Source organism: Podarcis cretensis, assembly GCF_951804945.1.
Source record: "Podarcis cretensis genome assembly, chromosome: 12".
In the NCBI taxonomy this organism is placed as follows: domain Eukaryota; kingdom Metazoa; phylum Chordata; class Lepidosauria; order Squamata; family Lacertidae; genus Podarcis; species Podarcis cretensis.
Genome location: NC_137181.1, coordinates 46,392,735 through 46,464,001, shown reverse-complemented (window position 1 = coordinate 46,464,001; position 71,267 = coordinate 46,392,735). Strand labels below are relative to the sequence as shown.

The window sequence follows — 71,267 nt, the reverse complement described above, 5'->3', positions numbered from 1 at the left end:
AAGCCTGGCTTACACCTGAGTAAACTGTATCTAGGAGTTACCGGACATTTTACAGATGTTTACTTGCTTGCTTTTAAAAAATATATAACACATTTTTAGACATTTATTTATTTCAGGTCCAGGATAGTTTACAAGCTCGGTATCAAATCTCTCTGGAGAAATATGTCATAAATTCTGGTTTAAACTCCTCCTTAAGCCCTTGGCAGGAGTCCCAATTCGATTAAAGCAAGCAAGTGGGTGGGGATGAGCATGTTAGCTGCCCCCCCCTGCTTGTCACTTTATGAATGGCAGAGATCTGAAGAGGAGAGCATTGGTGGAGGTTCCCTGCATGCTTTATTGCACTGGTTTTTTACCCAGTGTGCATAGATGGGGGGAGGCGGAGAGTCTCCATGGTTTTTGCTGGCTCCCCAGTTCAGACCTTCCACAGGAATGTTGATAGGTGAGCTGATGAACTCAATTTAACTGCCCTCGCCTCTTATGTGTTTACTTTAACCCAGTTTAATGCTTTAAAAGGACTTTAGCCTAATCACAGTCACTCTGAAGGGACACATTTGGCAGTATCTAGATTTCTGGAGCTTTTGAATTCTGGTGCTGGAGGAGACTCTTGAGAGTCCCATGGACTGCAAGAAGATCAAACCTCTCTATTCTGAAGGAAATCAGCCATGAGTGCTCAGTGGAAGGACAGATCCTGAAGCTGAGACTCCAATACTTTGGCCACCTCATGAGAAGAGAAGACTCCCTGGAAAAGACCCTGATGTTGGGAAAGATGGAGGGCACAAGGAGAAGGGGACGACAGAGGACGAGATGGTTGGACAGTGTTCTCAAAGCTACCAGCATGAGTTTGACCAAACTGTGGGAGGCAGTGGAAGACAGGAGTGCCTGGTGTGCTCTGGTCCATGGGGTCACGAAGAGTCGGACACGACTAAACAACAACAACAACAGATTTCTGGAGCAGGCTGATTATGTGTCATTACCAAAGCGGAAAGGGTCCTTTGCAAACTTAGTACGGCTTGTTCCAAGTAACACTTTTTTAAAAAACAAAAATAATTCAGATGCTTTTGCTTTTACAGTTGTACCTGGGATCTTGAATGCCTTGGCTCCCAAACAAATTGACTCCTGAATTATCGAAACCCTAGAAATGAGTGTTCTGCTTTTCAAACGTTCTTTTGGAAGCTGAAAGTTCGATGGGGCTTCCGCGGCTTCCGACTGGCTGCAGAAGCTTCCTGCAGCCAATCAGAAGCCGCACTTTGGTTTTGGAAGTTGAACAGACTTCCAGAATGGATTCCGTTCGACTTCCAAGGTACAATCAGCATAAAAAATGTACATAGCCATAGGACACAATGGGGTTCATCTGTAATTCCATTTCTGTGGACAGATAGTGGGCATTCTCTGACAAATGCAGAACAAAGAGACATTTGGTCTTTCAATATGGAATTGCTCTCTGTGTCTCTTATTAAAACAAATATTCTGATGTCTGAAATAAGCATGCTTTTCAATTCCTGTTTTCTTTATGCTACAGATTTAATTGATTAAATCCTGACTGCCTATCCCTGGGGTTTAAAATAATAAAAGCAGTTTCACTTTAACTTTAAAAAAAAAAAAATCTTGCTGGGCCCAGCATCAATGCCTGGCTGAAGATAAAGGTTTGTATATTCACGTGCCAATGAAAAGACAACCCAGTTCCAGCAGGAGACTATTGCATGATTGCATTCTTTGCTCAGTTCTCTTTGAGATCATATTCCCTTGGCTCAGGATATTCTGGCCTTTTTGTTTATAGAGGCTTTCCTATATAGAAGGGGCTCGCTCTTAAAAAAATAAAATAAAATAGAAAGGTCATAATCATGCCCTCCACTGCAGTGCAGTTTGAGAATAGCCTTGCTGGGCAGATTAGGTATTCTCTCTCAAGGATGATATGTTATCTACCCTGTCTGCTCTTCTGCTTTGTGCCGAAGTCAAAATCCATTTGCAAAGTGCAACATCCTCTTCTTGGATTGCAGCCCACCACTCATCTGTACACGGATCAATGTCTGGATCTTGGCCTGTTTCTTCTGAGGGAGCTAGGGCTGTCGTTTTTTTGGCCTGGCATATTATGGATCCATGTGTGACAGCACAGATTTATGAATCTGAATCAATGCAGAGTAGCCCGAGCGATTGTAGATGCCAAGAAAAAGTGGCAGCAAGAGGAAAGAATGTCCTTAAACGCTTCATATTGAACTTTCAAATCCATCCATACCTGGTAAATCAGATTTTTGCAGAATCCTACAGTGTGGTCTAGGGACGCAGGTGGCGCTGTGGGTTAAAGCCTCAGCGCCTAGGACTTGCCGATCGAAAGGTCGGCGGTTCGAATCCCTGCGGCGGGGTGCGCTCCCGCTGCTCGGTCCCAGCGCCTGCCAACCTAGCAGTTCGAAAGCACCTCCGGGTGCAAGTAGATAAATAGGGACCGCTTACCAGCGGGAAGGTAAACAGCGTTTCCGTGTGCGGCTCTGGCTCGCCAGAGCAGCGATGTCATGCTGGCCACGTGACCCGGAAGTGTCTCCGGACAGCGCTGGCCCCTGGCCTCTTAAGTGAGATGGGCGCACAACCCCAGAGTCTGTCAAGACTGGCCCGTACAGGCAGGGGTACCTTTACCTTTACCTTACAGTGTGGTAGGAGACCTCTGTTGTAAACAAAAATCTGCCCTTTTCCCTTATGGGGTATCTAAGAGCCATTACGTAGGTTCCCTATAGGTAGGAGAAAATAACAGAGGCCAACCAGAGAATATTGAGAAGCAAAGCAGCTAGTAAGCCTGATCTTTATTGATTTGTTGCAACAAGGTCCTCACTCATCATACGCAGGAGAGAGGAGGAACTCAGAACAATGGTGTACAAGCCCTTATATAGACTTTTGAAATTGCCACCCTGTAGATCAAGGCCACCCCCAGAAACATCATACATACATCACAGAAGGGGTGTAGCTCAAGACCACCCCCACCACCCAGATACATCATACCTACATCACAGAAAGGGCGGTCTACAGGAGAAATCTGTTTACCTCCTGTCTGCCAGATTACCTGTTTAATGGTCACTTGATTGGATTCCCTGGGGAGCCTGGCCAGTCTTTTGTAATGATAAATACTTAGTTCCTGAGCCAGGTCAGGCTCACACCCTATTCATATCTTAAATGTGCCCTTCAGACTCTAAGAGTCTATGATATGTTTCTATGACATGTATGCAGTTTACAACTGTAGCCTGTACACCTCAAGACAACCCAGCTGTATATTCCAACCCTGAAAGAGGAGATGTATTGGGGTGGCTGTGTAATCCATTGTGTGGTAAAACACTCTCTTTCTCAACCTTTTTTCTTAAATCCTGCATGGGAAAATTGAGGTACTGCTGGATGTGAAAAATCCACACCCTACATTGAAGGCAACATGGCTTCCCTCAATGAATTCTGGGAACTATAGCTTACTAAGGGTGCTGGAAATTGTAGCTCTGCAGGGGGTAAACTACAGATAATTTTGTCATAGCCTTGTGATGGAATCAATGCAGAGACCAAATAATTCCGCTTAGTTATTATGCTCTTTGGGCGTAGGAGTTCAAAGGGCATTTTATTAAATTGCTCTTCACATTTGTTTTGAAATGAGGTTGCTGCGTAATGGACTCTTACATTTGTTGGGGAAGATATTGGGAGGGTTTGTGAAAGACTATAATCGAACCTCTCTGCCTGATTGCGGAAAGTGTTTTGAACCCGGTGTGTTCCAACCTGAGAAGAATGATGCTTTGTCTAGGCTGACAAAGAGTTTAAAAGGCACATCGCACTGGGCAGGATCCCTTAACCTTTCACCACACAGCTTTCTTGCTTAGTCTGTGCTGCAGATATGCTTCAAATGACTCATCCACCAATTTGGACTTCTGCGCCGCACCTTATCGCTTCTTTGTGTTTCTTTCTGTTCGGGGCTGGACCTTCAAACAGCAACGGTTCGATAGATCTTGCTGCCTGCGTCTAAGGACCTTGCACCAAGCTATCAGCGAGGTCCGGAACTTGTCACCTAGCCTGCAGCTTCAGCTGCCAGGTTCAAGGCTGGAAGAAGCTAAAGTGTAAATATTGCCAGAGCAAAGCACAGAAATCTCCCTGGGCAGGCAGCTATCCTCTGACAGCTAGTAGATGGAGCCCTCTAGCAATAGGTTCTCAAAGCAGTACTTCATCATTGCCTCTTAAATGAGTAATGCAGGAGAAGATGGACTTTTTTTTTCTCTACAGGGATACTGCAAGATGAGTTCCTGGTACGCTTGAGGAATCTGGCACACAGCAGAATGTTGCATTTAATTAATAAACCTTGGATGTGCAGAGTCCAGGCATTAATACGTTTTTTGCCTGTGAAGATACAGATCGTATTAGGCTGTTCCTTTGCCCTGGTATAAATGAGGGCACAAACTGCACTACCAGCACTTTAACGGGCAAGGAAAATGAAATAACCAGCTCTCTTCTCATTGGGAAAAAGCTTCCCTTGCTTACAAGCAATTCTCACTTGCCCTAAGCTATAAAGCATGTAGCTCTTTGCTGGCTTGAATTATTTACTGTGTGTAAATTGCATTCAGGTAGCCAAACGCATTCGGGTATATGAGAAAGAAGGCAGGATAAAGCTTTCCTTTGTCACAGAGATGCGCCTTTGTATCCCCAGAGGATGCCTTTCCTGTCCTCCACCTGTAACGTTTGATGCCATTTGCGACGTGGATCTTCCCAAGTTGCACGGAAAGCTTGCTCCCTAGTGCCGATGCTGCTGTTGGTGTCGAAGCTCCACACATGGAGGAAGGTGTCAGTGGCAAGCTGTGCTAGACATCACTGCCAGGACATCATGCAGGGGGCGAAAAGCAGGGAGATGAGTGACTCGTTCTCTGGGAGCTCTGCAAACAAGGCTTTAAAGACTGCCCTAAGGTAACCCAGGGTGTGGGTGGCGCTGTGAGTTAAACCACAGAGCCCTAGGACTTGCTGATCAGAAGGTCGGTGGTTCGAATCCCCGCAATGGGGTGCGCTCCCGTTGCTCGGTCCCTGCTCCTGCCAACCTAACAGTTTGAAAGCACGAAGTGCAAGTAGATAAATAGGTACCGCTTTGGCGGGAAGGTAAACGGCGTTTCCGTGCGCTGCTCTGGTTTGCCAGAAGCGGCTTAGTCATGCTGGCCACATGACCCAGAAGCTGTACACCGGCTCCCTCGGCCAATAAAGCAAGATGAGCGTCGCAACCCCAGAGTCGGTCACGACTGGACCTAATGGTCAGGGGTCCCTTTACCTTTACCTTTACGTCAGAAAAGCTTCAGGTTCCCCACCGTTGCTTTAAAGGGATGCCCCAACAGCGCTTATTTTTATTTGCCCAGGCCTTTGGAAGTTATTGTTTCGGTGAGGCTTCTTTTGGGTTTTTTCTATTTTGAATGTGGTCATCTAGCATCAGCAATTCCATCAGCAGAAGGTTGGGGAGAGAGGGAGAGAAAGAGAGAGAGGAATATGGCTGAGTCTTTTCATCAGCTCAGCAACTTTTATCTCTTCCTCCCCTTGCACTCTTTCCATTCCAGCCGATCTTTACAAGAATCCTGTAATTAAGAACCAGTGCATGAGTTCACATCTTTCCTTCTCCCCCCACAATCCTCTTTCCTTTTGAGCTGCTTTTTTACACTGTACCGCTGACTATGAGCAGGGACCTGCCTTGTAAGTTGCTCTGGAAATTCTTTTTTTTTTTCCAGTTAAGAAGCAGGGTTATTTAAAAAAAATGCTTCCAATGAATAAATATTTCATGCTGGGTTGTTTCGGTTTCTTGTTTAGATTTAATGCTCTGCTGTACTAATGGTTTTTCTTTAATGGTGTTGCGGTCCACTGGTGGGTTGGTATTTAGATCTGAGCTGCAATTCAACTAAAGAATTTCTTGATGGGACTGGGAACAAGTCCATTAACTTCGCATGACAGTAGCACAGATAGTTCTTTGGTTACAACGTGATTACAGAATTATCCACCTTGTTTAATACCCCAACCGCAGTGTTTATTTGCAGAGAACACGGCTGCATTGCAGCATGTGATAGTTTTTCTTCAAATCCCCTGCATGCCTCTTTCAGAGTATTCATCTCACGCGTCTTTGTTTCTAAGGAAGGATGCTACTTGCAGTGGTGGGGGGTGGGGTTCAGTCTTGGTTGGGGAATCTCTCCAAATAGCCTCTCCTCCTCAGCTTTTACTGACTGTCGGAGAGACTAACTCACTAGCAGTCTGTTATGTACTGAGCTGAATAGGATCCAAAATGCAGCAGTCTGATTGGTCCTAGAACAAAAGAAACCAAAATGCAGCAGTCTATTGGTCCTAGAACAGTAGGATTCAGAATACAGCAGTCTGATTGGTCCTAGAACAATGCATCAATATGATTGGTCTGCAGGAGCCACCCAATCCGGCTCCAGATGGAAGTGAATCCACAACCTGATTGGCCTACAGGAGAATTCTGGAATTAGCCAATCACGTGCAGCCCATTGTGTAAATAATATATATAAAGCAGATACTTTGAGGGGACTACCATCCCTCCTCACCACTATGAGCTGAATAAAGAGCATGAAATCCACTCTCGACTGAGTATATTTCACAGTCCTTGGGTCATCTTCCATTTGTCTTAAGCCTTCTGCCTTCATGCCCTGTTCTATTTTTTCATCTCTGATTCAGCAAATGCTTGCTGGCTGGCCAGCCAATTAACTTTTATCAAAACACAGCCCTCTGGGTTTCAACCCCATTAAAGGTTCAGGAAAACCCTTGCTCAAAATATATGCACGGGCTGGGTCTGCAAACAAGTCATAGGGGGCAAACATCATCTTTAAACTGCGCCAGGGCGTAACAAAGCCCCTTCTCCGTTGCGAAATGTTCTTAGGAGGCTGTGATCTGTGTTATAAGAATTTTGAGGTCTCAAATATAGAATAAATATTCATAAATGCACACATATCTAAATATATGAACCATGTGTGAAATATACAATGGTACCTCGGGTTAAGTACTTAATTCGTTCCGGAGGTCTGTTCTTAACCTGAAACTGTTCTTAACCTGAAGCACCTGTTAGCTAGTCTGCTGCAACAGTTTGATCCATGTCAGACGTATTAGCAATTTCAGAAACATCCACCCACATTGTATATTTAATCTGCAACTGCAAGCACACTCAGCAAAAGTTATTTGTTCCTTAAACTTTAAAAGAGAGTGCCGTGCAAATTTTTTATAGGAGGGAAAAGAGAACAAATTAAAGGGTCAAATGACCCAGGGCTGTCTTCCTTATATTCTGCAAATGGGAACTAGAGTCTGTCACTCCCACAACTTTCCCCCTCTCCACACCCACCGTATTCCAGGTCAGTTTAGGAACAAAGCTTCCATGCTCTAGTTATCTTCCGCTTGGACTACTGCAGTGCGCTCTACGTGGGGCTACTTTTGAAGGTGACCCAGAATGCAGCAGCTAGACTGGTGACTGGGAGCGGCCGCCAGGACCACATAACACTGGTCCTGAGAGATCTGCATTGGCTCCCAGTACGTTTCCGAGCACAATTCAAAGTGTTGGTGCTGACCTTTAAAGCCCTAAACGGCCTCAGTCCTGTGTACCTGAAGGAGCGTCTCCACCCCCATCGTTTTGCCCGGGCACTGAGGTCCAGCGCCGAGGGCCTTCTGGCGGTTCCCTCATTGCGAGAAGTGAGGTTACAGGGAACCAGACAGAGGGCCTTCTCGGTTGTGGCGCCCACCCTGTGTAACACCCTCCCCTCAGATGTGAAGGATATAAGTAGCTACCTTATCTTAAAAAGACATCTGAAGGCAGCCCTGTTTAGGGAAGTTTTTAATATTTATTGCTGTACTGTTTTTAACATTTGATTTGGAGCCACCCAGAGTGGCTGGGGAAACTCAGCCAGATGGGTGAGGTATAAATAATTAATAATAATAATAATAATAATAATAATTATTATTATTATTATTCCTTTGGGAATACTTGGCAGAGGTAAAATTGGAATGCCAGACAGGTCCCAGGGGAAAGAAAACATCTCTGGCAGGGAAAGGGTTAAACATAATCTTCTTGTCTTCCTCCCCACCTCCCAGCTAAGGTGTGTACACACTGTACCTTTAAAGATCATTCTTCCCCTCAAAGAATTCTGGGTACTGTAGTTCAGAGGAGCACTTCAAAGCAACCCTTAACAAACAATAGTGCCCATAATTCATTGAGGGAAACAGTATGCTCTGAATGCCATTTAAAGGTCTAGCGCAAATCACCACCAACTTGTTTTGCATTGAATAAGAAGCTACTGTGGATTTGGATATGTACACTGAGTTTAATGTCTGTCATTTGAGTCCTTTGTTCCACATAAGCGCACATGGAAAAGTATTCATTGTTCTAGTTGCCATGAGGAACTCAGTCGTCATGCAGGCAACCCAGCAGCCTTTATGTGGCTGTCTGTCAGTGCAGCCTGTCCAGGTTTGTCTTGATAAGGAAAAATCCTGAGGTGTGGATTAACTCCGCTGCCCAGCTTGACTCCCCACAAGTCTCTCCAGTCAGCAAAAGAAAGAGACTCCAGTCAAGTTAAAGAAGCAAACAGCAGTCTGCAGACCTGATCTTTATTTGTTGTGTCGTAAACAAAAAATGCCCTTTTCCCTTATGGGGTATCCAAGAGCCCATATAGAGTCCTTACATAGGTTCCCTATTGGTAGGAGAGAATAACAGAGGCCAAGCAGAGAATATTGAGAAGCAAAGCAGCTAGTACGCTTGATCTTTATTGATCTGTTGCAACAGGGTTCTCCCCTCACCCGCAGAAGAGAGGAGGAAACCAGAAAAATGGCGCGCAAGGCTTTATAAAGACTTTTGAAATTGCCACCCTGTAGATCAAGACCACCCCCAGAAACATCATACATACATCACAGAATGCTTTTGAATTATGGTGCTGGAGGAGACTCTTGAGAGTCCCATGGACTGCAAGAAGATCAAACCTATCCGTTCTGAAGGAAATCAGCCCTGAGTGCTCACTGGAAGGACAGATCCTGAAGCTGAGACTCCAATACTTTGGCCACCTCATGAGAAGAGAAGACTCCCTGGAAAAGACCCTGATGTTGGGAAAGATGGAGGGCACAAGGAGAAGGAGACAATAGAGGATGAGATGGTTGAACAGTGTTCTCGAAGCTACAAGCATGAGTTTGACTAAACTGCGGGAGGCAGTGGAAGACAGGAGTGCCTGGCGTGCTCTGGTCCATGGGGTCATGAAGAGTCGGACACGACTAAACGACTAAACAACAACAAACATCACAGAAGGGGTGTAACCTAAGACCACCCCCCCAGATACATCATACCTACATCACAGAAAAGGCGGTCTAAACAGAAATTTGAATGTTGTTTTTCTCGTGTCATTGTTTATCTCCTGTCTGGCAGGTTACTTGACTGGATACCCTGGGGAGCCTGGCCAGTCTTTTGTAATGATAAATACTTAGTTCCTGGGCCAGGTCACAGGCTCACACCCTATTCATATCTTAAATGTGCCCTTAAGACAGGATTTGTGAGGAAAGAGACAATGGGGAGGTTTCCCACTTTGACCTTGCAGAGAAAACATTTGCTCAGTTTAGGAATCAAAATGGTTCCAGGTCGGTCTTCCTGTGCTGATCTATGTACGTGCTTGGTTGGTACACTTATGAACATTACCATATATCTAAGACCATAAAATCCCTATCACAGTTGCAACAAGGTTCAAACACACAAAGAGTGGGAACATGGGGGGCATGGGGTTGCGTGAACCTTTAAGAGCTCTCCCCATTTCCCATAATACATTTTTCAACAGCATCATCAATACATCACAAATATGTCACAAAGCAGGAGTGCTTGCCATGTAGAAACATGAGCCCATCACCCACCCCTGTCAATAACCCTGACACCTTTTAACACATCCCCCTAGCTGCAAGGTTTTCCTGCGCTTCTCCTCTGAAAGTATCAGGATTCAATCCACCATCCAGATGGATTTCTGCCTGAGGTATGTGCTGCCCTTGGTCGCCTCCTGCCTCCTATTGTGAGGCTAAGTTCACACTTTGTGGAGGGGCAAGGAGTATGTGACCTTATGCTTAAGGATTATGGAGGCAGGGGGAGCCCTTCCAGAGGAGTCATTAGCCGTTGAAACCAAGGAAATTTGTCAAACCGTTGAATTTTGGTGATTATTTTATTCTATGTTGGATAGTCAGAGGAAACAGTACGATGCAGGATATCCACTTATTGCTACAATTTTATAGTCTGTTTTTCTGAGCCTCTTTGCTGTTGTGTATGTATGGTGCCTGACCTTAGTTAGAGGCTGTGGTGGGGACTTGGGATTTTTGGGGAGTCATTTAAGTGCCCCCCATTCCTGGTTTTAACAGTCTCCACCTGCCTGGCACCTGACATCAGAAACGACATCATGGGGGGAAACAGCCGCTTGGGCCAAACTGGGACCTTGTTGTTGTTGTTGTTTAGTCGTTTAGTTGTGTCCGAATCTTCGTGACCCCATGGACCAGAGCACACCAGGCACTCCTGTCTTCTGCTGCCTCCCGCAGCTTGGTCAAACTAATGCTGGTAGCTTCGAGACACTGTCCAACCATCTCGTCCTCTGTCGTCCCCTTCTCCTTGTGCCCTCAATCTTTCCCAACATCAGGGTCTTTTCCAGGGAGTCTTCTCTTCTCATGAGGTGGCCCAAGTATTGGAGCCTCAGCTTCAGGGTCTGTCCTTCCAGTGAGCACTCAGGGCTGATTTCCTTAAGAATGGATAGGTCTGATCTTCTTGCAGTCCATGGGACTCTCAAGAGTCTCCTCCAGCGCCATAATTCAAAAGCATCAATTCTTCAGCGATCAGCCTTCTTTATGGTCCAGCTCTCACTTCCACACATCACTACTGGGAAAACCATAGCTTTAACTATACGGACCTTTGTTGGCAAGGTGATGTCTCTGCCCATGAGGCAGAGCTTCCCCAGCCCTGTTCTAGTAATATGGATATTTCTGACTCTTCAGTGTAGGATTCATTGTATGTGGTGAACAGGGCCACTCCACCCATGAGGCAAGATGAAGTAACTGCCTCAGGCTGCAAGGTCCACTGTGGCAGCAGATCCCAATGTAGATCCTTCTTCCCCTGCTTGTTCCCAACGTAGATTTTCTTTCACCCCTTCTTACCTCGCAGGGAGGGGAAAGCCATTTAGGGATGTGCCTCAGGTGGCAAAATGTCTTGGGCGGGCCCTGGCGGTGAATGCTTTTACAGTCATACCTTGGAAGCCGAATGCCTTGTGAGTCAAACGTTTTGGCTCCCAAACGCCGCAAACCCGGAAGTGACTGTTTGCGAACATTCCTTGGAAGCCAAACGTCTGACGTGGCTTCCAATTGGCTGCAGGAATCTCCTGCAGCCAATCGTAAGCCTCGCCTTGGTTGTCGAACGTTTTGGAAGTCAAACGCACTTCCGGAATGGATTCTGTTCGGCTTCCAAGGTACGAGTGTATTTTTAATTGTAGCATTTTGCTTCTTTGTAGCTTGCCTCCCTGGGCTATTTGGGGACGAAGAGTGAGATAGAAACATAACTGCTAGTAGTGATATTTGCGTCCAGATTCCTTACTCGCCATTCCTAGGCCCGCCGCTTTGGACAAGCATTTTGAGAGCTGCCTTATGCTGTTGTGCATTTGCTGCCCACTTCAGCCCACACAATCTGGAACCAAAACAGCAGCAGCTAAACCCGCCAGCAAGTTCCTTTGAACGACACCATCAAACTTGGGTTCGATCCGACGCATTGTCTGGCACGGCTAGAAGCCGAAGCAAAACCAGTCAGCTTCCCCTTAAAGTCCTTAAAGGTGAATTTATTAACAGGGTCGCTTACCTCCATGGAAAGTGCTTTTCAGCAAATTACCGATCCCTGTGACATACCGGTCTATTTTAACTTGGAACGTAAACCTATTTTTATTTCCAGAGACCTGAATTCTGGCGAACAAGGCCCCATTGTAGGCTGCCAAGCTCCATTCATTGGAAAAGGCCTATTCCCCCCATGTTGTTGTGCCAAGATGCCAGGCTCTTTGAGACGATTAAAGGGGTCCAGCTGTATTTTCCAAGAAGCACAGTTTAGACAGAGCTGGTGAAATGACCACAGAATTTTTAAATAGATCGCTCAAGCTCTCCACTCCCCAATGACCTGGGAGAGCTTGGTGTTCCTCTTTAAAAAGCTAAAGTGTTATTTTAACTCCAGATTGATTTAGCTCTTATCTAGACCAGGTTTTGACATAGTTGGGCTCTGGCTGAAATCATCAAGCGCACAGAACATGTGGTGGATATGCAAGATAACAAAAGCATTCTGGGAAATGATGTATAATGAGTTGAAAAAAATGTTTTAAATAACTTTTGTGGAAAAATCAGCTTTTAAAGGAATTTTAGATGCAGAGATACCAAAAGAGCAGAAACGATTGTCTATGTATGTGACGACAGCAGCACGGATACTAATGGCCCAGAGATGAATGACTGATGAAGATGATGGACTACGCCGAAATGGCGAAAACAACTGGGAAAATCAGAAACCAGGAAGATAGAAACTTTAATAAGGAATGGGGAAAATTTACAATTTACTTAAGAGAACACTGTAAACAACTAAAAACTTTGGCAGGATTTGAGTAACACTTTTAATGTATTAAAAACTAAGGAGGAAATTATTTTAAGAAAATAGAGAAAATATATGATGCAGTAGAAAAAGTTTGAAATGGAAACCATGGAGGGGTGGAGGGAAGTCCAAGGATTCGGGGAATCCTGAATGTTGATGATTATGATCAATGTCTGAATTTAAATGTATAGAGTAAAACTGAATAAAAAGATTACACACACACACACACACACACACACACACACACACACACATTATAAAGCAAACAACATCCCATACACAAACTCAGCCATATAGGATGTGTTGCCATGGGACTTCTATGTAGAAGTGGAGAACCTGTGGAATGCCAGATGTTGTTGGAGTCCATCTCCTACCAGGCTCAGTCTCCATGGCCAAAGTTTGGGGTGATGGCAGGAGTAACCCAGCAATAGCTGGGGGAGGGGGTCAAATGACTCCCCCCTACCTTTAACCTCTCAGATTTGCTGACACTGAATTGAAAAGGAATGCTTTCTTCTGTAACCAGGACGACAAAGAATGTGAGTTTTGTATATACATAAAATAAGGGATAAAGGTAGAACCTCCTTCGTGCTCTTGCAAATATACCGTATTTTTTGTGTATAAGACGTTCCCCATGTATAAGACACCCCCTATTTTTGGGGACTCCAAATTAAGAAAACACGCCTCAGCACTATCCGTGTATAAGACGAGCCCCAATTTTAAACCTAATTTTTTGGTTAAAAACCCCCTAGTCTTATATATGGAAAAATACAGTAATCAAATTTGAATCCTGTGGCAGCAGCTATTTATCCCCTATCCCCCCCCCTTCTAGTGAATTAGCTCTTATCTACACGCTTACCCAGAAGTTAGCACTGCTGGTGTGTACAAGGCCCCTTTAATTACAGAACAAAGGCACAGATTGTGACCTAAGGCTATGTTCACACCATAAAGCACTACGATGCCACACTAAACCATTATGGCTCCCCCCAAAGAATTCTGGGAGCTGTAGTTTAAGGGTGCTGGAAGGTGTTAGGCGACCTCACAGAGCTACAGTGGCCAGAGTCCTTTAACCATCTATCCCTCTTCACAAGGGACTCTGGGAGGGGAATCGGGGTCTCCTAAGAACTCTCGGCACCCTTAACAAACTCCAGTTCCCAGAATTCTTTGGGGGAAGCCATGACGGTTTAAAGCGGCATCGTAGTGCTTTGAATGCAGAGTATGACTGTGACCTAAGATTGGTGCAGGCCGATAGGTGTTGCTTGGCATTGTGGTCATGAATAGGGGTAAGGCAAGAAATGCAGCTGTGAGAGAAAGTGAAGAGACAGAGGAAACTTGGGAGAACAGACTGTTAGAATTCCTGCTCCATGATTGCAGTCATGGGATTTTTGTCTATCACATGACGATATATGTTTTGACTCCCCAGAGTGGGACGTGACGGAGGCAGGATGTTTGTGTTACTGTGTTCTGTGAAGTGGGACTATTGTCCTTTGTTCTTTTTCTCTTTGCTGTCTGATGTTAGAGAGAGAGGGAGCCATGTTGCAGCGCTCCGTGTGTTTTTATATGTATATAAAGTAGATTAGCCAAAATGCTGAGTTGCTGAGGTCTGTTATGCAACTGCACAAACTCTGCGGATCCCTAAGTGTGCCGATGTTGGTTGGCATCGGTCGCTGTCATGTTCGGGCTGAAGAAAGCTTTTGAAGCTCCCAAACGAACAACCAGGAGGGAGGGAACATGCCAGTCGGGCATGTGTCTCTGCCAGGATCCTACTCGAGTGTAGGCCGGAGTTTGGCAGAAGATGTTTGCACCTAGCATTCCAGGTCAGTGGATTTCCCACCCCACCCATTGCCCACTTGGTCACATTCAATCCCCTGGTTGATGGTTACTTGTCTGGGTTAAGCTGGTCTGTAGCTGGTATGGCTGTAACCATGAGGATGGCAACTGTGTGACATCACAGTGCAAAACTGTTGGCATCATAGTCCAAAAAAAAAAAAAAAAAAAAGGCCAAGGGAAGAGGCTACAGAAAGACAGTGCTGCATTCATTTTTCACACCTGAATTTTGCCATTTGAAAGAGAATAAGCCAAGGGCACTGGCTTATTCTGCGGACTGCAAGCTGAATACTATAGGATGCCTATTACGTAGAATGTGAATGTTAAAGGCACCCATTCATCCTCTTGTCAGGATGCTGTTAGCGGATCCTGGCCGGTTGTGCAGGAAAGTACTGTATTTTTCGCTCCATAAGACGCACTTTTTCTCTCCTAAAAAGTAAGGGGAAATGTGTGTGCATCTTATGGAGCGAATGCAGGCGGGAGGCTCTGCTCAGCGCTCCCTTTAAAGAGCCGCGTGGAGCGTGTGTGTGGCTCTTGGGGGCTTTTCCCCGAGGAGGGAGAAGGGCAGCCTGTGAGTCCCTCCTCCCTCCTCGGGGAAAAGCCCCCAAGAGCCGCACACATGCTCCGCGTGGCTCGTGAAAGGGAGCGCTGAGCAGAGCCTGGGATGCATACAGGCTCTGCTCAGCGCTCCCTTTAAAGAATTTTTTTTCTTGCATTCCCCCTCTAAAAACTAGGTGTGTCTTATGGTCAGGTGCGTATTATGGAACGAAAAATACGGTATAAAGACAAGGGAAAGTTTCTTAGCGTCCTTTTTTATTTCAATCTCTACAGAGGGAGGCTATAAAACCCAGCCTCTCGGATAAGGGTGTTGTCCCAAGTGACTCTCCACCCCCCATTTCCTCACTCATCATCCTCATCACCTCCTCTACGGGTGATCTATGTGCCCTCTGTCTTTGCTCTCCTACTTTTAAGGCTCGCTGGGTTCTGGGAGGAGGGTCTGGAACGCTTTCTAATGACGTTGAGTGTTGTTCTGGCTCTCCCATGATTTTCCAGCTTTCCCCCTCATCTGCCTCTGAGCTGCGACCTCCCTCAAACTCCTGTTGTAAATCTATATTGTCTTCCTTTCTCCTCCCTGGGAGGGTGAGTCTGGGGGGAGAGTGCGGTCTTCACCATTTCCCCTCTGCCCAGTCCCCAACGCCTCTGCACAAATTCTGTTGCTCTTTTGCTTGGCCTCCAAAGGGATGGCTGCACTGCTTTTAATACGACCAAGGACCCAGGTTGCTTCTAAACCGACCTGTTTGCTGAGCATTCACCCCAATTTGTTTGCACAAAGTCTGCAAGGAGGTGATATGACTGTCACTGTTTGTGGAGCCTTGATCCTGATTTGATGGCACCATGTTTGCAGGACATCATCTGTTTCATTCTGATCTGTTTGCAAGTGGAACACAGACGAAGGCAAACGCCACCCTCCATCCCCCAAGCTGCCTTCCAGGTATTTTGGACTATAGTTCCCATCAGCCCCAGCGAGCTCACCTGGAGAGCACTGTGGCGTTTGCCTCCTAGGATGGGTCATAAGGAAAGGGTTAAAATAGGTGTGATGTGATTGGCCAGTGAGAATGCAAGGGGGGAATAAAAGTTAGAGTGGGAGGTTTTGAAAGTCAGTTGGGTTGAGGTTTGAGAGTTGGGAGTTGAGGTTTGGGAGTTGAAGAAGGAAGAGGGAGGTTTAGGTGTGGGTTCGTAGAGTTGTATTGTGAGAGAGTGAGAGGAATTGTTAGGTGGAGTCAGATAGATAGTTGGAATAATCAGTTTGGAGTTGTTAGGAACTAAGAATAAGAAACTGCCAAGTAAAATTAACTGTAACCATAAGCTTGTTTCTGCATTTAAAAATAAACTTGATTATTTGTTTATGTTAACAACTGACTGGACTCCGTCTGTCCCCTTGAGATACGGGGTGGCGGCAGCGGAAAAAGCAATCGCAGTGGCGGCACAGGGTCAATAGACCGTCAAACATCCGGGGGCCCCGTGTGTGATCGCCACAAACACCAACTTGGAAAAGGCTGGGACTAAGGCACTAATGCAAAGCCTTTATCTCCTGTTTCCTGCTGAACGAGACTATGGAGGTGGCAAGGTAAAAAGGTAAAGGCAAAGGACCCCTGGACGGTTAAGTCCAGTCAAAGGCGACTATGGGGTTGTGGCGCTCATCTCGCTTTCAGGCCAAGGGAGCTGGCGTTTGTCCCCTGTCAACTTTCCGGGTCATGTGGCCAGCAGGACTAATCTGCTTCTGGTGCAATGGAACACTGTGACGGAAACCAGAGTGCACGGAAACACTTTTACTTTCCCGTCATTGTGGTACCTATTTATCTACTTGCACTGGCGTGCTTTTGAACTGCTAGGTTGGCAAGAGCTGGGACAGAGCAACGGGAGCTCAGACCATTGAGGGGATTCGAACCATCGACCTTCCGATCAGCAAGCCCAAGAGGCTCCGTGGTTTAGACCACAGCGCCACCTGCACCCCAGGAGGTGGCAAGCAATGACAGGCACACACAGCCCTTGCTCGCTAGAGGTTTGTTGGCATGGCGTGAGGGGTTTCTGCCAGCCCAAGTGGAGCTTCCGCTTAGTCCTATAGCATGGTGTTTGTCTCCTTTCTCTCCCCCTCCCACTTCGCTGTCCCTCTGCCGTTTGGACTCTCAACCCCTTCGGCCAAAGATCACGAACAGATCACATGCGAGTCAAGGCTGATGAAGCCTCAAGTCAAGAAAATCCTGTCATTGCAGATAGAGCAGAAATGAACTGAAAATAGAATAATCGAAAATAGAACCAAAGAACTGTAGAGTTGGAAGGGACCAAGAGGGTCATCAAGTCCAACCCCCAGCGATGAACATGGGGCTCAAACACATGACCTTGAGGTTAAGAGTCTCATCCTTTACTGAGTGAGCTATCCCAGACTTGGATGAATGATATTCACTTGCTCAACTGCCAGGTGAGATTGCTCTTAGCTTGTGAATGTCCTACATACTTTGTTTTTAACCACATCGGTTCATAAATCTCTCTCTCTCCTTCTCTTTCTCTCTTTCTCTCTCTCTCTCACACAGAATTTTTTAGCATCCAGGTAAAGGTAAAGGGACCCCTGACCATTACTCTGGGGTTGCGGCGCTCATCTCGCTTTATTGGCCGAGGGAGCCGGCGCACAGCTTCCGGGTCATGTGGCCAGCATGACTAAGCCGCTTCTGGCGAACCAGAGCAGCGCACGGAAACGCCGTTTACCTTCCCGCCAGAGTGGTACCTATTTATCTACTTGCACTTTGATGTGCTTTAGAGCTGCTAGGTTGGCAGGAGCAGGGACCAAGCAACGGGAGCTCACCCCGTTGCGGGGATTCGAACCGCCGACCTTCTGATCGGCAAGTCCTAGGCTCTGTGGTTTAACCCACAGCGCCACCCGCGTCCCTTTTTTTAGTACATACATAATAAAGTAACAACAAATGGTTGTGTCAGTTGATGCACGATTCCCCCTGTGAAGTAGGGTGCAAATGGTTAGTTTTTAAGGCAACAACTACCGTCAAGCCTCTGTTAAAAGATGTAAAAACAGCACCAAGGAGATATTTTATTTTTTTAAAGCACAATGTAAGGCACACGTCTTCCACCCTCGAGTCAACTGGGCATCACATTCGGGCTTCAGCCACCACTGTTCCAAAGGCCTGGCATCTTGACAGCCGTCCAACCCGTTCTCTCTCTCCCCCCCCCCATCTCAAAAAAAAACAAGCCTCCTTTCATCTTCAAACGTTTTTGCATCCTCTTGGCTTATTAGGTTTCCATTTAAGCTGTTGGAGGTGGAAAGAGGGAGGGAAAGAGAAATTAAAATAAAGCAGCTGTTTCTGCAGGTTCTCTCGCTCTCTTTCCTTTGGCGCTCTTCCTCTTGCCTGTTTGTTTTGGGACGAACGGCACAAGGTAGTCCTGGTTTCTGACGAGGACGTGAAATTTCCACCTAGAGAAATCCAAGAGCTGTTCATCTCTTGGGAATGCTTAGCCCGTAGTAAGGTAAAGGTAAAGGGGCCCCTGACCCTTAGGTGCAGTCGTGAGCAACTCTGGGGTTGCAGCGCTCATCTCGCAAGTCCTAGGCTCTGTGGTTAACCCACCTATGTCCCTCACAGGGCAGGATTACTTGCTCCCAACTATCCGAATGATACAGACTCCTGATTTGCGTTTGAAGGATCCCCATGTTCAGAAGTCAAGGTGACTGTGGCGGCCCAACTCAGCTCCACAATCTCTTTTGGCACCTTTGCCCTCTTGGCACCAGAAACAGGTGAAATGTATTTGGGCGCGCATTCCATCGCCAAAGCACGAAAATGGCCAAGGCGCAAGGCGTTTGCCACTGTGCGAGAACATCCCACACACGTTTTGTTGTACATCAACAACAGCATGTGGCTCTCTGGATGTTAGGCCCCAGCTCTCATCGCCATGGGCCTCGCTGATGAAACTTGAAGCCCCAATGGCATCTTAGGGGCCACAGCCCCCCTGTGTAACTAGGCAAGATCCTGCACATGGGTCTAAGCAGACAGTTGGAGTGTGACTGCCACACTTTGGAAAGCTGCACAGCCATCATTCTTACCAGATCTCTTTAATGGCCGTATTGTGCTTGAGAGCATCAGCTAGGCACTTGGCACCTCTGCTGGTAATCTGATTCTGGATAAGCCTAGAAGAGAAAGAGAAAAAGAAAGGAGAACACTCAGCGCCGGAGAAAACACTCTCTGTTTGCGCCCGGTCCACAGCGTCCTGCCTGTCACGCACTTGGCTTGGGCATGGTGCGTCTGAAGTGGAAAATCAAGACTCCTTTTTGCTGAACAAGGCTGGGGTCTTGCCAGGAACTGGTGGTTTCTGATTTCCATCTGCATGGCTTGCCTGCTTGGCATCAGACAATCCCCCCATAGAAGCGCAGCCAAGAGGCTCCAAGCCTCTTCAGTCTAAAGTGCACGGACGTCTTTCAGGGTTACTGAGCTTAATTGTATAATTGACCACACAGCTGCTCTCTGATCACAGGAGAGCAGCTGTCTGGGGGATTATTCATGACGGATCCAAAGCGACGGCCGGGGAAGGCAATTCACTGGCCACTTTGGGCTGGCACCGCAAGAGAGGAGGCAGGAAGAGACCGGCTCAGAGGGGCCAACCATCAAAAATATGTAAAGTCACCTTGGAGTTCGATCTCTCCCGTTTTCCTTTGCCCAGAACACTGCAATTTATTTTACAAAAAAACTTCAAGTCATTTATTTCTTTAGCATTAGTCACTCAAGGGTAATTTGTTATGGAAAAACACAACACACGGACAAAAGGAAATGTCAGCGTTACTGACAATGGGGTAGATCCCTAAACAAACAAAAACCAAGCCTTACATTTTGCTGGTGCTTTGATGGTGGTGATTAATCTAAACACTGTGTACATGGGACATCTGTGTCCAGGGCAGCTGTCTACCAGCTCCATCTGCTACGCCGGCTGAGACCCTACCTGCCCGCGGACTGTCTCGCCAGAGTGGTGCATGCTCTGGTTATCTCCCGCTTGGACTACTGCAATGCGCTCTACGTGGGGCTACCTTTGAAGGTCACCCGGAAACTGCAACTAATCCAGAATGCAGCAGCTAGACTGGTGACTGGGAGTGGCCGCTGAGACCACAGAACACTGGACCTGAAAGACCTACATTGGCTCCCAGTACATTTCCGAGCACAATTCAAAGTGTTGGTGCTGACCTTTAAAGCCCTAAATGGCCTCGGTCCTGTATACCTGAAGGAGTGTCTCCACCCCCATCGTTCTCCCCGGACACTGAGGTCCAGCGCAGAGGGCCTTCTGGCGGTTCCCTCCTTGCGAGAAGTGAGGTTACACGGAACCAGGCAAAGGGCCTTCTCGGTGGTGGTGGCCACCCGGTGGAATGCCCTCCCATCAGATGTCAAGGAGGTAAAGAACCATACAACTTTTAGAAGACATCTGAAGGCAGCCCTCTATTGGGAAGTTTTTAACGTTTTGATGGTTTGCCACATTTTTATACGTGTCATCTGCATAGGAATCCTTCAAAAGTTCAACTGATTCCTCCCTTAGTCACTGGTTCAGCAACTCCTCCCGGGAATTGTGAAGAATGAGGCACTCAAACTTTAGATCAGCATGAATCTGATGCCTTGATGCAAATTAAGGGCTTCCGGTGACCTTTCTGTCAAAAGGAGCCCAAAGCTCAGGGTTGGGTCCTTGTGTAGAAAATGTACAGTGACTGAAATGTGACTCGTAGCCTTAGGCAGTGACTCAAGAGTCCCTTCTCCGCGAGCCAAGACAACTCACCATAGATGACCCAATCGCTTGTTGACCTTTACCATTTCGGCAAAGCATTCGGCTGCTTCATCATCCAGCTCATTCTTTGTTAGCCTGGCGAGAGAAACGAACAGGATTTTTCTTTTATTTTGTTCTTTAATTTTTTTATATATATATACTTTTCAAGTGTATATATTTAACTAATTTTACAATCATTTTGACATTTCAAAACTTAACTTCCTTCCCCCCCTTTCTGCAGTTCCTTAAATTTATTTTTAATATCTTCTGCATATCCAAATTAACTTAATGTGCTCATTTATTCATCTTCTTTAAATATATACTCTTATGAAACTGCAAGTTATTAGAATTATCCTGCCAGTGTTTTTATCTCTTTGAAATTTATCTGTAAATTTTCCATAAACCATTGCTATTCTTTTATAAAAAGTTTGTTATCTTGATTTCTTATTCTTCTGGTAGGTTTTGCCATTTCTGCATATTCCATAAGTTTTTGTATCAAGTCTTCCTTTGATAGGACTTCTGCTTCTTTCCATTTTGGGGCAAGTAACATTCTGGCCACTGTAGTCGCATACAGGACTATGTTTCTATATACAGTGGTACCTTGGGATACATACGCTTAGGTTACAGACTCCGCTAACCCAGAAATAGTGCTTCAGGTTAAGAACTTTGCTTCAGGATGAGAACAGAAAGCATGCTCCGGCAGCGCAGCGGCAGCTGGAGGCCCCATTAGCTAAAGTGGTGCTTCAGGTTAAGAACAGTTTCAGGTTAAGAACGGACCTCCGGAACGAATTAAGTACTTAACCCGAGGTACCACTGTAGTTTAGGTAGTTCTGTCCCTATAATTCCCAAAAGAAAAGCTTCTGGGGTATATTTTTTTTACAAATGTTATTTTAAACATCCTTTTCATTTCATTATATATCATTTCCCAGTAAGCTTTAACCCTACTACAAGACCACCACATATGATAAAAAGAACCTCCTTTTTTCAGTCCTGAGACTGTATGGCTGTCCCATGGTTTGGAAAAAAAATTGAATTTCTTCTCTGCCAACATAGGTGCAATTTTATTAAAGATCCTGGCTAGCCAGGAATGAAATGGAAACTCTTAGATGCGCATGTCTAAAAGGTCTGCCAAGTGATTGACAGTACAGCTATTGTGGGCATCATTGCATTCAAGCAAACTTACATTTTGCTAAGATTTCAGCATTCATTTGAAAAAGGGGTTGTTTTTTTTAATGCAAGTGAGATGAAGACCCACTCACCCCCCACATACCTAAGGCATTTCCACATGATCAAGGAAGGGTTTCTGGTTTTGCTTTTTAAAAATGAAAATAAAAATGCTGCCATGGAAAGCATTCATGGGAATAGCTGGTGGAGAGGAGGGCAGCTTGGAAAACTCCCAGCGAGGACAGAAAAATAGGTTTAGCCATTAAAGGTAAAGGTACTCCTGCCCGTACAGGCCAGTCTTGACAGACTCTGGGGTTGTGCGCCCATCTCACTTAAGAGGCCAGGGGCCAGCGCTGTCCGGAGACACTTCCGGGTCACGTGGCCAGCGTGACATCGCTGCTCTGGCGAGCCAGAGCCGCACACGGAAACGCCGTTTACCTTCCCGCTGGTAAGCGGTCCCTATTTATCTACTTGCACCCGGAGGTGCTTTCGAACTGCTAGGTTGGCAGGCGCTGGGACCGAGCAGCGGGAGCGCACCCCGCCGCAGGGATTCGAACCGCCGACCTTTCGATCGGCAAGCCCTAGGCGCTGAGGCTTTAACCCACAGCGCCACCTGCATCCATTAGGACCACACCAAAACTGGTCTTCCACCTTCTCTCCATAGAGATTAAAGGCATTTATAGCTCAACGCTTGACCAAGCAGCCCCAGGCTGGGTTAATGGAGAATTATTGCCCTTTTTAAGTTAGTCTTTTATTTTATTTTGTAAGCTGCTATGTATGGCTCTCCCCTTCTTTTGGGGTTAGGAAGAGGAAAGTGGAGCATATATACAGAAGCTACAAATACTCAGGGTGTCCACAAAGCATTTTAACAAACTCAGGAGGCTTGTTGCTAGCTGCAAATTATTAGTTAGTTAGTTAATCAATCAATCAATCAATCAATCAATTAAAATTTTATACCGCCCTTATATAATGAATTGAAAAAAATGTTTAAAATAACATTGTTAATAAACAAAACAAAAACTGGAAGCTTTTCTGTTAGGAATTGTAGGTACCAATATTCCAAAGGAGCAGAAAATACTTTTTATGTATGCGATGACAGCCGCACAGATGCTACTAGCCCAGAGATGGAAAGAAGACAAAGTCCCTATCAGAGAGGAATGGCAAACTAAGCTGTTGGACTACAGTGGTACCTTGGGTTAAGTACTTAATTCGTTCCGGAGGTCCGTTCTTAACCTGAAACTGTTCTTAACCTGAAGCACCACTTTAGCTAATGGGGCCTCCTGCTGCCACCGCGCCGCCGGAGCACAATTTCTGTTCTCATCCTGAAGCAAAGTTCTTAACCTGAAGCACTATTACTGGGTTAGCAGAGCCTGTAACCTGAAGCGTATGTAACCTGAAGCATATGTAACCCGAGGTACCACTGTATGCCAAAATGGCAAAACTGACTGGAAAGCTCAGGAACCAACAAGACCAAAACTTTTAACAAAGAATGGGAAACATTTATAACTTATCTGGGAGACCACTCTAAGCAGATGAAAACATTAGCAGGATTGCAATAGCACCTGTAATGTAGCAAGTACTATGGAGACAATGGAGTGACATAAAATATGGATTACTGAATAATATGCAGTTGAAAATATTGACAATAGGAGGAGGAGGAAGTCCAGAGATTCAGAGGAATCTCTAAATATGGATATGTACTTTGTATTGTTATAATCTTATACTTGTCAAGCCAAATAAAAATTATTTAAATAAAAATAATTTACCCACATGTCTCAGGGCAGATAAAAATCACAATATTAAAAACGCAAAAGACATAATAAAAATAAAAACAAGAATAACCCCAAAATCCCCTCCCCGACATATTTTAAAAGGGCATTGCATGTCAATCACCCAAAGGTCTGGTTAAAGAGAAATGTTTTTTGCCTGGCGCCTAAAGGCATATAATGAAGGCACCAATCAAATCTCCCTGGGAAATGAAGAAATGAGCTCTCTAACAATAGCCAGTGAGTGCTAACGGAAATGAAGACAGAGGAGCCGCTGAGAAACAAGGTGCGGTTGTAATGTATGATGTGGCTCAGGGGTGGCTGAAGCAGTTGATTTGCATGCAAAAGGTCCTGGGTTCAAATCCCAGCATCTCCAGTTGGGCTGGGAGAAGTCCCTGCCTGAAACCCTGCAGGGATGCTGTCAGTTAGTGTAGGCAATACTGAACTGGATGGACTTTGATTCACGGTTCAAGCCTTCAACAGCGTTGCGGCCTGCCATCTTGCATCAGATCCCGGGCACCACTTGGGACACGATCCAAAGTTGCCTCCCCTTTACCGTCAACGCCGGGACTGGCTGTTCCAAAAGCACAATAATTTATTGTCTCCAGAAACGCGGTTGTTGTGATCAGCCAGGCATTGTGAGAACGATGATGGAACAAAAGAGGGCTTGGCTTTCCAGTGTGTCAGGTGGAGTGTTTAGTGTCTCTGCTTCAAAACCGGTTCAAAGGTGCAGGAGGGAGAATGTCTGGGGCACAAATGAGTCGCAAGATATTCCTTACGATAATTACGGGGTGTCTTACAGGTGTGCCACGAAAGGCCGTGCGAACGCACCTGGCTAATGCTAGATTGCTCACTGCTTGCTGATGTTTGTTGTCATCTGTGCTGGGATTTCTTTTAAATGAAGAGTGGAATAACAAATAAAAAAGAAGTGCTACAAAAGCTCCATTGGTCTGCCCTGTACGTTAAGGCAATGGGATGAAGACTTATCTACCTGGATAACTCGGTTTGAGAGGAGGAAATGTCTCTTGCTGTCCACTGAAGATCCCTCTTTCCTCCAGGGATCTGTAATTTAGGGTTCAAAAATCTAGCTATACACCCCTCCAGACTGTTTCTCTCTAGCCTTCCATCCCTTTCCACATTTACCGTATTTTTCGCTCCATAGGACGCACTCAACCATAGGACACACCTAGTTTTAGAGGGGGAAGAACAAGAAAAAAAAATTCTCTCCCTCTCTGCGCAGCGCCCCTTCAGCAAAGTAGCAGGAGAAACGGAGCCCCTTCCATTTCTCCTCCTGCTTCGCTGAAGGGGTGCTGAGCAGATAGGGAAAACTGTGCAGTGCCTCTCCAGCGAAGCGAAGCCAGGAGAGCAAGAGGGATCAGTGCGCACCGACCCCTCTCGCTCTCCAGGCTTCAGAGAAAGCAATGCGAAGCCTCCGGAGCGCGGTGGGAGTTCTCCCACTGCGCTTCGGAGGCTTCGCGTTGCTGTCGCTGAAGCCATGGAGCCTGCATTTGCTCCATAAGACGCACACACATTTCCCCTTCATTTTTGGAGGGGAAAAAGTGTGTCTTATAGAGCGAAAAATGCAAGAAATCTCTCGCCGTACGCTCCCAAGTTCATTTTGGATTCATTTAATCATCAGGTTTAGTCAACTTAATCAGCTGCTTTTAATACCGGGGATACTTAAAAGTGTTTACTTTTTAAAAACTCGCTGCTGCTCCCTGGGGTTGGATGTGGTCTCAGCTCTGATGCTGGTTCTTGCTAGCTCAGACATCCTTGGGCTGCTAGAACAACCCCGCAGGGTCTTAGCAGCAGAAGGCAGAAGTGACAGCAAAGACATTCAGAAGCCAATGGCTGCTGCTGCGGAACTACTCTTAAGGAGGACGTGGAACCAAGAATTGAAACTATACGAATGTGGAGGTTGGGGTGGTGAATTATTCGGAACACACTGAAATGCTAGGAAAACCATGGTGGGTTAAAAACCACACACACACACACACCATGGCTCAGGGCCACAGTACCTCAAGGACTGCTTCTTTCCATATGAACCTACCCGGACCCTGAGATCACCTTCTGAGGCCCTTCTTCATGTGCCTTCTCCTTGAGAGGTCCAGAGTGTGGCAACACGAGAACAGGGCCTTCTCTGCAGTGGCTCCCCCTCTGTGGAATGCTCTCCCCAGGGAAGTTTGCCTGGCGCCTTCATTATACACTTTTAGGCGTCAGGCAAAAACATTCCTTTTTAACCAGGCCTTTGGTTGATCTGAGGAGATTTCACCCCTCCCATATCCAAGAATCTGCTGATGTTCTCTGCTGATTCTCCAGAGAGGAGGGGGCGGTTTCTGCTCTCTACTTATTCCGCTCCAGCCTCACATCAAAGAGAGAGAGACTGAGTGTTAGAGAGAGATCGTGTGTATAGATAAGGTTGCTGCTAAGAGCAGCTGCAGACACTCAGTGCAGTTCAGCATTTTCGCTTAGACCTCATTTAGCTCTGTACATAGTTGTGAATTATAGTTGTAGATAGAATAAAAGAAGATATTCTGGACTTCCGGGTTAGCGCGATCGGCTAATGGCGGATTCCCTCCGAGCTCCGGAGGGAATCGGCTCTACTGAAGACGAGTCCTACCGCGCCGGCGACGCGGGGACCCTCAGAAACCGCAGGCGCGGAAGCCTGCGGACTTGGTGACTCGGTGGGCACCTTTAAGCGCCCTCCCTGACCCACGAAGAGCCTTTTTAAAGGCTACGGAGAGGGTACGGGGAGCGGCGTGGTGCTGAGAGTAGACTGCTACTTCAGTGGAGCGAAGCCGCGAGCCATGGCCGGACAGCGCTGACTTTTTTCCCAAAATTCGGACTGGAAACAAATAACCCGTGAGTAGAATGGAATTTGGACTTTAAAATCTATACCTTTGAATTCGGTACAACCGGGGGATGTGCTAAAGGGAAGTCCGCACCCCCCCTATCTACAAACGATCTAAAGCAAGGATCGGTGGACTAAGGCGGAGAGTATTGTTTTGGGTGTTAGATAAAAAATATTTCCATGAGTTTGACAGAAGAAGTCTTTGTGCTGGAGAGAAAGTGAGGAGTTTTGGAAGCTTTTGTGTAACCCCCCCCCCTCCCGAACCCGGGAGCGTCCTGTGTGTGAGCCGGAGGAAAAAGAACAAGGAGTTTGACAGCTGTCAAAGGAGCTGTCAAACGAGCGGCTAAAATTTAAGAACTTTGTTATTTAATAACTCTCTGAACTAAAAGTGTTGTTTTTGAACTGAGGTGGCTGGAAACAACGTAGTCATAAACAACAAAGTAACGGGCTGTTGGAAAAGGACTATCAAGCAACTGTAATCCCCCTAGGGGGAACTAGAGACATTACAATGGCTGCAGAGGGAAAATTACTGGCAGAAATAGAAAGAATGTTTTTTCTCGTGGGAATCCTGCAAGAGCAGAGTACGGCTATGAACAAAGAACTTATGACCTTGAATCCCAAAACAAACGACTCTGCTGAATGCATAAAGGATTTGTCTGATAAGGAATCTGCAGCTGAACCAGAAAAGACTTTTTTGGAACCGGTGGAGAGAAAAGAAGGAATGGAAAAAGTACAGGAAAATATCAATCAGAAGCCCATATTGTCAGGAAATAAAGAAGAAGATCTTTGGATTACAAATCTGCGAAAGATGAGAAAGATGAAGGAGGAAGTCCCGGGAGCATTTGGAATATTGGAATTCAAAAGAGTAAAGAAATATGATTGGGACTTCCTCTTTGAGTATGGGAGATCAACTGACTTTTTGCAGCAACTGCTATTAAGTATCTTGGATGGAAGAAAATATGATGTGACTGTGACAGAATTCCTTCGAGACCTGAGGACCAACAAAAAGGGCTACCAACAAAATCGGCAGAGAGAGACTGACAGAGACTTGAAGGCCTCTGATGTGAGGAATCCGGGCTAGGATAATTGTTTGGGAAGGGATGGAAACTGGGGTAGGGAGGGAGGGGAGAACAGAATGTTAAAATTTTATGATTTTTGTATTTGGCCATTATGACATATAATTAACAAAATTACAAAGGGAGAAATTCGTGGAAGGGTAATTAGGTCGACCTTAGAAAAAAAGATTTAATGTTTAAAAGAGAAATGGATAAATTAAATTTGGATAAGTAAAAAGGACTAAGTTTAAAAATAACAATAATATGTTAAAGATGTGAGATAAGAATTTGCTGAACTAATTATTGGAATTGGGATGTATGAAGAGGGGGTGGGGGGAAGTCAAGGAAAGGGGGTAATGAAAATAAGAGTCTAAAAATATATATGTTTTGTTTTTGTTTTTGTTTTATAAAATGTGAAAACCTAATAAAATTTTTTATAAAAAATAAATAAATAAAAGAAGATATTCTACAGAGCTGCTCTCCGAGTCGTTTATGCTCCACTATACTCTGCTGTACTCTGCTGTGCGACGACTGTCTTCTTGTTGGAGTGAATCCGGTGCTCACAACTCTAAGCTGTGAGTCCACAGCACTTTGACCAGTTTCTGTGCAGAAGGAGGTCTCTGGAAGTGCTACCCAGCTCGCCTAGCCCAGTCGGGGCTGAAGTGGATGAGTCCAGTTGGTGGCACTGGCTCAAGGGCGATGCTGACATCCTATGCCCTTTTAAAATGTATTTTTTGGGGGGGCTAGTGGGTTGTTGTTTTCATTTTCATTATGTACAGTGGAACCTCGGTTGTCAAACGCTTCAGAAGTCAAACGTTTTGGCTTTTGAACACCATAACCTGGAAGTGAATGCTTCCGTTTCTGAATGCGCCTCAGAAGTCAAACAGCTTCCATTTTTTCAGTGGATTTTGCCGACCAGCAATTGCACCTCAGTTGTCGAATTTTTCGGAAGTTGAATGGTCTTCCGGAACGGATTACATTCGACAGCCGAGGTTCCACTGTATTTTGTGGTTTTATATCTTGATTTTATTCTGTGAGTTGCCCCGAGACCTCTGGGTATAGGGTGGTATATAAATTCAATCAATCAATCAATCAATCAATCAATCAATAATATTTGGTCAGAGTCTCAGGCCCTTCAGAGCTCAGCAACATGGCATTGGGAGGATATACTGGCTTTTCTAATTCACAAGTACAAAGCTGTTGGATCACCGCCACTTCCTGGCTGGGGCAAATTAGCTTGGATGTCTTGCTGCGAAAAAACACATCCCTTCCAACAGGACCCATGGCTCACGCTACAAAGAAAAGGGAGGTGATCTCCAAATGCAAAACTCAACCTATCCGGCTGCAGCAGAGGGAGATAGGGGAAACAGGGCTGCTGTTTCCGTTCCAGCTGGTCATCGTAGGAGCTACGTCATAATTCAGGGGTGGAGAACATGTGATCCTCTGGGTGTCGTTTGACTCCGACACCCAACAGCCCCCTGTCGGCGTAGCCATGGATAAAGAGGAGCTGCCCCCGACCACGGCTGGAGCGCCACCTTGTGCTTCAGCCTGGATGTAACTTTCTAAGGGTTTGCTTGTTTTCCTCTTCCCTCCTCAAACCTCTTTCCTTTTGCGTCGTCTTTTCGACTGTCAGCCTGGAGGGGAGGGGCCGCTATTGGTCTCACGCGATAGGGTAAAAATGCCCCAAACAAAATCCGAAGAGTTTCCTGCTGTGGTTTATTTGTTCTCCTCACATTTTTGGCCTTGGCCTCTTCTGCGCTCAAAGTGATCCTTCCAGTTCCCTCATGTACCTCGCACAGAAATCTGCCACTCCAACCTAGGCCTATTCTGGAATCTGGTACGGACTGAGAGAGGTGAACCCGCCATGTAAAATCCATGTCCCCTCTCCTTGTAAGGAGAGGTGAGCCCCACGAAGCTGCCCCCCTTCCCAGAATCTGCCAACAAGCGGATCCTTACCAAAATATATTCACGGTGCTATTGTGCTTCATGGCTTCTGCGATGCTTTTCCCCCCTTCGGTGGTGATGCCATTAAACGCAAGACTGCGAAGCAAAAGACAGGAGGGGAAATATTTAAAAGATGCACGTGGGCGCACACACAAAAGAGCAGCAAATGTTTTCTTTCGACAACCTCGCAGCTGGATGAGACTTTGCGGAACCGAACAGTATACAAACAATGATTCACATGGACGTGCCACAGATAAGAGTGCATAGGACCCTTTTTTTTAAAAAAAGATTTTTTATTAAGAGTTTTGTTAATACAGTAGAGAAAAGACAGAATAAACAAAGAATAGACATAAAAGAAACAAACATAAAATTTAACATCTTGTGATACCCATCTTTTCTTCATCTTTGGACTTCCTCACATCTCGCGCTCCTGCGTTCCAAATTTATAAAACTTTGGCCAGCAACTTATCACCTTATTTCCATTCTTATTGTACATATTTCCAATGTTTTGTCCCTAACTTTGAATATTTTTTATCTAGGTCTTAGATATCTAGTTTTAACACAATATTTATTCAAAATTTATTTTTCTCATAAAATTCACTCCTTCTCATAATCTTTTCAACTAACTTTATGGGGCCCTGTTGTTTTCAAATCTCTCATCCTTCTTAGCACTCATATAGTTTACAGTGTTTTTGTAAATAGTCCTTAAATTTCTTCCAGTCCTCTTCCACTGCTTCCTCTCCCAGGTCTCGGATTCTGCCGGTCATTTCTGCTAGCTCCATGTAGTCCATCAGTTGCATCTGCCATTCTTCCAGCGTGGGCAAATCTTGAGATTTCCAATATTTGGCGACGAGTATCCTTGCTGCTGTTGTTGCATACATAAATAATGTTCGATCATTCTTTAACACCCTCTGGCCAACAATGCCCAAAAGGAAGGCCTCTGGTTTCTTAGGAAAGGTATACTTAAATACCTTTTTTACCATTTCCCAGAAGGCCTTAACCCTGGGGCAAGTCCACCAGAGGTGGAAGAACGTTCCTTCAGTTTCCTTACATTTCCAACACTTATTATCTGACAGGTGATATATTTTTGCTAGCTTGACTGGGGTCATGTACCACCTATATATCATTTTCATAATATTTTCTTTCAAGGCATTACATGCCGTAAACTTCATACCAGTGGTCCATAACTTTTCCCAGTCAGCAAACATGATATTATACCCAATGTCCTGTGCCCACTTTATCTTAGCTGATTTAACCATTTCATCCTGTGTATTCCACCTCAGCAGCAAATTATACATTCTTGAAAGTAATTTAGTCTTAGGTTCTAACAGTTCTGTTTCCAATTTCGATTTTTCCACCTGGAATCCTAACTTTTTATCCAATTTAAAAGCCTCTTTAATCTGAGCATAATGTAACCAATCTCACACTTTATCTTTTAGTTTCTCCAATCTCTGCAATCTCCAATTGTCTCCATCTCTTTCTAATATTTCCCAATACTTTGGCCATTTGACCTCCATATTGGGTCTTTTCACAGCCTTAGCTTCCATAGGTGATAACCACCTTGGGGTCTTATTTTCTAATAAGTCTTTATATTTTGTCCAGACATTAAACACTGCTTTCCTTACAATATGGTTCTTGAAATTCTTGTGAATCTTAACCTTGTCATACCACAGATATGCATGCCATCCAAAAGCATTGTTAAATCCTTCCAAGTCTAAAACATCAGTGTTTTCAAGAAGCAGCCAATCTTTCAGCCAGCAAAAAGCTGCTGATTCATAGTACAACCTTAAGTCTGGCAGGGCAAACCCCCCTCTTTCTTTAGCATCAGTTAATATTTTAAACTTAATTCTGGGCTTTTTGCCCTGCCAGACAAATTTAGAGATATCTCTTTGCCACCTCCCGAAACACTCCATTTTATCCACAATCTGTAAAGTCTGAAAAAGAAACAGCATCCTTGGCAATACATTCATTTTTATAGCAGCAATTCGGCCCAACAAGGAAAGTTTCAGTCTTGACCAACTTTCTAAATCTCTCTTGATTTCTGACCAGCACTTTTCATAATTGTCCTTGAATAGATTGAGATTTTTTTCCTGTTATATTCACCCCTAGATATTTTACTTTTTTAACCACGTTTAACTCTGTCTCTTTCTGAAACCTTTCTGACTCTGAGACTGTCAAATTTTTTCCCAATACCATAGTTTTCTGTTTGTTTAATTTGAAACCCGCCACCCGACCAAAGTCTTGAATCAATTGTAATGCCCTTTTCGTACTAGATTCTGGCTCCTGTAAGGTCAAAACTAGGTCATCTGCGAAAGCCTTAAGTTTGTACTGTTTCGCTCCGACCTGAATTCCTTCCACCAACCGGTCCCCTCTAATCATATTCAAGAGCACCTCCAGGACCGAAATAAATAACAGAGGGGAAATAGGGCAACCTTGTCGTGTTCCTTTTTCAATTTTAAACTCTTCTGTCACCACATTGTTAACTATCAATTTAGCCTTTTGTTCTGAATAGATTGCATCTATCCCATTTTCAAATCCCCGTCCCACTCCCATCCCTTCCAGGTTTCTCTTCATAAACTTCCAGGAAATGTTGTCAAAGGCCTTCTCCGCATCTATAAATATTAACACTGCTCTTGTATTAATATTTCTTTGCAGAAGTTCCAAAATGTCAATAATATTCCTTGTGTTAGCAAACAAATGTCTTCCTGGGAGAAAGCCTGCCTGATCTTTGTGAATCACTTCGCTTAACACCTTTTTAAATCTGTTTGCTAAAATGTCTGCAAAAATTTTGTAATCCACATTAAGAAGGGAAATGGGGCGGTAGTTCTTAAGTTGTGTCTTTTCCAATTCTGATTTAGGTATCAATGTGATGAAGGCTTCTTTCCACGTTTCCGGTGCTTTCTTCCCCTCCATAATCTCATTGCAAACCTCCATTAGTGGATGTATCAAATAATCTTTCAATGTCTTATAATATTTGGAGGTAAGCCCGTCAGGCCCTGGGGATTTGCCCAGTTGCATATTCTGAATGGCAACTTCAATCTCTTGTTGTGTTATTTTACAGTTCAGGATTGATCTGTTTTCTTGGGACAACCTTGGTAGTCCATTCTTTATCAAAAATTGTTCTATCTCCACCTCGTTTTGCGGCCCTTGAGTATATAATTGTTTAAAGTATCTCTGGAAGCACTTCCTAATCTCCACAGGGTTCTGAATATTTCTTCCTTCAATCTCTAGGTTAGTGATCGTATTTAATTTTTGTCTCTTTTTTAACTGCCATGCTAGCAGTTTTCCACATTTATTTGCCGAGTCGAATGATCTTTGTTTCATCAACTTAACTTTCCACTCCACTTCCTGATTTATCAATTTGGAGTATTGTGCTTGGTGAAATTTAATTTCTTTCAAAATCTCCTTTGACTTCGGTTTCACTCTTAGCTTCTTCTCACATTCTTTAATTTTCTCCAAAATCTTATCTTTTCTCTCATTTTGTGCTCTTTTCTTTGCAGCGTTCTGTTGTATCAGAAACCCCCTAATGACCGCCTTACTTGCATCCCAGATGGTTCTTTTTTCCACCGTAGTGTTCAAATTTATCTCAAAATAGTCCTTCAAAGCTTTTTGGGCCTTTTTGGTAATCTCCTGATCTCTAAACAGGTTGTTATTCATCTTCCATCTAAAGGAGCCGGTTGGGCTTAATCTCATATCCATCTTTACAGCGTTATGGTCGGAGCAGGTCTTTGGGCAGATTTCCACCTTTCTCGTCTTAGGTGCCAGACCTCTAGTTATCCATATTTGGTCGATTCTCGTCCATGTCAGTTGGGCTTCAGAAAAGAATGTTCCCTCTCTTCCCAGGGGGTTCTTTGTCCTCCAGATGTCAATCAAGTCCATATTGTCAGTCAGTTCAAAAAAGAGCGCATAGGACCCTTCTTCCTTCTGTTTCATACAGTAGTGTCATAAGGGGAGGACATTTGGGGCAAGGACCCTCTCAGCACTCCCCCCCCCCCAACCACAGTACTTAGCCTATGTCAGAGCCACCAAGTGCCCTTATTTTCCAGGGGCAATCGCCCCAGTTTCTGATTTGATCCTGGAATGTCCCGCTTTTCCTTAGGACGTCTCCTATTTTCATTGGAGAAATGTTGGAGGGTATGGAGTTATCCGCCCCCCCCCCCAAGCCATCTGAAGGCAGCCCTGTACAGTGGTACCTCGGGTTAAGTACTTAATTCGTTCTGGAGGTCTGTTCTTAACCTGAAACTGCTCTTAACCTGAAGCAGCACTTTAGCTAATGGGGCCTCCCGCTGCCGCCGCTGCACGGTTTCTGTTCTCATCCTGAAGCAAAGTTCTTAACCCGAGGTACTATTTCTGGGTTAGCGGAGTCTGTAACTTGAAGCGTATGTAAACCGAGGTGCCACTGTATAGGGAAGGTTTTTTAAAAATGCTTTTAATGTTCATTATGTTTTTGAGTATGTTGGAAACCGCCCAGAGTTGCTGGGGCAACCCAGTCAGATGGGCGGGGTATAAATAGTAAAATAAATTATTATTATTATTATTATTATTATTATTTATTAATTTGAATAGGATGTCCCTATTTTCATTGGAGAAATGTTGGAGGCTATGCATTTTGAAATCAATGAGAAACCACTTGGAGATTAGCAATAAAGAAAATGCAGAGAAGGTGAAGAAGAAGAAGAGAACAAATAAACACAGTCACACAAAAACCACATTTGCAATGCCTAGATATCTGCCCCAAAGACTTCCTTCCTGAAATTAAGCATTAACGGTCACATAACTAGAGGACGTTTCCGTGCCGCCCGACAGCCTTGCTCTGCCAATGGAGGAAATGTTTGCAGGCAAGGAAAGCCCCACCCCACGATAATTGGGTCCGGAAATTCTTCCGAGTAAAATTTGAACCGTTTTGAGTGACAACTCCTAGATAATGAAGCCGATTAGAAAAGCTGTTCGTTTTGGTCAGGATCCAAAAAGCAGAGCAACTATTTCCACACGTCTCAGAGCGGTCCCCCCCGTCCCCCCCGGCTCTTAGATTTCTCACAATTTTTTCCCTTGCACCTGTATCTGGTGAGTGGGTGTTTCAACAGCCGTTTGTGCCGTGGCACGAAGGGCTGCTGCTGTTCAAAGTGTGGAGAGGGAGGGAAAATCATTTTGGGCTCAAGCAAGCCTTGGGGAACGCTTTTCATGCCAACCTCCCTGGCTTTCTCTTCACCTGCCTCTCCTCTTCACATGTAGATCTGTCGACGTTATTCCCAGAGGTATCAACACTGTTAAGATCCTTCCAAAACAGGCAAAAATCTTCCACTTTAACAACAACAACAACAACAATTTATTATTTGTACCCCGCCCACCTGGCTGGGTTTCCCCAGCCACTCTGGGCGGCTTCCACAGAGACCAAAAATACACTAAAATGTCACACATTAAAAACTTCCCTGAACAGGGCTGCCTTAAGATGTCTTCTCAATGTCAGGTAGTTGTTTATTGCTTTGACATCTGATGGGAGGGCATTCCACAGGGCGGGCACCACTACCGAGAAGGCCCTCTGCCTGGTTCCCTGTTACCTCACTTCTTGCAATGAGGGAACCGCCAGAAGGCTCTCGGTGCTGGACCTCAGTGTCGGGTTGAACGATTGGGGGTGGAGACGCTCCTTCAGATATACTGGACCGAGGCCGTTTAGGGCTTTAAAGGTCAGCACCAACACTTTGAATTGTGCTCGGAAACGTACTGGGAGCCAATGTAGGTCTTTTAATGTGGTCTTGGCAGCCGCCCCCAGTCACCAGTCTAGCTGCTGCATTCTGGATTAGTTGTAGTTTCCGAGTCACCTTCAAGGGTAGCCCCACGTAGAGCGCATTGCAGTAGTCCATTCTTCTTCTTCTTCTTCTTCTTCTTCTTCTTCTTCTTCTTCTTCTTCATAGGTAGCTCAAGGTGTCTTGAGCATTCGAAGTGCCCCAAAAAATGGAGCTTCATCTCTCTCGCTCAAAGCCAGCAATTTGAACAGCTAGTACAGCCGTACTTTGGTTGCCGAACGCCTTGGAACTCGTACGTTTTGGCTCCCAAACGATCGGAAACCAGAAGTGAGTGTTCTGGTTTTCAAATGGTTTTCGGAAGCCAAACGTCCAGCGCGGCTTTTGGCTGAGTGCAGGAAGCTCCAGCAGCCAATCGGAAGCCGCGCCTTGGTTTTTGAGCCGTTTCAGGAGTTGAACGGACTCCCGGAGCGCATTCTGTCTGAGAACCAAGGTACGACTGCACCTCATCAGGGGGATAAATGATGCCCCATGGAGACAGCAAAATGGAAGGGTGGGAGGCAGGTTGGGCTTGCAGTGGCAACCAAAAACTCGAGCTTGGAAGCAGGAGAACCCGCATATACAAGAGAACAGATTCACCTGTGAGTTTCCTCCTCAAATGGGGGTCTTAAATGGAAGCAAGGAAGGAACTGAGGCTTGCAGAATCCGTGCTGTTACTGTCTCCTAGTGAGACCAGTAAGCATTTTTGGTCTTTAGGGAGAAATGCCACATCAAGAAATGGCTTTTCACGCTTCTCCGTTTCAAAATGGAGTTTGCGAGGTGGCATGGAGAGGGGTGCTGCTGTTTTACGACTCTTGAACCCGAGGCCACTCATGTAAGGTCCTGGCTCCGATGCAGGTGGATTCCCTGACCACAATCCTGCAAGGCCACTCTTATACTCGCTCTGCTCAAGCCTGTTTTGGAAGAAGACAGTGCTTCCCATCAGGTCCCTTAGGTGCAACCAAATGAAGTTTCTGGGGAGGTTTCACAAAGCAAGCTCAGAACTGGGATGCTGGCTAGGTCAGCTGCCCTCACTGAGCCTCTAATGGCTGCTGCCTGTATAGACAAGCAATGAGCCAATCAGGTAAAGTGTTACTGCGGAGCGTGGACAACTGGAAAGGGCCTTTTCGGTGACCGCCCTCTAGTTATGGATTCCCTTCCAAAAGAGCTTAGATGAGCACCATTATCCCTGAGTTTCCTCAGGCAGGCAGTGAAAATGTTTTTATTCCATCTGGCTTCTAATTCAACGCTGGACATTTCAACTGCACAAAGCCTTGGATTTTAAGCTTTTGAAAACATTTTTATTCCACCTGGCTTCTAATTCAACGCTGGATGTTTTGACTGCGCAAAGCCTTAGATTTTAAGCTTTTGAAAACATTTTTATTCCAACTGGCTTCTAATTCAACACTGGACATTTCAACTGTGCAACACCTTGGATTTTAAGCTTTCGCTGTGTATTTATTTATTTATCATCATCACCATCATCATCATTCATTCATTCCCTGCAGCTGCCTTCTCCTCAAAGAGATCAGAACCTTCCAACACCATTGCAAAGAAGGCAAGGCAGACAGGGATTTTTGACCAAAACTAGCCAGCAAGGATCACTGGCGAGTTCAACAGAGATTTCCAAACACAAAAGACTTGACGTTTTCTCTGGTTCTCAGCTGTTTCACACATTCAGCATGGGGAGACATGGGTCTGCCATGGTTTGTACTTCCAGAAAGAACTAGAAACAATTATGGCTTCCTTGTATGTTATTTTATTTTTGCATAAATCTGTGCTGTTGTTTTTTCGTAGTCACACGTTTGTGTGCAGGTGGAGCACTCTCAAAAAAATTGCGCTGCAAGAAGCGGCCCTCTCTTCTCACCCAACTAAACAGACTTTTGAGATTTTCACTTGATGAAGTCTGCCATCTTGTGGGAGAAGGAAAACGGCCATTCTCCTTAGCCTAGAATCGTCAAGGTTTGTTTGTTAGATGAAAGAAAAGTGATTGACAAGCTTTTTCTTTTTCCCTTAAGGAAAATTGTGTTTTAAAAGCGTCTCTCCAAATTCTGAGAAGCTGCCAACGTCAATTTTATTTTTTAATGCTTTTTACAGCCAAATATGGACTGACAATGCTGTTTTGGTACTGTAACGCCACCATTTAAGACATCAATCATCTTTGATTTTTTAAGAGGTCTTTGCTCTAAATTAGGCTCCCTGGTTCTCTGCCAAAAACCTATTGGTATTGCTTGACTACAACAGACTCAGTTGCTGCCCAAGACAGATCCTGACAACAACCAACTCCATTTACCTAGGCCTAGAGCGGGGGTCAGCAAACTTTTTCAGCAGGGGGCCGGTCCACTGTCCCTCAGACCTTGTGGGGGGCCAGACTATATTTTGAAGGGATAAAAATGAACGAATTCCTATGTCCCACAAATAACCCAGAGATGCATGTTAAATAAAAGGGCACATTCTACTCATGTAAAAACACGCTGGACTGTCTGTGGGCCGGATTTAGAAGGTGATTGGGCCGGATCTGGCTCCCGGGCCATAGTTTGCCTACCCATTGCCTACCCATTGCCTGTGAGGCATTGTGGGAAATTCAAAGGATGGCCGGGTCCAATCACCTGAGGCAGTTATCAGTTGTGGACCCCGCCAGAGGGGGCTAAGGCCCCAGCACCTATCCCAGGATGCTGGATGGTTGACTCCAGCCTCACCAGCCCCATTTAACAATCCTAAAGTGTCCCATTGTTCTGAAATGTGGGGTGTTTACTCTTCTGACATGAGGATAATCCTTCATGATATGGGTCTAAGCCGTCGCTCCTGTTACGATATAGAAGCAATGCAGCTGCAAACTGCTAGCTTGAAAGCAAAACATAATGGGAATGTTGGGACTGTCCATGGGAAACAGAGGGACAGTCAATTCACAGTGCGAAGCACCGGAATTAGCTCAGAGTGTAATATGAGCTCTTCCGTTTTTTCCTGTCCAGGAAGTGTTTGTCACTAGACTGCTGGAGCTTGAAGAGAGCAGTCATGTTTTTTGTAATGCTGCAAAGACAGAAATAAAGGCATGTAAATTCGTTTCTGTCTATCTCTTTCCCCTGCCAGGGGGGGCAGGAAAGAGGGGTGTGTTCTTCTCACGTTTGAGAAGAATCGCCTATCAAGACCTAGCCTGGATCTTGCTGGGGAATGCAGCCAGGGAGGTCAACAGGGAATCATGCTGGGCGCCTGGGAGAGTTGCCAGTTTCCCCTGATAAAGGCTTGATTTCCGACAGTTCCCTGCTCAGATATGGTCTTACCTGACGTTTGTTATACTGGGGTGATTCTGCAGTGCTTCTGCAAAGGCTTTGGCCCCTTCGTCTCCAACCTGATTGCCCCACATCCTGTCAAAAAGAAAGAGATGGGACATATTATTATTATTATTATTATTATTATTATTATTATTACCACCAGCGCTTTTTTCTTAATATATTTTTTTTAGGGATACTCTCATTTTGACTCAAGAAACAAATCGCCATTTTATAGTTCAAACTGGGGAAAATAAATACAGTGGTACCTCAGGTTACATACGCTTCAGGTTACAGACTCCGCTAACCCAGAAATAGTGCTTCAGGTTAAGAACTTTGCTTCAGGATGAGAACAGAAATCGGGGTCCGGCAGCGCAGCGGCAGCAGGAGGCCCCATTAGCTCAAGTGGTGCTTCAGGTTAAGAACAGTTTCAGGTTAAGAACGGACCTCCGGAACGAATTAAGTACTTAACCTGAGGTACCACTGTACAGTAAATGGACAAAGATTCACAAAACATTTAGGGGTATGTGTACCCCTGCGTCCCCCCAGAAAATAAGCACTGTTTATTACTATTGCTATCGTCCACCAGTAGGTCTCAGAACAGGTTAGCTCAGCTGCCCTTTTAAAATGTGGGGTTTTTGTGGGGGGGGGAACTATTGGGTTGTTGTTTTTATTTTTATTATGTATTTTGTGGTTTTATCTCTTGATTTTATTCTGTGAACTGCCCTGAGACCCCCGGGTATAGGGCGGTATATAAATTCAATAAATAATAAATAAATTAAATAAATAAAACTTGCATTAGCAATGGACAAAAAGAAAAAGAAGAAATAAAGAGCGCCCTCTGCATCATCAAACTGTCACTAAAGTGTCCAGGATCCTTTGTGGGGGAGGGGGGGAACCCCAATTATTAAAAACCATGAACGAAAGTGATCCAACTTACCCAATTTCATACATCGTTTTACTCTTCCGGATGGCATCAGCGAGACATTTCCCTCCCTCTGTGGTTATTCTGTTTGCTCCTATTCTGCAAAGAAATACCATGTGGGTAGGTTTTTGTTTTTTGATCTGCCAGAAATCAAGTCAACAATGCAATGGAATTCCTTCAGTGCCATTTTAGCTAGTGGTTTCTTTCTGCACTTCTAGAAAGAAAACCAGATTCACTTGTGTTTGCTGTTTTGTAACCGGAATGTCTCTCGTTGGAACAGCTACTAATGAATCGGTTCCAACAAAGGGATACTTCGCTGAATGCTTTACGAAACAACATAATAAGCGGATTAAAGAATTTTTGGTTGCCCAATTATCTGCCTTTGGAATCCTCATATTTAAATAACTGCATATTTTAAAACCTCCACAGGGCTAGAGATACTCTAAAGAAAATGTGAGTTAATTTAAGGTAAGACGGGAAACATGCAGGAGAAATGGTTTTGAGGAGATATGGAAGGTGTGTTTGTAGAATTTGTACTGTTTAAACAGAAAGGGGTCAAACTATCTGTTGAAATTTTGGGAGGCTGGTTAGTTACAACAGAATGGTCACGGTGGTGGGGTGCATATTTTTCTTCTTTATGCATGATTATTACTTTGTCAAAATAAAATATAATAATAATAATAATAATAATAATAATAATAATAATAAGCTACTGTGTACTCTTAAAAGGCCATCTTCAATATTTTATTTTTCATTCTCTTTCACTTCTATGCACCAGCCTCACAATCAGCTTTACGTAGTGTGTCCTTAACTGTTAGCCAATTAAAATGACAATCTGATTAAAATTGGCTATATACCATTTAGTAAATTTAAGTTACCATTAACCCTATTTAGGCGGACAACTGGCTATGGCAAGAGAGAGATAGATCACTCAGAAGCAGAGAAGCAGAACTCTTTCTATGCTGCGAGAGGCGAGCTCCTACCCCTGAACTCTGCCAGCTGGTTGGTATGGGAACAACTGTTTAGAAACTGGTGTCTGAGGTTTGATTTTTATTTTCATCTTCCCTCCGTGTCCCCTTTTCCTTGTGTGTCGTGTCTTTTTAGATTGTAAGCATGTGGGGGAGGCACTCCCTTGTTTTGACTGCATGTAAGCTGCCCTGGAAGCCTTTTCTGACTGAACAGCAGGGTACAAATGTCCTAAATGCATAATAATAATAATAATAATAATAATAATAATAATAGCTATCCATGCAGAAGCATCACTCCATCTAAGAAAAATGATATTTCCCGTATCTTTCAAGCTTTCTTTTTCTTTCTTTTTAAATTGTTTATTTGGTTTTCAAATCCAAGCTTTACAATCACATATCCAATATATAACGTAAAAACAAAATTCCAGGGAATCTCCTGGACTTCCCTCCTTCCCTTTGTGGGTCCTTTTGTTAACCATTTCCTCCTGCGTCTTTTATAATCATCCAAATCTTTTACATCTCCATTATCTCCAAAATTCACCATTAAACTACAAGTGTTATTCCAGTTCTGCTTGTATCTTTCAAGCTTTCGCTGCACTGAGAAACATGGTAGAAAGCGGGGGTTGGAAATACATACTTAACATATATGAGGCTTGGACATTCCTCAATGAGTCTTGCAACGTATTTGGCTCCAACGTCGGTAATCTGGTTGTTGTACAAGCTGTGGGGTGGCGGGGGAAATAATAAAAAAGGAACTGGTGTTTAGATTTGTAACTTTTTAACAGCTAAACCACAGAGCCTAGGACTTGCCGATCAGAAGGTTGGCAGTTCGAATCCCCGTGACAGGGTGAGCTCCCGTTGCTCAGTCCCTGCTCCTGCCAACCTAGCAGTTCAAAAGCACATCAAAGTGCAAGTAGATAAATAGGTACCACTCCAGCGAGAAGGTAAACGGCGTTTCCGTGCGCTGCTCTGGTTCGCCAGAAGCGGCTTAGTCCTGCTGGCCACATGACCTGAAAGCTGTACACCGGCTCCTCGGCCAATAAAGCGAGATGAGCACTGCAACCCCAGAGTCGGTCACGACTGGACCTAATTGTCAGGGGTCCCTTTACCTTTACTTTACCTAACAGCTACAAACCGGGTAGGGTTATTATATCAGATGCATGGGATCTGATTCCTCCCCCCCAAAAAAACCCCATTACAATTCATTTAGAGTCAGAGACCTGCTTATTTTGTACGAGAACCTGGTAAATTAACTGTGCAAAAGTTCAAGAAGGAGGTTTGCAGTTTGCTTTAAGGCTCCAGTTGCCTCAATTCTGCAAAGCATATTCTGTACTGTTCTGTATGCGCATTGCTTGCTGGATGGGAAAATATGGATCCTTATCAGTTGCACATTCTAGAGAGGCTTTGAATGGAATGCACATGCCAATGTCTATTATTCCAGTTTGCCAACACCCACTGCCTTCTTGTGCAATTCACGGAAAATTAACACCATCTTTACCTGTGCCTAGACCTGCCTTGGAGCCAGCATATGATAAGACAGAGAAATAAACATTTCACTGCACAGCTGCAATACTGTGCCCACTCATTCGGGAACAAGACCCACTTACAACTGCAAGACGACCCAGACTGTACAGAAACTTATTTCTGTATGAGACTACAGCGGCAAGAAAGTCACTTGCCCCCAAAATGGAAAGAAGAAGAAGTCCCAGCCAAAAAGAATGGATACAAAAACTTATGGTATACGCAGAAATGGCAGAACTTACCGGAAAAATAAGAAATCAAACTTTGTTATAAAAGAACGGAAGTGGTTTATGGAATATTTACGGATAAATTGTAAACTGATAAGGACATTGGCAGGATTTGAATCATTGAAATGTATAAACCTGAAAACCATAAATAATAATAATAATAAAAAAAGACAACTGCAAGACTCGGTGGAAAATAGTGGGAGCTGGATCCAAACGCCTTTCCTTTGTTTCCCCCGGGGCCAACACTGATGAGGGAGCGACAAGGTGATTTGGCGCAAGGCAGGGTCGCACATGAACACACAATGTTCACGAGGCTCCCTTCAGTCATCAGGACCAGCCCCAAACGTGACAGCTATCCGAGCTCCTCATTCATACATACCCCAAATAACTCACAATTCTGTACTTGGACATCTCGTCGTAAAGCACTCTGACTCCTTGGTCTGTGATCTGGTTAACACTTAACCTGAAAAAAATTAAAGGGGCAGGCAGGAGAAAATAAATGGCTGTTTGAGATACATTAGGGGGGAAAGTAGTAGGAAAATCCTCCTTTTAATAGGCACCGAAATGTGCTCTGTAGATTTTGTTGCAGCATCAAAGAAATAGAACAAAACATACGTTTAGAGAATATTGGGAAATGTTTATTGAATATACGGGGAGGAATTGTGTACACTTGAAAACCTTGGCAGCCTTAAGATAAATTCAACAGTGTCAATAAGTTTTGATGGATGTAATAATGGAATACTGAATGGTTTGGTTTACCTAAAATATGAAGGGATTTATGATATGCAAAATGAACCACGGAAAGAGAGGAAGGGAAGTCACTGATATTTTACGGATGTTTAAATGAGTATTCTAAATTGTAAAACAGAAAATTTAATAAAAATTGTTAAAAACAACTCCATGGAAACCGGGGTGCGAAGTTGACAAAAGTAAGAGAAAAGACGAAACTGGGTTTTGACTGCGTATGTTGAAACTTAATAAAATATAAGGTTTTTTTAAAAAGGAAAGAGAAGAAAGGAAGAGAGCATGCTGAACCTTGCTGTTTGCTTCTCCTCCAACAAACCGTGGTTTGTTAGCCCAGCAGTCTTATACAGTGGTGCCCCGCAAGACGAATGCCTCGCAAGACGAAAAACCCGCTAGACGAAAGGGTTTTCCGTTTTTCGAGGCGCTTCGCAAGACGAATTTCTCTATGGGCTTGCTTCGCAAGACGAAAACGTCTTGCGAGCCTTGCAATTTTTTTTGCTCCCCCCCCCCTTTTTCTAAGCCGCTAAGCCGCTAATAGCCGCTTTGCCGCTAAGAGCGCTAATCCGCTAATCCGCTAATAGGGTTGCTTCGCAAGATGAAAAAAAGCAAGACGAAGAGACTCGCGGAACGGATTCTTTTCGTCTTGCGAGGCACCACTGTACAGTGGTACTTCGGTTTCGAACGTAATCTGTTCCAGAAGACCGTTCGACTTCCAAAATGTTTGGAAACTGAGGCGCAAAGGGCGGTTTGCAAATTCAATAGAGAAAATGGGGGGGGGACACTCACCGGAAGCATTTATTTCTTCCGGTTTTTGGCGTTCGAAAACCGAAACGTTCGAAAACTGAAACGTTCGAAAACTGAAGTACCACTGTATCAGAGAAGGGCTGATGACCCTTAAGAGCAGACAGCAAGCCCAGGAACTTACCGGAGTACTGCCAGCCTACTGAAACAAGGCATCAGCTGCTTTATCCCATAATCGTTGATGTTGTTGTTGTCCAAGTCCAGGGCTAGGCGCTTCCGGAAATGATGCATGGTGAATGAGATGGCGCTGCAGTCGGCAGAGTAGATGTTGCAGTAGGTGAGCTTGATGTAGTTGGCTCCCATGCCCTTGGCCACCCCCATGCCCACCTTCTCACTCTGAGTCTCGTAGATGCACCTCAACATCCATACGAAATTGGGCATCACTTGAATCTGCCGGTATTCTTTCAGCCTCGCCCGGGTTAGCCCCTTCAGGTGGGACTTCATGCTTTCAAAGAAATAGGTGAGGAGCACCTTCCTCTTCTTCTTGAGGGACGCAGGAGAAACCAAGTGCTGCAGGAGCTTCTGCTTCGACTTGGACAGCAAGCCGCAGAGGAAGAGGTTGGTGAAGTGGAAGTGTTCGTTGTTCCGGAAAGGGTCCTCTCCCGTCGGGTGGTGCTTCTTCAGCCAAGCGAGCGGGAAGCAAGAACGCAGGGTGGTGTCCGAGGTGGAGCATTCAGCAAAAAAACGGAGCAGATCTTTGGCGCTCACCTTCTCGTCGGTGACCAGATGCAAAGCGGTGAAGAAGGACTGCAAGGTCAAGTGCAGGAACTCGTAGGAAACTTGGTCTCCGTGGCCACCGTAGTCGGGAACCGCCCTGAGGAAACCCAGCTGCAACTCCTGCTCAGAGAGGTTGGCGAGGACTTCCTCTTGGTCAAAGACAAAGAGGGATTTCTGCATCGCCGCGTGAGCCACTCTGCTCAGAGCAAACAGCGTCTCTTTGTTGGACCTGTAGGTCTCCACTTGGCTCCTGTTGTTCTTCTTCAGCAAGTTGGTCTTCTGGATCCGGTTGAGGTGGACTTCGGTCATGAGCAAGAAAATATCGGTCAAGGTCACGGTGAAATCCGGGAGCTCGTGGCTGTCAAAGGCCGAGTGAAAGTGGTCAAAGCATTTGAAGATAATCCAGCAGAACAAAGGCACTAAGCAGAGACTGCTCAGATTTGGGTTGGCTTCCAGTTGGTTCAGGACTAAGGTCCTGCACCCTTCGTCTTTGAAGAACATTTTTGTGTATTCTTTCAGGTTACTGCTGGAAAACCCTCGGAGATGTACCTTCTTCCGGACAATGTTCCGATGAACATCTGTCCCTGTCCTGGCAGTCAGGACTTTCTGAGATCCCTTCAGAAGTTTCCCGCTGAGGAGACCCACCAGCAAAGCCAGCGGGTGGATCGATTCAGTGGGGGAGCAGATCTCTGGAACGCTGTTGAGGTCAAAGTCAGAATGGATCTCATCAAAGCCGTCGAAGGTGAACAGAACCGTGTGAGGGAACTTCACGATGAAGTCAAAGACCTCTTCAGGGTCCTGGTCTGGGAAACAGTTGTACTTGAACAGGAGGTCTTTCAAACATATGGCTTCATCCTGTTTGAAGCAGCTGAACATCCGGCATCGGAAACGAAAGAAGAATTTGGCCCCTACGTCGAGTTTGCCCTTGGACCAGAGGTTTTGCATCTTTTGCAAGAGAATGGACTTCCCAATCCCTGCATCACCAAAGATATAGATCACCTCTCCAGCTTCATTGATCAGACCAACGTTGACGTCCAGCAGGTCCTCCAAGCTATTCACGTTGCTGAGTTTCTCGTTGTTGTCCTTGATAAACTCCATGATGTTGGAAGAATAAATCTCCTCAAGCAACATGTCCTCCTTCTGGGCATACGACATGATGAACTTTGTGTCACGCCCCAATTCATCTTTAAGTTTCTGACGGTACCTGCTAACTAAAGGTAGCATTGGTTATGACAAAGAGAAATTCTAGCACAGGAGAGCCAGCATGAAGAGATACGTCATACAAAACCATTACAAAAAAAAAAAGCAGAGAGTCAGCGTGGGGTAGTGGTTAGATGATGGACTAGGACCTGGGAGATCAGGGTTCAACCTTAGTATTGAAGTTCACAGATCAGGGTTCAACCTTAGTATTGTAATGCACAGGGGGAGAATTCTGTATCTTGAGCTCTTTGGGGAAAGTTGGGATATAAATGTAACAACCACCACAATTCTGCTGGATTCTATAAGGGTTTGGGCTTGTGTTTGCCTACAGCAGTGGTGTCCAAACTTTTTTCAAAGAGGGCCAGATTAGATGAAGTGAATGGCTGACCAAAATTGTGAACCTTTTTTTTAGGATTGAAGTTGTTGAGGATTTTACCACGGGAAATAAAACTGCCACAGAGGCCGAATTAGGCCCCCAAAACGGATTTTGGACATGCCTGGCCTACAGCAAAGTCACCTCTGACCCTGAGAGCACTTTCAAAGTAGCTCGTTTTATGCCATGCGGGTCTGCTGTTCAAAGAAGTGATTTCATTTTTACACAATTCAGCTCTCTAAAGTCCCCCCGCTGTTCTGTTTAATTAGTGAGCCTTCTTTGGATTGTTTTGTGGGGTATTTTAAGTTCACAGCACCTCCTTCTCAGTTTTGTCTACCAGCGGCTTCTGACACCAGAAATGTGCAGCAAGCCTTTGTGACAACATACATGATATATTTGAAGTAGCCATGAGATCGGCTTTCCCCAACTTGGAGCCATGCAGGGATTTTGGTATTCAGCTTCCATCAGTCTCAAGCAGGACAGCCAGACTGGTTGGGGTTGATAGGAGTTGTGATCCAACAACCTCTTAGTGGAGGTGCAGGTCAATTCTGTGACCAGGGCAGCTGTCTACCTGCTCCATCTGGAACGCCGGCTGAGACCCTACCTGCCCACAGACTGTCTCACCAGAGAGGTGCATGCTCTGGTTATCTCCCGCTTGGATTACTATGTGGGGCTACCTTTGAAGGTGACTGGGAAACTACAACTAATCCAAAATGCAGCAGCTAGACTGGTGACTTGGAGTCTTGAAAGACCTACATTGGCTCCCAGTACGTTTCCGAGCACAATTCAAAGTGTCAGTGCTGACCTTTAAAGCCCTAAACGGCCTCGGCCCAGTATACCTGAAGGAGTGTCTCCACCCCCATCATTATGCCCGGACACTGAGGTCCAGTGCTGAGGGCCTTCTGGCTGTTTCCTCGCTGCGAGAAGTGAGGTTACAGGGAACCAGGCAGAGGGCCTTCTAGGTAGTGGCGCCCACCCTGTGAAACACCCTCCCATCAGATGTCAAAGACATAAACACCTATCTGACTTTTATAGACATCTGAAGGCAGCCCTGTTTAGGGAAGTCTTTGTTTGATATTTTATCCTGTTTTTAATATTTTGCTGGGAGCTGCCCAGAGTAGCTGGAGAAACCCAGCCAGATGGGCAAGGTATAAACAATAAGTTATATGATTATGATTATTACAAGCGGATTTGAGGAGGCTGCATCAGATACTCTGCTAGAGCTCCTACGTTTCATGCACAGAGGAACAAGCCACCAGTTTCAGGCTGGGTAAATGCGAAAAGCAGGATGCAATCTGCACATGTAGTCCATTTATGGGAAGCGTACCCTGAGAAAATCACCCTGCTAACCTTTATTATTTATTTCTCCTGGAAAAAGCGTTTCACCAACATTGAAGCAATGAATGATGGGATTACCCAGACAAGCTTTTTCTATAGGGAATGAAAATCTTCTAAAAGCAGGCATCCTACCTGGGTCGGTATTTTCAACGGGCTTATTACCAACGACCTCTGAAGGGCGAAACCCAATCTCTTCCAGCCACGGCTGCAGCTCGTAATAAGCATCCGCTACTTGCTGCAGGATATAGACGCAGTATTCCGCCACTTCTTCTCCTTTGCTCTGCGCGAGATCCAAAATTTTGCGGACCTGCGGAAAGATCACACGAGACGTCAAAGATCTACAGAGGCAGCGGATTAATAGGTAGAGTACTCTCAAGCGCTCTAGAGTCAATTGCTGTTGTGGGGCAACACATCATCTGCCTTCTTCTTTGCAGAACCAATAACAACATCCCAATGTTGCATTTTTTTCTGCATGCATGGTTTTTAATGGAGCTGAGGCTACACCACCACGTCGTGCTAAATGCCAATCGCACCAGTTGCGAGTAGAGGAACACTATCTGGCGTGACACAACAGCAGGCATCATTCAGCTCAGCCTACACTCGAGTAGGACCCTGGCAGAGACACAGGCCTGACTGGCATGTTCTCTCCCTCCTGGTCGATCGTTCGGGAGCTTCAAAAGCTTTCTTCTGCCTGAACATCACAGCGACTGATGCCAACAGACACCGGCACACTTAGGGATCCGCAGAGTCTTCACAGCTTGCGTAACAGACCTCAGCAGCTCAGCATTTTGGCTAATCTACTTTATTTACATATAAACACACATGGAGCACTGCAACATGGCTCCCCCTCTCTCTCTAACATCAGACAGCAAAGAGAAAGAACAAAGGACAATAGTCCCACTTCACGGAACACAGTAACACAAACATCCTGCCTCCGTCACTTCCCACTTTGTGGAGTCAAAACATACACCGTCATGTGATAGACAAAAATCCCATGACTGCAATCATGGAGCAGGAATTCTAACAGTCTGTTCTCCCAAGTTTCCTCTATCTCTTCACTTTCTCTCACGGCTGCATTTCTTGCCTTACCCCTATTCATGACCACAATGCCAAGCAACACCTATCAGTTCTTATTGTCTATCACATGATGGTCTATGTTTTGACTCCACAGAGTGTACCACTGTACTTCAGATATATGTTGAACTGGATGTGGGTGGTGCTGTGGTCTAAACCACAGAGCCTAGGGCTTGCCGATCAGAAGGTCGGCAGTTTGAATCCCAGCGATGGGGTGAGCTCCCGTAGCTCGGTCCCAGATGCTGCCAACCTAGCAGTTCGAAAGCACGTCAAGTGCAAGTAGATAAATAGGTACCGCTGTGGTGGGAAGGTAAACGACGTTTCTGTGCACTGCTCTGGTTCGCCAGAAGCGGCTTAGTCATGCTGGCCACATGACCCGGAAGCTGTCTGCGGACAAACGCTGGCTCCTCTGCCTATAGAGCAAGATGAACACCACAACCCCAGAGTCATCCGCGACTGGACCTAACGCTCAGGGGTCCCTTTACCTTTATCCTTTGGCGTAGGGTTTGGCCTGTTTGTCCAATATAGAAAGCTGAAGGGCACTGTTGGCATTTGATGGCATGCGCAGTGTTAGAAGATGAGCAATTAAATAGTCCAGCACATGAAATCTCATACCAATAACAAACTTAGTTGGTCTCTAAGGAAGGAATTTTTAAATTTTGTTTCGACTACAGCAGACCAACATGGCTACCTACCTGTAACTAAAACTATGGAAGGCATGAATACATTTCCACAAACACAGCAGGAGTCATTTTGAGCCTTGAGAATTGGCACCTTGAAGAATCTCCGAGTACACAAAACACTCTGACCGACCGCAGTGAGGGAATGAAATTTCAAATGTTGAATAACTGGTTCCTTAAGCCCATCAGCCAGAGGCAGCAGAAAACTAACAATTATTAACTGGAGAAACAGAATTAACTCCCGGGCTGGAGGAAGGGTCAGTTATGGCCAGAAGTACAGGTTTTCTCTCCCTTACTGTTTAGAAAAAAAACCCCACATAAAGAATCTTTGCCTTACTGGGATGTTGGCAGGAGGAGACTATTATTCGCATGGGCTATGGCTCTGTCAATTGGGACAAATGAGCCCAGAACCACAACAGCAAGAAGTCCACCATCACATGAATACAGGCTCATCTCACTTTTTGTACTGATCTTAGTATGTTGTATGGGTTAAACCACAGAGCCTAGGACTTGCTGATCAGAAGGTTGGCAGTTCGAATCCCCACGACGGGGTGAGCTCCCGTTGTTTGGTCCCTGCTCCTGCCAACCTAGCAGTCTGAAAGCACATCAAAGTGCAAGTAGATAAATAGGGAGCGCACTGGTGGGAAGGTAAACAGCATTTCTGTGCGCTGCTCTGGTTTCACCAGAAGCAGCTTAGTCATGCTTGCTACATGACACAGAAGGCTCATTTTTGGCTCATGGTATGAACTACTGTGGGATGCGGGTGGCGCTGTGGGTTAAACCACAGAGTCTAGGACTTGCTGATCAGAAGGTCGGTGGTTTGAATCCCCGCAACGGGGTGAGCTCCCGTTGCTCGGTCCCTGCTCCTGCCAACCTAGCAGTTCAAAAGCACATCAAAGTGCAAGTAGATAAATAGGTACCGCTCCGGCAGGAAGGTAAACGGTGTTTCCGTGCGCTGCTCTGGTTCACCAGAAGCGGCTTAGTCATGCTGGCCACATGACCCGGAAGCTGTACACCGGCTCCCTCAGCCAATAAAGCAAGATGAGAGCCGCAACCCCAGAGTCGGTCACGACTGGACCTAATAGTCAGGGGTCCCTTTACCTTTTAGTATGTTGTACTACAGAGACGAGGAAACTTTTTTGGCTCCATAGGCCAGATCTTTGTCAGGATTGGCCTCGTGGTCAAAACCTGCTGTGCCACATGATGTCACTGTGATGTCATGTGGTTGTCAGGTTGATTGCCACGCCCACCTGTCCAAATCCTTTGTGGGCTTCCCGGGCGCTCGGCCACCACTGGGGGAAGTCAGACAGAAGCAGGCATCCTTTATTTTGCTTCATGGAGGATAGACAAAGAGGAGACGTCCTCTCCTCCTTCCCAATGCAGCAGAAATTGACAGCAGAGAAGCGGGAACAAAGCAATAGGAGGAAGCCTTTGCAGTCGTCCCCCCGTTTTTCCACCCCCCAATGTCAGAGGTGCAAAGGGGAAACGCAGGGAGGAGTGCAGAGGGCTTGAAAAGAGCAGCGCTGGGGTGAAGATGAATCATCGTCTAACCCAGGGGGCAGCAAACTTTTTCAGCAGGGGGCCAGTCCACTGTCCCTCAAACCTTGTGGGGGGCTGGAAAATATTTGGGGAAGAAAAATGAACGAATTCCTATGCCCCACAAATAACCCAGAGATGCACAATAATAATAATAATAATAATAATTATTATTTATACTCCGCCCTCCCCGGCCAGAGCCGGGCTCAGGGTAGCGAACACCAATAAGATCACAATAAAAACATAATAGGGGGGAAAGTGGGGGAGAGAAAAAAAACCCAATTTAAAATACAGGTTAAAATGCAGTTTAAAATGCAGCCTCAGTTTAAAGTTGCTGATAAATCAAGACCATAAGGGAAGGGAAACATAAGGGTCAGACCAAGTCCAAACCAAAGGCCAGGCGGAACAGCTCTGTCTTGCAGGCCCTGCGGAAAGATGTCAAGTCCTGCAGGGCCCTAGTCTCTTGGGACAGAGAATTCCACCACGTCAGGGCCAGTGCTAAAAAGGCCCTGGCCCTAGTTGAAACCAATCTAACCACCTTGCGACTTGGGACCTCCAAAGTGTTGTTATTTGTGGACCTTAAGGTCCTTCGCGGGGCATACCAGGAGAGGCGGTCCTGTAGGAACGTGGGTCCTAGGCCGTATTTTAAATAAAAGGACACATTCTACTCATGTCAAAACACCAGGCAGGCCCCACAAATAACCCAGAGATACATTTTAAATAAAAGGACACATTCTACTCATGTAAAAACACACTGGGACGGGCCAGATTGAGAAGGCGATTGGGCCACATCCGGCCCCCATGCCTTAGTTTGCTTACCCCTGGTCTAACATCTCTACTGGCAAATCAGAACGAATTCTCACAGAATAGTCAGCCTCCTCTAACCTCCTTGCTATCGAATCCGAATACAGTGGTACCTTGGGTTAATTCGTTCTGGAGGTCCGTTCTTAACCTGAAGCACCACTTTAGCTAATGGGGCCTCCTGCTGCTGCTGCGCCACTGGAGCACGATTTCTGTTCTCATCCTGAAGCAAAGTTCTTAACCTGAAGCACTATTTCTGGGTTCGCGGAGTCTGTAACCTGAAGTGTATGTAACCTGAAGCATATGTAACCCGAGATACCACTGTACAAGTCTGAAATGGCTGCAGATACCTTGTCTGCTTGCGTAGGATATTGCGCTGCAATCTCAGCATCCTCGGTAGAGAAGTATTCATTCTTGATCAAGTTGTCAATCAAACACTGGGTATTACGGACTTTGCCAACCAGCAGCTCTCGGTGCACTTTCAGCAAATTAACAAAGGACGGCGGACGGGCCGCCGAAGGGCCTTGCTGAAGAATCTCTCCATTACCAGGGGGCTGAGCTTCCATCGTGATGAGAGTAAGAGGCGGCTTCTTCCAAACTCATCTTTGGAAAGCGGCAGAGGTGCGATGTAAAGTGGCCCCGGCAGCCGGCTCCATGCGAGAGGAACGATTCTGCTCGGCTTTGCTGGATCTGCAAAGAGAGGAGCACGCAAACATCCATTAAGCTGTAGGGCGACTCAGAGGAAATGTCACGGAGTCACAGGCACTAATTGGAAATTGTGGTTTTATTATTGGTTTTTATTTATTAAGTCTGGATACCACCCTTCGCTTGTAGATTCACGACATGAAATCACAATATTAATAAACACAAAATACATAATAAAAATAAGATCAAAAGCTTTCTTTTAATCTTTCGGATTATCTACAATTTTCTCTTCTATATTTACGTATTAAATTTATATCTTGTTTCTTCTTTAGCTGCTGTCAGAGAACTGCCATCAGGGCCAGAGGGAGAGAGCGGGCTCCAGAGGGATTCCAGAGCGCGTCCTGGGATGGGGAGAGGCAGCCCATCTTCTGGGGAAGGGAATCAGCGTAGCACCAGTGGAGAAGGGGGGCAGATGGGGGAATCGGCGAGGCGGTCCCTGGACTCCTTGCCGGGGACCAGCGGAGAGAGTAAGGGTCCTCCGCTGCCCACACCCTCCTTGCGCAGAGGGCTTCCGCGCAGGGAGAGTAGGAGGAGACTAGGCGTCAAAGAGCTTCTTTGCTGGAAGAAGTTCAAGAAACGCCCACTGACGGATTCTGCCAGCGATTGAGACAGCCACGGGCGAGTGGCTGTCCGGACAGAAGAGGTTCACTCAGGCAACCCAGCCAGGTGTGGCGCCGGTTTACGCATGAGCAACCCCTAGAACCATTACAGCTGCCATGCCAGAAATTTACCTGGTCTGTTAGCAAATCTGAAGTTTTTCCAGGAGATTCCTTGGAATCTTGTTTTTATGATTTATGGTTGATATATCTCTCTAAAATTTTAAGTTAAAAAACCAAATGAATAAATTTATTTTAAAAAGAACAAAATAACAAAAGCCAATAATCTCCCTCTCCCACAACACAATTAAAAGGACATTGAATGGCAATCAGCCAAAGGCCTGGTTGAAGAACGTTTTTGCCTTGCAACCATATGTGTATAATGAAGGCGCCAGGTGAACTTCCTTGGGGAGAGCATTCCACAGACGGGGAGCCACTGCAGGGAAGGCCCTGTTTCCGTGTTGCCTCCTTCCACACCTCTTGAGGAGGAGGAACACAAAGAAGGACCTCAGAAGATGATCTCAGGGTCCAGGTAGATTCATATGGAAAGAGGCGGGCCTTGAGGTGCTGTGGTCCTGAGCCATTTCAAGCTTTATAGGTCAAAACCAGCACTTTGAATTGGGCCCGGAAACTAATTGGCAGCCAGTACAGTCGGACCAGGATCGGTGCCACATGCTCAAACCATCTTGCTCCAGGTTGGCCACCCAGTTCTGCACTAGCTGAAGTTTCCGAGCCATCTTCAGAGGCAGCCCGATGTATCACCCACGGCAGTAATCTAACCTAGAGGTTACCAGAGCATTCTGACCGCCCCACACGTTGGAAGGCACAAATAGTAGGAAGCAAGAAGAATTACCGACAATTGAAGAATGGAGGATGAAGTTAATGGACTATGCAGAACTAGATAAACCAACAGGAAGAATTCGAAACCGGCGGGACCAGAAATTCACGGAAGACTGGAGTAAATTTATGGACTATTTGAAAAGCATTTGTGAAGATCAGACGACGTTTGTAGGTTTGCAAGAAGTTCTGTGAGGAGTATAGTTGGAAGTATTACAAAAACAGATAAGGGGAAGGATAATTTGTTAAGAGACTTAAAGGCAATATAAAGCTAAGAAATGTACTGTATAAGAAGTGGATAAAACGGTGGATTATCAGAGGTGCTGATGGAAGTCTAAAAATATTGTATAAGTGATAAGTTTTGTGGTACACTTTATAATTTATATGTTAAAATCAATAAAAAATTATTATTAAAAAAAAAAAAGGAAGGCACAAATAGTACGGACAGCAGGAGTGTGTGTGGCCGTCCGGATGGTGTCATAGGAATGAATCGTCACGAATGCGCAAGAAAAAGGATGTCTGGAGGCAACCATATCTTTGGCTCGGGCCATCGGTTCATGTCTTTGGTGGGTGCCAAAGCTCAGTGGTCGAGACTGCAAGCAGAATTCAATTCCTGGCGTCTCCAGGTTGGTCTGGGAAGAAGGATGGCTTCTGGAGAATTTCTGCTATTCTGAGATAGATGAACCAATGGGGCAACTCAGCAGAAATCCACTTCCTTTATTTCTCAAGAAGGCTGAGATCCCGGAAAGTATCTTCCCCCCCACGCAAACACACGCATCCAAGGCATGCGCTTGCAACATCGTTTGGAAGTAACCCAGCTAATGAATTACCACCACGCACGCTCTCTCTGCAAAGGCACCCAGGTGATTCAGCCTCGGAGAGCATATAAAAAGTCCTCTGTGGCTTCGCTAGAGGAGAATTTTCAGCACAAAACATGGTTTGTGGTCAACTGATAATTGACCGGTACATAGATTAGCATCAGTACAATATATGTAAATAGCAGCTTGATGACACGAAGCTCCCATAATATTTATTTAAACCCAGCGCTGTGCCTAACATTTCACAATTTGAGAATTGTACTTTCGAAGGCATATTCTTTACATGTTCATCTAAACAAAATACAGTGGTACCTCGGGTTAAGTACTTAATTCGTTCCAGAGGTCCATTCTTAACCTGAAACTGTTCTTAACCTGAAGCACCACTTTAGCTAATGGGGCCTCCGGCTGCCGCCGCGCTGCCGGAGCATGATTTCTGTTCTCATCCTGAAGCAAAGTTCTTAACCTGAAGCACTATTTCTGGGTTAGCAGAGTCTGCAACCTGAAGCGTATGTAACCTGAAGCGTATGTAACCCGAGATACCACTGTATTTCTGAAAGGCTTTTTATCTGTTTAAAAATCACTCCCAAATTATTGTTTTCCTAGCCACACTTGAGAATTACGGGCAACAGTTGTTGGTTTTTTTTTGGTTTCTTAAAAAAACAGATTCAAAAGCTGAAAACATATTTGTGTTTCTATAGTTATAATCTCTGAGATAATGAAGGTGATATTAAAAGAGATGCACTCTTGCGTATATGTAGAAGCAGGCATAATGATACTTTAAAGAGGTGAGAAGACTGTTATTAACTCTCTTTTAGTTGTTTTAAGATATACAATAGCAATAAAAGCATATTTATTACAGATGCGTTTGCAGGCCTGGGCTCCTTTGGGACAAAGGGTGGGATATAAATTCATAAAGAAATAAATAAAAATGAATACAGTTTGTTCTAAATGCAAAATCGATGCCTCGATACCATTATGAACTGAAATAATCATTAATGATAAGTCAGATGGCTGTCTGGAGGGGCGCTTGGAAAACACACACGTGTTGAATGGAAGTAAATTCGCTTTTCACTTTGGAATAAAAAAATTTAGGCACTCTTGAAAAGAGAAAGCCTCCGCACTGAAAGCTTTCAAATAAATAAAATTATTTCCGAGTGGTGAGCAGGAAATCCTTCCTGGCAAAGAGATAGGTTAAAATGGTAGGTTCTTCAAGTGATCAGAATTCACGGTTGAAATCCTTCCATTTGTTGTTGTTTTGTTGTTGTTTATAGTCGTTTAGTCGTGTCCAACTCTTCGTGACCCCATGGACCAGACCACGCCAGGCACTCCTGTCTTCCACTGCCTTCCGCAGTTTGGTCAAACTCATGCTGGTAGCTTCAAGAACACTGTCCAACCATCTCGTCCTCTGTCGGCCCCTTCTCCTTGCAGCCTCCATCTTTCCCAACATCAGGGTCTTTTCCAGGGAGTCTTCTCTTCTCATGAGGTGGCCAAAGTATTAGAGCCTCAGCTTCACGATCTGTCCTTCCAGTGAGCACTCAAGGCTGATTTCCTTCAGAATGGATAGGTTTGATCTTCTTGCAGTCCTTGGGACTCTCAAGAGTCTCCTCCAGCACCATAATTCAAAAGCATCAATTCTTGGCTAGAGCTTCTGGCTAAAATGTGGCTCACATGTTTGAGCTGCAAGAATTGCTCAACACAAAGATGTCACAAATTCCTGAGACAAGGGAGTGTCTCTCCCTGAAGAAACTAGAAACTCTGGGACTACAGTTCAGGAGCATGGCTGAAATCCAGAGTACAATAAACGAACCAAAAAACAAGCAAACATACAAATAAGCAAAACCAGGTATTACTACTTATGCCAATGCAACTATTAAAAATTCCGAACCTATTACACCTATTAATGTTTTTCCTACAACTGGATAAAATCAAGGGACAACTGGATAAAATCTAGGGGTGATACACAACGTAGCAGATCTATTGAACTCAATGAATCTGAATGCTGGAGAGAGAAAAATAAAAAACTAGATTAAGGGGTTGGGGAAGTCAGGTATGAAAAATTGCTCAATATCTCAGATATTTTCTCAGCTATGTACAGAACTGAACACATGAAATCCCAGATGTTCTCCCAGTTTCCTGGTGAAAACTTTATCCCCCCCCAAACCTTCCTACACCTGCGCAGCATTAGGGAACTTTCATGTACGACCTGTTAAGATTTCCTCCCCAAGGAGCAAACTGGTTAACAATTAAAACTTCTAAAAGCAATTCCGATCCAGATGCAAGCTGGGAAAGGTCTCTTCTTAGAAGGCTTCCTTCGTCAACAGATGTGGGGGAAATAACAAAGTTCATGGGGAGGGAATTCCAAGGGGTAGGTGCCACAAGACACATATTTTGGGGCAGGACAGACCTCCTCAGAAGGGGGCTTCTGCAAGGAGGTTATCTTAGGTATCCGGATTCCAAACTGTACAGGGCTTTGCACACAAAAACCAGCACCTTTAAATCAGCCTAAGTTCACTGCGAGTGAGATAAATTATTTCTGTCTTGCCAGAGTGGTGCATGCTCTAGTTATCTCCCGCTTGGACTACTGCAATGCGCTCTTCGTGCGGCTACCTTTGAAGGTGACCCAGAAAATGCAGCTAATCCAAAATGTGGCAGCTAGACTGGTGACTGGAAGCAACTGCCGAGACCATATAACACCGGTCCTGAAAGACCTACATTGGCTCCCAGTACATTTCCGAGCACAATTCAAAGTGTTGGTGCTGACCTTTAAAGCCCTAAACGGCCTCGGTCCAGTATACCTGAAGGAGCGTCTCCACCCCTATCGTTTAGCCCGGACACTGAGGTCCAGCACCAAGGGCCTTCTGGCGGTTCCCTCCCTGCGAGAAGTGAGGTTGCAGGGAACCAGGCAGAGTCTTCTCAGTGGTGGCGCCCACCCTGTGGAACGCCATCCCATCAGATGTCAAAGAAATAAACATCTATCTGACTTGTAGAAGACATCTGAAGGCAGCCAAGTGAACTACAAGGGGCTGATGGGAACTGTAGTTCAAAACACCTGCCAGCCCCCAGTTTGGGAAAGGATTGCATAGACCAGACTGTAACTCAGGACCCCGGCTTGACCCCACGTGTTCGTACAATGCAAGTCCAATACTCTTATATTTTATAGCACACGGGGTCTGCAAAATATATTTCAAAAATAAGAGTGCAGACCAGGATTCCTTCACCCAGCACTCGCTCATGTTGCCCACATGAATCTTGGGACATTTCGCACCGAAAGCAAATTAATAATTATAGTATTTTTAAATCACAGGTACACATCTCCTTTCGACCAGCGAGTCATTACTCTCTCTTCGATTCAAGAGGCTGTGAATGGGAAGCAGGGCAGAAGTCTCTGGAGTCAGGCACCCTTAATAATAATAATAATAATAATAATAATAATAAATTTTATTTATATCCCGCCCTCCCCAGCCAAAGCATCTTTCCGGGGAAGAGGCTAGTCCTCATAATCTCAACTCTCTCGTTTTATTAATACTCCTCTTAATTTTTTAGGCAAAGGCCCAAGCCGTTTACATGAAACGGTGTAAACATATTTGTTGAAAAATAGCAACAAACACAGACCATGGTAGACATAGTAATAAAATGGCTGAAATAGAAATGAAGTATGATTTTAAATCTCCAGATTTTGAAAAAATGGGGCGAAATAAAATCACACATTTTGGATAGGCTTGCCTAAACAACAACAGAAAAGTTTTTGGCAGGTCCTGAAAGCAGCGGAACGAAGGCGCATGCTTGCTTTGCCAATGCAAAGAAGTGTCTAACCACAATCCATCTGCTTCTCTCTGCTGGGGGCCTCTGCCAATTAATGCCAATTAACTGCAAATTAAAGCAGCACCCAAGGAGACCCCTGCCTCTTAGCCGGCACCCACAAATGGCCTCCAGTCCTGCAGCATTTCAGTGTTTTTAGGTGGCATGCAATGATGCCCTCTCTCTCTTTAGGATTTCTGCCTCTCTCTTTTAACAAGGAATCCTAGATTTGCAGAGTTGGAAGGGGGGCCCCGGGGTCATCTAGTCCAACCCCCTACAATGCAGCAAACAAATAAACAAATAAAACAAACTTGCATCCTCAGGCACGATCCTCCAATTCTAGGCTGGAGTAGGCAAGGTCTCTTGATCCGCAGGCCAGTTAAGGGGGGGGGGAGTGGCAGGAGAAAACACCCACCCCCGGGATCAGCTCCGCCCCATGGCCGGGTTCAGAAACGCGCTTCTGCCGGGCTTGACTTGGCCATCCCTGCCCGCAGCTTGCAGGATGCTGGACTCGTCCGCGGCTGTGTTTCCTAGTGGGGAGAGACCCGCTCTTCCCTTCGCCAATCCTGGCCTTTTTCGCCCGTGGGGTGTGTGGATCTCTCGCCCTCCTCTGGCTGCTCTCCAGCCCCCCCACGCCTGCCGCCTCCTCGGTCTAAAACTTTCCAACTGAGCGGCTGGATCAGGGGAGAAAGGAAAAGTGAAAGTGCGCGGGGGAGGAAGGAGGCGGGCGCCTCCCCCGCGCGGCTCGCCGAAAGTGAGAGCGGGCGCTGCAGCAGCGGCTTCTCTTGCCGCCCCCTCCCTGGGATCCCGAGCCGATCGCGCCGGATCCCAGCCTGCCCCGCCCGGCTAAAGGGGATGCGGGCGACCCAGGCGCCGCCCTCCTCCGGAGACGTCTCGAGGGGCTGGAAGGTGCGCTTTGGGCAAGCCGGATATGGGAGCAGAACGGGATCTGGAGAGCAAAGGATCCCCGTTCCTTGGGTCCGAACGGAGTAAGATCTCCCGGGAGAATTTTGATCCTCCTGATTTGGAGGGCTGGTATTCGACGGCTGGGCCAATTTCCCCTGCACAGAATCGCAGGCTTGGCCACAAGGAGCATCATCCGCAGGACCAGCGGTCAGGGATGATGGGCATTGTAGTCCCCCAAACAGCTGTTTTTGGACTGCCGTCTTCCCTAGGTAGCAGGACCAGTGGCCAGGGATGATGGGCATTGTAGTCCGAAAAACAGTTGTTTTTGGACTATCATCTTCCCTAGCTAGCAGGACCAGTGGTCAGGGATGATGGGAACTGTACTCCCCAAAACAGCTGAAGACCCAAATTTGGGAAACACTGATGTAGTCCAGTCTCCTGGCATGCAAGCATCTTTCACCCAACATGGGGCTTGAACCCAAGACCCTAAGATCAAGAGTCTCATGCACTGCCTATTGAGCTATGCAGAGGATCTTGGAAAGATCTCTCATAAATTAAAAGCATCTCAAGGGCAGAGCTCAAATTAAAAAAAAAAAAAAATTCTCATACAGCTAATGAAGCGCATGGTCACTCAGTGTGCCAGAGGTATATGCAAATGTCTGGCTCATTTAGGACTAGGTAGAACCTTTTAGTCACAGAAATGATGAACCACACCAGTGCAGAATAAGTTTGTTTTTACGAATCTTTATTTGTAAAGGGAATCTTGCTATGATTTAATACTTCATTACCCCTTTGCACTGTGAAGTTTTGCCCTTCCATGCCGTTACATTTTACCGTTAAAATAAAAAGTGAAAGAGTACTTATCACGTTCAAGTGTTCATTTAAAAAGAAAAAACCACTTCAAATATATATTTATAGATTTGCCCAAGTAAGGCCACCGTTTTAGTGGATGAAACATTTTAAATTAAGCTTCGATTGACTGAAGTGTGCGCTCCTACTGAACAGCGCTATATATTTTAGGTTCTTTTTTCCTTTCCCAAACTCACATCAACATGTTTGATGTGACAAGATGGGGGGGGGGGGAGTTCAAAGATCTGCAGGGGGTAATTAAAACAGTGGGAAATTTACGAGGCCAGAAACAACTCTTCTCCCCCAACTCCAAAATAAATTAGTTCAAAATCTCCATGGTGAAACGGGTGGGTTTTTGGGAAACCAGATTTTTTTTATTATAAAAATAAATAAAAGGGGGGTGGAGATGCAAAAAAAGACAGACAGCGCCAGCTCTGTGTGATATTTTTGATGACAGACCGAGCTGGTACGCAGACACCCTTGTCAATTAAAGCAAATTGTGTGATCCGTCATCAGTCTGGCTTTGTAGTGTTTGCCATGGAGATAGAAAACAAAGCAAAAAACCAATCTGGAATAAATAGAGTTAATATTGCAGTTGTGTATTAGAAACACAACTTAATCAAGGACCACCTTAAATGTCATTTCTTAATCAAGGATGCACCCAAAAGCTTTTTGTTCTCATTTTTGGATGCTATCCTACACCATCCTAGATGGAGGTACCATTGAATTCAATGGGGCTCACAACTGAGCAGACATGCATAGGATTTCACAAAATAAGAGAGGTACTCGAATAAAACGATAATCAAGAGAAACCAAAGCAGGTGATTCTAAAACATTTCTTTATTATTTCGTTATCTCATTTTCGCTGAGGGCAGCTTCAATTTCATCAAAAACCGGCACAGGTCCTGCATAGTCATTAGTCTGTATAGAGTCTAATTTCTTCTGGTAGTCCACTGGCAAACCGTTCTGCTTTGCACCCATACAAATGACCTACGAAGAACCACATTAAATGAGGATTTAAAGCAACAGTATTATTTATGTATGCCACTACTGCAGCCCGTGTTTTGTTAGCCCAAAAATGGAAAACGAGCGAGGTCCCAACTAAAGAAGAATGACAACTTAAGCTGATGGAATATGCGCAGCTTGTGGACCTAACATATAGAATAAGAGAACAAGAAGAACATACGTTTAAAGAAGATTGGAAAATGTTTATTGAATGTATGGGGGCAAATTGTGTACACTTGAAAATGTTGGCAGCATTAAGATAAATTCAACAGCGTCAGTAAGTTTTGATGGATGTAATAACAGAATACTGAATGGTTTAGTTTATGTAAAATATGCAGGGATTTATGTTATGCAAAATGAACCATGCAAAGCGAAGAAGGGAAGTCACTGATATTTTAAGGATGTTTAAATGAGTATTCTAAATTGTAAAACAGAAAATTTAATAAAATTTGTATTAAAAAAAATAAAGCGGCAGTGTTTGATTCCACAAGCCATATCCACACATATAACCTGGGAAAGGGATGATGAGAATACGTTAGCACTGGTTCACACATACCCACACAAAACTCCATTTCTGTGTACTGGATGATTGGCAGGTGAGTGTGTAATTTGATTCAAATGGGCAGCTGATGGGTGGGCATTCAACTCAGCTTCACTCAGAATAGATCCAGTGATCTATTCAACCGAATGAAAATCAGTTGTACAACACCCAATCAAAACATTTCCCTTGCGGTTTAAGATCAAGCCCATTCACACTTACAAACCACAACCTGACAAGACATGGGAGGATATGGCTATCACCACGCCAGATGACCCTCAGGAAAGGACTGGGTGAGCTCACACCCGTTTTTCCCAGTTGCCTCCTCTCCCTGCAGCACTTCCCAAACTTTCCCTGAGGATCCATGGATCCCAGGAGAGGTTTTTTAAAGGGCACTGGAGGGGCTGTTTACATCTTCAGAATCTGGTCCTAGTTAAAGGTAAAGGGACCCCTGACCGTTAGGTCCAGACGCGGACGATTCTGGGGTTGCGACGCTCATCTCACTTTACTGGCCGAAGGAGCCGGCGTACAGCTTCCGGGTCATGTGGCCAGGACTAAGCTGCTTTTGGTGAACCAGAGCAGCACACGGAAACACCGTTTACCTTCCCTCCGGAGTGGTACCTATTTATCAACTTGCACTTTAATGTGCTTTCGAACTGCTAGGTTAGCAGGAGCAGGGACCAAGCAACGGGAGCTCACCCCGTCACGGGGATGCAAACCGCCGACCTTCTGATCGGCAAGCCCTAGGCCATGGGTAGGCAAACTAAGGCCCGGGGGCCGAATCTGGCTCAATCGCCTTCTAAATCCAGCCCGCGGACGGTCCAGGAATCAGCGTGTTTTTACATGAGTAGAATGTGCCCTTTTATTTAAAATGCATCTCTGGGTTATTTGCGGGGCCTGCCTGGTGCTTTTACGTGAGTACAATGTGTGCTTTTCTTTAAAATGCATCTCTGGGTTATTTGTGGGGCATAGGAATCCGTTCATTCCCTCCCCCCCAAAAAAAAATATAGTCCGGCCCCCCACAAGATCTGAGGGACAGTGGACTGGCCCCCTGCTGAAAATGTTTGCTGACTCCTGCCTTAGGCTCTGTGGTTTAGACCACGGCGCCACCCGCGTCCCGGGTCCTACTTAGGAAGCAGCAAAATAAAGCAGAAATGGTCATTCTATGACTTCCTGAAACTGAAAACATGTGCCCTGCCCCTAAGATTGGCAAGGCAACAGCTTGTGAGAGCCGACAAAGGTGAGAGATGGGCAGATTAGTTATTTCTCTCTACATCTAATGAGAAAGGGGTTGAGGGCAGTTATCTGTACAGGGATACAAATCTGATTGTCTTAATTATCCAAAAAATTGGATAATTAAAAATTAGTAATAACCAGGAAGTACAGTATATGAGTTTTTATTTGGGTAGCAGTCTTGGCATCCAACAGCAGCTGAAAACTACCGTGTTATGGGCTGCATGTGCCATTAAGCATCTGCCAAGCTACTCTTGACATGTAGTAACACGGCCAATGTTGGGAGCCTTAACAGATCTCACTGGTTTTGCAGGTTCAGCTGGTTCTGCATCTGAAACAGCCATATGGAGCGTGTTAGTATCACTGGTGGATCATCTCCAGAAGCGCTGGGGCAACACCTCCTCATCCCTATTCTCAGGAGTGGAAAAGTCCACAATAGAAGAGAGGGGAGGTCGCTACTCAAGGGCTGCCCCATGGAAGAAGATGGAGCAAGCTTGTTTTCTCCTGCTCTGGAGGGTAGGACTCGAACCCATGGCTTCAAGAAAGGAGATTCCGACCAAATTACTCGGGAAGAACTTTCTGGCAGTAAGGAATGAAGCAGTCTCCCTTGGAAGGCTGTGAATGGATTCTCCTTCTCGGAGGTTTTTAAACAGAGGTCAGGTGGTCATGTGTCATGGAGATTCCTGCACTGCAGGAAGTTGGCCTAGAGGACCTCTGAGGTCCCTTCCAACTCTATGATTCTATGATACTCTTCCTATCAGACTGGGCCCTGGCTCAAGACTGGATCCACCGTTTTTGTGCACCATCAACAATAAATGTTTCAGCAGTTAGGAAGGAGGACCCAGCTGGTGGGGAAAAAGCAATTGGGTGTTCCCAACCATTCTGCACATTCTTTCAATGTTCCCCCAATGCCACAAGGAAGAAACCTGTGCCTCCTATGGAGCCAGAACTGCTCTCTACTGCTACCGCTGCTTTTAAAGTACAGTGGTACCTCGGGTTACATACGCTTCAGGTTACATACGCTTCAGGTTACAGACTCCGCTAACCCAGAAATAGTGCTTCAGGTTAAGAACTTTGCTTCAGGATGAGAACAGAAATCGTGCTCCGGCGGCGCGGCAGCAGCAGGAGGCCCCATTAGCTAAAGTGGTGCTTCAGGTTAAGAACAGTTTCAAGTTAAATACAGACCTCTGGAATTAATTAAGTACTTAACCCGAGGTACCACCGTAGTCTTGATCAGCTAGCTGCTGAACAAGGGTATGAGTTTAAGTCGGGCGCTTCCAAGCCAAGCTGGATCTGGGCTCAAGCTGACATGGTTCTTAGACAACCATCTTAAAGGAGATGTATGACCAGCATCAGACCATGTTTCAACAGGGTTAGGAGCGTCTGTCACCTAACCCCTGCAAAGGAGAGGGCTGCAGAAGTGTCTTCGACTACACTGGTGGCCAAAATTGTGGAAACCTTTGAGGGAAAGTGTATTTCCGAGGTTTGATGGCTCACAACACCTGATTGGCTCTCTTAAACACTTGTGCTCATTGGCTACATTCAAATGAAGGAAAGATACTGCATATCAACCTAAGCAAATTGTGCTTTCCTTTTTTTTGGTTATTTGGCTATAACTTTTGATAGAATACAGATAATTGAACAAACTGTTGCATTACATTCTTTATTAAATTAACTTTCCATTGATATATAATTTTATGGTATTACTCCAAAACAAAAGTGGTGTTATGAGCCATCAAACCTCAGAAATACACTTTTCCCAAAAGGTGTCCACAATTTTGGCCACTAGTGTATATTTATGGCCATGGCTATATTAAAGGGAGGAAGCTATCAGCCCGACTGATAAGATACAAGCAACTTGCCTGACTCAGCAGGCCTATACTGAGCCTGAGTTTGCTCCTCGAGGGAGAAAAGGAGGCAGCACGGATCTGGCTAAAGCACCATATCGCGCGGCAATCCCCAAGTGCCACTATAAAAGCACAACTCACATAACCCTAGTATCAAAGTAGCTAAGCTATTTCCCTTTTCATGTTCCACGGACAGCTTAGGACCAAAGGGGACAAGTACTAAGCACCATATAGGTAGGCTTTTATGAATGAGTTTTGAGTGTGCCATCTTCCTTTGTAAAAGTTACAACCGCAGTGCTAAAGGGACAATGGAAGTTACAAGAGCTCAGATATTACAAGATCTTCATAGTATGAAATCACATGTGAAACAATGCCATATATGGATAGCTGTCAACTTACAGATTTGAAAATAAGGGACCAGCAGCCTCGAAAATAAGGGATCAGCAGCCAAAATAATGGATTTTCCGGGCACAGGTATGTTCAACTTCTGAGCCCTTCCAAGCCAAAGGCAGAAAGCCCAGCCAGCAGCCAAACAAAGCCTCATCAATAAGGGACAGCAGCGGGACATGGTGCTGGGATAAGGGACTGTCCCGCCAAATAAGGGACGCTTGACAGCTATGCATATATGTAAAATAATTAACAAGGACATGTGTTCATCAGATAAACATGTCATAAAGTGAAGGTACTCGTAATTTCAGCTTGCCGCATTAATTACTTTTGCAGTAATTTAGGGCATAAATTTTATAGAAAACCAAATTTTTACATTTTTTTCACTTGCAGAAAACCTACACTTACTAGGTTTCTCAGTTTCTCTCTCATCTGCTCATATTCTCCTTAGAATCACAAATGAAACTTACCTTTTTATATTGCGGGGAAGGAAGGCCTAAGACATAGTCTGTCATTTGGTAGCTACGACTCTTAAGTATTTTCCCTTCTTGAGTCTGGACTGTAACTTCTATTGGGATGTAAATACCTTGTTCAACTCCCTCTTGTCTGAAAGAGAATAAGGAATAACTTTCAGATCAAATAACTAACTTGAGAAAGAAAGTGTAGTAATTTGCTTTCTAAGCAGACTATTCATTTGGCTAGACACCCAGACAATAGACAAGGTAATTTCATGAAATTTAGGCCGTATCCAGACAGCAGCTTTCTGAGCTCCTGTTTACAAAATTAAGTTAGAACTAAATAAGAGGGAAGGTATAGAGTTGTGTGGCTTTTTACTGAACATCGTTAGCTAATTTCTCTTATGGATTGTGCTACATTACACCGTTGGTGCCATAATCTTCTGGCTGAATGGAGTAGGATTTGGCAACCCATCTGTACAGCTTTTAAGGGCTTGGAAGCATAAAATGTTATGTACACAACACTGGCCCTGTTAAAGAGGAAGAGACTCTAGTTAACAGTGTTTATTAATAGGGGCAGTTGTTTCAAGAAGTAAGTCACAAGGCTACAGTCGCTACCAATCCCTCCCTTGCCAGAAGAAGGAATTGCCACCACGTACAGACTTTTCACTTCCTTCCCTGATGCTTCTGCCTAGAATATCTGAAGCCATTGGCCAACCCATCAACCACCATGTGATGTGTGTTGTATGAACGCAAAGCTTTTTCTCAGAATGGGCTGCCAGTCATGGTTAGTGAGTGGTCTCACTGATTCATCTGCAATGTTACTTAAGTCTTAATACTTACTAGAATACGTAAGATCGTAAGGGAGTTCCCCTGCCCAGCAAGGAAGAGATCCCTGTTCCGATTGCTGCCACTACGCAGACCAGTACGAGAGAACTCCATTATTCATCTAATTATTATTACCATCCTCTCTTGCGCCCAAAGCAGGGCACATTAAAATTAAACCAACATCGTAAGATAAAAAGCACAGCCAAGAAGAAAACTACGACGACTTAATAAACAGAAAATATTATGCAGGAATACCTAATCTTGAGGGACGCGGGTGGCGCTGTGGGTTAAACCACAGAGCCTAGGACTTGCCGATCAGAAGGTCGGCGGTTCAAATCCCCGCGATGGGATGAGCTCCCGTTGCTCGGTCCCTGCTCCTGCCAACCTAGCAGTTCAAAAGCATGTCAAAGTGCAAGTAGATAAATAGGTACCGCTCCAGCGGGTAGGTAAACAGTGTTTCCATTTGCTGCTCTGGTTCGCCAGAAGTGGCTTAGTCATGCTGGCCACATGTACGCCGGCTCCCTCGGCCAATAAAGCGAGATGAGCGCCGCAACCCCAGAGTCGGCCACAACTGGACCTAATGGTCAGGGGTCCCTTTACCTTTACTAACCTAATCTTATGCAGGGAGTCAGTTCCAGGGGAATATGCATAAAATATGGGTATAGCCAAACCTTTGGAGCTGCCCTCTAGCTAAAGGGTAAGGGAGGAGAGAGCGAGTATCCCCAGCATTCCTAGAGATCAGCGGCAAGGCAGAGAACTTAAAAGCTCTTTTTTGCACTGTGTAACCCCAAGTGGACCAGGCAGGAAAAGAGCTTTCAAGCTCTTCGCCTTGCTTGGGCTTAGACTTGCACCATTTCAACCAGCCCACATATGGTTGAAACTCTGCAAGTCCAAATGAATCTCATAAGAGGGATTACAGCAATACAGTAATAAACCATCAAGGTTAGGCACTGGTGTTCAGCAAAAGCCCCAGGGGACAGGCCATCGTGCACAGCTCTAAACTCCTGCAACAGGTACAGTGGGAACCTCGGTTTTCGAACGTAATCCGTTCCAGAAGACCATTCGACTTGAAATGTTCCAAAACCAAGGCTCAAAGGGCTATCAGCAAATTCAGTTGAGAAAACTGAAAAACATGCAGCAGAAGGCATTCGACTTCCGAAGTGTGTTCGAAAACGGAAGCATTCACTTCCGGGTTTTTGGCATTCGGGTTCCAAAACGTTTCTCAACGGAGACGTTTGAGAACCAAGTTTCCACTGTAGTTCCCCTTTAAAAAAAGATCTCCTATTGCTTTCTGTTTCACCATTACAGCTGTCAATAGGGGTGAAATAACTTTCTAGCACAATCCTATGCACGCTTACCTAGCAGTAAAGCCTGCTGAATACAGTAGGGCTAAAGGTAAAGGTAGAGGGACCCCGACTATTAGGTCCAGTCGTGGCCGACTCTAGGGTTGCGGCGCTCATCTCGCTTTATTGGCCGAGGGAGCCGGCGTACAGCTTCCAGGTCATGTGGCCAGCATGACTAAGCCGCTTCTGGCGAACCAGAGCAGTGCACGGAAACGCCGTTTACCTTCCCGCTGGAGTGGTACCTATTTATCTACTTGCACTTTGAGGTGCTTTCGAACTGCTAGGTTGGCAGGAGCAGGGACGTCACGGGGATTCGAACCGCCAAGCTTCTGATCAGCAAGTCCTAGGCTCTGACCCACAGCGCCACCCGCGTCCCTAACAGTAGGGCTTACCACTGAGTAAATATGCACAGGATTGCATACTTATTACAACAGCGTAGTTCTTTATATTTTTCCTGCTGTTTTTATCAAAGATAAAAACCCATCTGATTAAATCAGGCTCTGCAACAGGTGCCAAATACCCAATTAAAGCTGTTAATTCTGTAAGAAAAGTGAACTGATGGGCTTTGGTAATTAGCACCTGCCGGAAAATCACTTTTTTTTAAAAAAAAAAAAAATCTTGCTTAGTTTCTATTTGGTAAATGTTACAAGTGAGCACTTCATACTCGAGCCATATCCGCACGCCCCACCCCACCCCACCCCCGCACTGAAACTGTTCACTTGGGAGTCCGGCAATTGCTTTGGCAAAGAATTGACACCATACATACAACAAAACACCCAGAACATGTAAGCAAGTGTGTGGCTCGTTAAGTTACTAAATTGAGAGAAGGTGACAGGACTTGAAGACACCCACCTATCCAGAGAAGGTAAATCGGTAGTACTCATTCTCCATACGACTCCCCACACTTCATCGCCAGGACTATGGATTATAGTTGCTGTACTTCCATGCCAGTTAGAACTGGGCTTGCCATGATGAGAGCCAAAAGCAAGTTTGTAATCCTGCAGGTTAAAAGGAGGAGAAAAAATAACCTCCGTTTATATACCGTATTTTTTGCTCTATAAGACTCACTTTTTCAGTCCTAAAACGTAAGGGGAAATGTGTGTGCGTCTTATGGAGAGAATGCAGGCTGTGCGGCTAAGCCAGAAGCCAGAACAGCAAGAGGGATCACTGCTTTCACTGTGCAGCGATCCCTCTTGCTGTTCTGGCTTCTGAGATTCAGAATATTATTATTTTTTTGTTTTCCTCCTCCAAAAACTAGGTGCGTCTTGTGGTCTGGTGCGTCTTACAGAGCGAAAAATACGGTATCTATAGGTTTAAAAGACATGCGATTAATTCAAACAAAGCTGTGGAGTGGATGGGTAGGACAAGAGAAAGAAAAGTGAATGTAAAATCCCATTCATTAATAATGATGTTGATGTTTTATTGAATTTATATACCGCCCTATACCCGGGGGTCTCAGGGCAGTTCACAGAATAAAATCAAGATATAAAACCACAAAATACCTAATAAAAATAAAAGCAACAACCCAATAACCCCCCCCCCCATTTTTTTTTAAAGGGTATAGGATATACAGTGGTACCTCGAGTTCCAAACGCCTTAGGTTACAAACATTTCAGGTTACAAACTCCGCTAACCTGGAAGAGTTCCCTTGAGTTGAGAACTTTGCCCCAGGATGAGAACGGAAGTTGTGTGCCGGCAGCGCAGCGGCAGCAAGAGGCCCCATTAGCGAAAGCACGCCTCTAGTAAAGAACAGTTCCAGGTTAAGAACGGACCTCCGGAACGAATTAAGTTCGTAACTAGAGGTATCACTGTAAATCAGATCAACCAAAGGCCTGGTTAAAAAGGAACGTTTTTGCCTGGCGCCTAAAGGTGTATAATGAAGGTACCAGGCGAACTTCCATGGGGAGAGCATTCCACAGATGCAACAGAAGCAGAGGCGTGGTGACAAAGACCACCCACAAAAACAGTGCCACACTCATGATGACATGCCCAACATTTATTTTTTTTAATGGACTAATAAGCTTCCACACCAGGAGTGACTGCAGATGGATAACATGCTGTTTAGCAAATTTTCCATCTAAGTGGAAATCCAGATTGAATGTATTAAAAAGTATGGCTTGGCATTATGACAATGACATCACACAGTTGCTGCAAAAAACACCACCACCACATGGGTATGAGCAGGACGGATTCTGCACCAAACTGGAAGCCTCCTAGGCTAGCTATTTTCCCTGGAAAAACAATCACAACTTGACAGAAGGAAATGATGATTGCACAGCAATATCTGCTGCATGTCCTAGTCACAGCAATGGCAGACAAAGGTATTTTCTGGCATGTGTTTAACAACATAAAGAGACAAACAGACAGCACCAACCAGTAGCTGTGCCAGGGTGAGAAAAACTGCAGACGGGTTTCTTAACATTATCCTCTCCCGAAGCAAGTTACTACCGTAGGCAAAATACGATAAGCTTTCATTCCCAAAGCTTTGGACATCCAGCCCTTCACCGAATCTGGTCGGTGTACAGTGCTTAAAGGTTTCCATCTGCTAAAAAGGAGCCCTGTTAAAAGAAAATGGAGGTGAGATATTTGTTCATAAGGTGTGCGGGCAGTAAAAGCAGCATGGAGCAGTAGTTCCCAAGTACCACAAAATTTACTCGTGCCCAGACCCTGAATATAAAACAACAGAAATGTTCCCTTCTTACTGCTCTGCTTTTCCTTTGTTTTGCCTAGTAACGTCATGTTGCTGTCAGGACTGGAGTGGATGGCAAAGATGGAAAGAGACATCCTTACCAACAATGGAAGAAGGCTTTTTACAATTAACGGACTTAGCTGAGATGGCAAAATCAACATGTTTAATAAGAAATAAAGGCATTGTTAACGTTTACTAAAGATTGGAAACCACTCAAAGACTTTTTGTGTGAGAAAATAAAATAATGCATTCAGGTTCGAGGACTGAAGATAATTTGTTTATAGAAAGTGGTGTTCTCTTAGGAGTTATATTGGAGTGGATGAAGTGATTATTGTTTATATGTATATAGCGGACAGATGAAGAACTGGAAGTTCTTCAATCTCTGAACTTTTATCTCATTTTTTATATACGCAGAGAGAGAGAGAGAGAGAGAGAGAGAGAGAGAGAGAGATGGGAGCATGAAAGGACAGGTAGCAGATTTTAATTTTTATTCTTTAATTTCTATACGGCTTTATAGTTTTAATAAAAAATCTCAAAGCGGTTTACAGCTTATTAAATCAATAAATCAGATCCACACCATACAGTAAAAGCACATTTAAAGCACATGGTTTCCTCAAAGAATCAAGGGAACTGTAGTTTCCTCTCCTAGAGCTGCAATTTCTAGCACCCAGGATTCTTTGGAGAATGTCATGCACTTTAAAAATGCCTTAGTTGTGCTCCAAATGTATGATGTGGATGTTTTGAGGCTTCAGATTAAAACCTCCTAGGGAACCTGGCAGACACCAAAGCATATTTACTCGGCAGTATACAGTGGTGCCTCGCAAGACGAAATTAATCCGTTCCGTGAGGCTCTTCGTATAGCGGTTTTTTCGTCTTGCGAAGCAAGCCCATTGACAGCTTAGCGGATTAGAGCTATTAGCGGTTTAGCGGCTTTTAGCGATCAGCTGTTAAGCGGCTTATCAGCGGATCAGCTG

General features: G+C 45.1%; 2 protein-coding genes and 1 long non-coding RNA gene across 6 annotated transcripts; all 3 read right to left on the bottom strand.

Annotated features, from left to right (window-relative positions):
* Positions 1–17,989: 17,989 nt before the first annotated feature.
* Positions 17,990–58,896, bottom strand: NOD1 (nucleotide binding oligomerization domain containing 1). 4 transcript variants are annotated; one of them, XM_079947194.1, is made up of 13 exons: positions 58,629–58,896; positions 52,896–52,973; positions 51,810–52,149; positions 47,501–47,675; positions 43,865–45,668; positions 42,575–42,658; positions 41,085–41,168; positions 39,495–39,578; positions 38,567–38,650; positions 29,518–29,601; positions 20,738–20,821; positions 19,029–19,112; positions 17,990–18,240 (listed from the first exon to the last, which is right to left on the bottom strand). In XM_079947194.1, exons 3-13 carry the CDS (start codon positions 52,023–52,025, stop codon positions 18,168–18,170), a joined length of 2,856 nt encoding a protein of 951 aa, XP_079803320.1. In that variant the 5' UTR covers positions 52,026–52,149; positions 52,896–52,973; positions 58,629–58,896; the 3' UTR covers positions 17,990–18,167. The 4 variants fall into 4 exon arrangements, with proteins under 4 accessions (XP_079803320.1, XP_079803319.1, XP_079803322.1 ...); XM_079947193.1 differs by lacking the exon at positions 52,896–52,973; XM_079947196.1 differs by lacking the exons at positions 51,810–52,149; positions 52,896–52,973; positions 58,629–58,896 and adding an exon at positions 50,224–50,322 and having other exon boundaries at positions 43,865–45,664.
* On the bottom strand, positions 39,605–41,077 carry LOC307199587. The gene is made up of 2 exons (XR_013832086.1): positions 40,660–41,077; positions 39,605–39,910 (listed from the first exon to the last, which is right to left on the bottom strand). It is a non-coding gene; the product is annotated as an uncharacterized lncRNA (long non-coding RNA).
* Positions 58,897–60,790: 1,894 nt separating the features above from the next.
* On the bottom strand, positions 60,791–70,146 carry GGCT (gamma-glutamylcyclotransferase; the record flags this gene model as incomplete). The annotated part of the gene is made up of 4 exons (XM_079947456.1): positions 60,791–60,958; positions 65,449–65,584; positions 68,457–68,602; positions 69,979–70,146. 4 exons carry the CDS (start codon positions 70,144–70,146, stop codon positions 60,812–60,814), a joined length of 597 nt encoding a protein of 198 aa, XP_079803582.1. The 3' UTR covers positions 60,791–60,811.
* Between the last annotated feature and the right edge of the window lie 1,121 nt (positions 70,147–71,267).

Bases quoted from the DNA above. Each gene is read 5' to 3' on its own strand.
- NOD1 (XM_079947194.1), bottom strand. From the start codon at position 52,025: ATGGAAGCTCAGCCCCCTGGTAATGGAGAGATTCTTCAGCAAGGCCCT. The intron at 47,676-51,809 runs GTATCTGCAGCC...ATCTTTCCGCAG, and splicing joins ATCCTACGCAAGCAGACAAG to GTCCGCAAAATTTTGGATCT. The intron at 18,241-19,028 runs GTAAGAATGATG...CACCTCCAACAG, and splicing joins ACGGCCATTAAAGAGATCTG to CTTAAATGGAAACCTAATAA.